General features: G+C 37.8%; 3 protein-coding genes across 5 annotated transcripts; 1 reads left to right on the plus strand and 2 right to left on the minus strand.

The window, feature by feature from the left end:
- The first annotated feature begins 580 nt into the window (after window positions 1-580).
- LOC107774285 (structural maintenance of chromosomes protein 6B) lies at window positions 581-28576 on the plus strand. The gene is made up of 28 exons (XM_075227742.1): window positions 581-925; window positions 5161-5266; window positions 5804-5937; window positions 6799-6854; window positions 7053-7139; window positions 7372-7692; window positions 10618-10737; window positions 11226-11360; window positions 12330-12406; window positions 12534-12609; window positions 12879-12953; window positions 15173-15277; window positions 17085-17254; window positions 17432-17534; window positions 17945-18057; window positions 18565-18769; window positions 19819-19950; window positions 20086-20200; window positions 20300-20385; window positions 20483-20578; window positions 21667-21803; window positions 21867-21969; window positions 23822-23901; window positions 23998-24076; window positions 24200-24257; window positions 26121-26218; window positions 27656-27750; window positions 28171-28576. The coding sequence occupies exons 1-28, from the start codon at window positions 778-780 to the stop codon at window positions 28226-28228; spliced, it is 3168 nt and encodes a 1055-aa protein (XP_075083843.1). The 5' UTR covers window positions 581-777; the 3' UTR covers window positions 28229-28576.
- An 823-nt stretch (window positions 28577-29399) lies between these two features.
- Window positions 29400-34131, minus strand: LOC107823989 (cell number regulator 6). 2 transcript variants are annotated; one of them, XM_016650704.2, is made up of 5 exons: window positions 33954-34131; window positions 33747-33866; window positions 31868-31982; window positions 30733-30998; window positions 29400-29950 (listed from the first exon to the last, which is right to left on the minus strand). In XM_016650704.2, exons 2-5 carry the CDS (start codon window positions 33855-33857, stop codon window positions 29732-29734), a joined length of 711 nt encoding a protein of 236 aa, XP_016506190.1. In that variant the 5' UTR covers window positions 33858-33866; window positions 33954-34131; the 3' UTR covers window positions 29400-29731. The 2 variants fall into 2 exon arrangements, with proteins under 2 accessions (XP_016506190.1, XP_016506189.1); XM_016650703.2 differs by having other exon boundaries at window positions 33747-33869.
- A 23211-nt stretch (window positions 34132-57342) lies between these two features.
- On the minus strand, window positions 57343-64471 carry LOC107823988 (iron-sulfur assembly protein IscA, chloroplastic). Of its 2 annotated transcripts, none has more exons than XM_016650702.2 (3): window positions 64234-64471; window positions 58526-58741; window positions 57343-57620 (listed from the first exon to the last, which is right to left on the minus strand). In XM_016650702.2, the coding sequence occupies exons 1-3, from the start codon at window positions 64400-64402 to the stop codon at window positions 57478-57480; spliced, it is 528 nt and encodes a 175-aa protein (XP_016506188.1). In that variant the 5' UTR covers window positions 64403-64471; the 3' UTR covers window positions 57343-57477. The 2 variants fall into 2 exon arrangements, with proteins under 2 accessions (XP_016506188.1, XP_016506187.1); XM_016650701.2 differs by having other exon boundaries at window positions 58526-58744.
- Between the last annotated feature and the right edge of the window lie 7618 nt (window positions 64472-72089).

The following is a 72089-nucleotide window of genomic DNA, read 5'->3' on the forward strand; positions in this document are numbered from 1 at the left end:
TTAATTAGCTAATCATGGGGTTTCTTTCTATAATTAGAATTGTACCATAAGTGGAACTCCTCTACTATATAAAGAGAGTTCTAATCATTTGCAGGACACGTTTCATCATACACAAAAAGCAATATAATTCTCTTTATTGTTCTCACCATTGTTATTCAGCTTGTTATACTTTCATAGTTCTTGCATCAACCAGTTCAAGGGTGTCCAAACTCAATGGCCGAGTTTCATTTTAACACTGGTTTACTTTACTTTATCGTTAATTTCTATTACGCATCCTCACATTTATCAATTGGTATTAGGTGAAATCACGTGTCTTTAGAACTATATTATAAGTTTAATTGTTATCCAATCACGATATCCAATTTTTATAAAGTCAAGGTGGGTTGCACTCTTCACTTCCAACTAAGAGGTTGTGAGTTCGAGTCATCCCAAGAATAAGGCGTGGAGTTCTTCGAAGGAAGTATGCCAAAGGTCATTTGGAAACAGCCTCTCTACCCCAAAAGTAGGCGTAAGGTCCATATTTCTCAATTTTGGGATAAATAATTGTATTTAAGGCTCAATTGTATTTGTTACGGAGGTCATACACACTAGTTACATACTATAAACGATGCCCTTCCCGCCATTTGTTCCCTAGGCCTTTCCCATACGAAGCGCGAAGAGAGAGAGAGAGAGAGAGAGAGAAGTGAGACTGTAGAATTGTGCTTCAGTGCCGTCAACTCAATTACGATATCAATCTTCACTCTTCGGTAGAATCGGCGCGTGTAACTCTCAAGAAAAATGGAGGATAGGGTTCCGGCGACAGGGATGCCGAAGCGTCTAGAAGCGGGTATTATTTCAAAAATCCGGCTGGAAAACTTCATGTGCCATAGTAACCTCGAGATCGATTTCGGTGACTCCGTTAATTTCATTACTGGTCAGAACGGAAGTAAGTTCTCTCTTCCTCTTTAAGTTCTGTTATGTTCTCGTTTTCCCCCTTTACCGTAATGGAAATTGCATAAAGTCTTTGAGTTCCGAGTACCTCTGCACCCATCATTATTCCTCTGTGAGAATGCACGCGGACTTAGTATAAATATTATTTTTTCATAATTTGTGTGGCCTAGTGGTCTATAATGAAGTAAGAGGAGAACCAAAAAGTCTCAGGATTTGATCCCGGCGGATGCAAAAAATACTACTTCTTCCGTTCCAATTTATGTGTCTTGTTTGACTTGACACGAAGTTTAAGAAAGAAATAAAACTTTTGAAACTTGTAATCTAAATAAGCCATAGATGTCTGTGTGGTTGTACATCATGTTTAAAGTTAAATTGTTCTTGAAGAAGGAAGTATGATATTCTTTTTGGACAGATTAAAAAACAAATATGACACATAAATTGGGACAGAGGGAGTATATGATTTCTTCTCATTTGCTTAAGCTATGGTGGGCAGAGTTACTCGGTATCTGCGCTAGCGGGAGATTGCAGGTGCCCGATAAAATATTGGAAGAGCCAGCAATCTGGCCCGAACTCCACATTGATAAAAAAAAAGAGTCACTATTGCACACTTTTTCCAGAATTAAAAGGATAGTAGGTACACCGTGCTATTGAGTGCAAACTTGGTAAAAATTTGAATGTTTATAATTTATCTGCTATTGCCTTTTTTTTTTGATGAAGTAAGTTGTTTCATTAACAAAAGGCATCTAGGAGATGCAACGTTACAAGGAAATTGGAATGCATAAATACTACTCCCTCCGTTTCCGTTTCAATTTATATGAACCTGTTTGACTGGGCACGGAGTTTAAGAAAAAATAAAGATTTTTGGAATTTGTGGTCCTAAACAATTCAAAAAGGGGCTCAGAGTATTTGTGTGGTTATAAAAGCTTCTCATTAAGGATAAAATTGTAAGTTTAAGCAAAATTGTTTCCAAATTTAGAAAGAGGTCATTCTTTTTGGAACGGACCAAAAAGGAAATAGGTTCACATAAACTGAAACGGAGGTAGTACTACATGTTAGTCCCTCTACATCTTGTCATTCTAAGACAAAGGAGCTAACAAAATCCATTAATTGGTCAGTACTGATTACAGTAGCTAACTTAGTCCAGCAAAAAAGATTGAGTAAGCATTTAGCTTTGAGAACGTGATTTGGAGTTGAGATTCCATCAAAACATCTGCAATTCCTCTCATTCCATAAACAACAAAAAATAGCAGCATAGATCATCAACCAGATCTTTTTTATGGTCTTATCAACTCTCCATAAACTCCAGCTCATGTGTGTATCTCTCAAATTCTGTGGCATGACCCACTTTAAACCAGAAAGACAGTAGAACATGTTCCAGAGGTCGGTGGCCACTGGGCAGTGCAAAAATAGGTGGTTGACAGTTTCCTCATTTTCCATACAGATGTAGCATCTGTTGACCAACTGAAAACCTCTTCTGTTTAGGTTGTTTTGTGTTAAACATGCCTCATTGAGCGCAATCCAGTTATGACAAATGACTTTAATAGGTAGCTTAGTCTTCCATATTAACTTCCAGGGCCATGCATCTAACACTTGATTCTGAGTACCAAATTGTCTGTAACATTCTTTCACTGTGAAGGTGCCCATTCTCCCCCAACATATGGTGTCGGGTTGGTTCACATCCATATTGAACCTTTCCACTTTTGCTAGCATATCCATCAGGCTATCCACTTCCCAGTCCTGCACTGTCCTTCTAAGATGAACATCCCAATTACTGCCATTTCTGTTATGTGCTATGGAGGAATTTTTGTCTAGAGCAATCTTGTATAAGCTAGGATACTCATCCATGAGAGCTGTATAGTTTAGCCATTTGTCTTTCCAGAATCTGATGTGAGCCCCATTACCTGGTTTGAAAGAGATATTTTGAAAGAATTCATCCCCCAGTTTACTAATGTACTTCCAAGGACCCACTCCATATGGTGCATTAGAACTATTAGAACTCCAGTTGTCTCTTTTCCCATGCTTGGCATTGATCACCTTCTTTCAAAGGCTTGACTCTCCTGTTCCATACCTCAAAGCCATTTCATTAGCAGACATTTGTTGTGGACAACTAGATCTCTGACTCCCAGACCTCCATTTAGTTTTGGTTGTGTGACTTTGCCCCACTTTATTAGGTGGTACTTTTGAGTGTTGCTATTGCCCTCCCAGAGAAAGTCTCTCCTGATTTTGTCCAATTGCTTTAGCACCTTCTTGGGAATAGAAAACAGTGACATGTAGTATGTTGGAATGCTATCTAGTACACTATTGATGAGAGTTAATTTGCCCCTCATAGAAAGATCATAGAAAGATATTGAAGTTGCCAAGAAGTTAATTTCCTTTTGAATTTTTCAATAGCACCATTCTATACCTCACAATTTTTGAATTTGGCTCCCAATGGAAGGCCCAAGTATGTGGTAGGTAGTGACCCAATACTGCAGCCCATGATACCTGTGAGCTCCTCTATGTTGGGCACATGATTGACATGATAAATTGTACTCTTCAATACATTGACATGTAATCCTGATAGAGCTTCGAAGAGAAGTGTTAGATTCAGGTACATAACTTGAGATTTCTCGGCCTCACAGAAAATCAAAGTGTCATCAGCATACAATAGGTGAGAGATAGTGATTGAGTTCCCAATATCTGAGCCTATTCTGAATCCCTGAATCCACTGTAATTCTCTGGCCTTCTCCAACATCTTGCATAGCCCCTCCATGGCTAGAATGAACAAGAATGGGGAGAGTGGATCTCCTTGCCTAATCCCTTTCTGGGGTGAGAAGAAGCCTGCTGGTTCTCTGTTAACAAGCACCGAGTACTTAACTGTTGAAATGCTGAATTTGATCCACCTTATCCATTTATCTCCAAATCCCATCTTCCTCAGTATAGAGATTAGATAAGCCCAGTTCAACTGGTCAAAAGCCTGCTCTATATCAAGCTTGCACATAATGCCCGGGTGTCCAGTTTTAATCCTCCAATCTAGAGCCTTATTGGCTACGAGAGCTGCATCAGTTATTTGTCTGTGTTTGATAAAGGCATTATAGTGACTAGAGACTAGCTTGCCAATGACCTTTTTCAACCTTTCTGCTAACAACTTGGCCACAATCTTATAAACACTGTCAATAAGACTTATTGGCCTGTAATCTTTAAGCTCTATTGCCCCTTTCTTTTTAGGGATCAAGGCAATGAAAGAAGCATTGCATGATCTCACCACGTAGCATTGCTGATGGAAGTGATTGAGTGCCCCCATTAGCTCTGACTTGATGAACTCCCAAGTGTTTTGAAAAAAAGCCATAGCGAAACCATTTGGGCCTGGAGCTTTGTCTGATGCACAAGATAAAATGATAGTATGTACTTCCTCTTCCTCAAAGGCTTTCTCCAGCATTTCCCTATCTTCCCCTAAGAGCCTCGCCACTTCAACAAAATTGGCAGTTGGTCTCCGCTCCTTATTCTCTGTGTATTTATCTGCTATTGCCTTAAATCTAGTTTGCTTTGCAAAGCAGGAGTACAACTTCCCCAGATTCATTTTCCCCTAGTGTATGCGCACAGTCCTAATTGAAAACGCGCTCGTACTTGTCTGATCTACCTGGGTGCAGGGAATTGCAGATAGGTGGTTCACTCTTAATAAGTGGGGTGTCAGGTTGGGATTAGAGTGGCAGTTTGACGTGCACAGCAGAGGGAATCGTGTTGTCAGCCTTTAGTATATGACTTGAGACCGGCCCTCAAGAGTGTAGCCTAATGGTTGATGAAGTGGGAGGAGAACCATGAGGTCAAAGTTTCAAATTCAAATCTAGGCAAAAAACACAAGTAACCTGGTACTTGTGCTTGTGGGAGGTAGCGTATACCTGGTGGAATTAGTCAAGGTGTACGCAAGTTGGCGCGTACACCACCATTATAAAAACAAGAACTTGAGACCAAATAACTTAATTATTTTGGTTAAAGAAAAATTTACTTCTTGAGCCGAGGGTCTTTCGGAAATAACCTCTCTACTCCCTCGGGGTAGGGGTAAGGTCTGCATATACGCTGCCCTCCCCAGACCCCACTAGTGGGATTTTACTGGGCGTTGTTGTTGTTGTAAAGAAAAATTTACTATGTGTGAATCATTGACTAAGTTGGTGTTTGCTTTTCTTATCATTTCCATGATGTGGCTTGAGAGGATCTATTTGTAGTTTTTGTACTGGTTTTTGATTGGTGTAGGTGGGAAAAGTGCTATACTGACAGCATTATGTGTGGCATTTGGGAGCCGCGCTAGAGGCACACAAAGGGCCAATACACTAAAGGATTTTATAAAGACAGGCTGCAGGTTTGTTATTGTTTGATTCTTACCTCGTTCTATTTTGCAAAGAAGCATTTATTGTCCTCTATTTGTGGATTGTGTTAAAAGCTTTTGAGTTTATTTTCTAGTTTTAAATTACTGTTAGAACTTAGAACCGATGAAGATAAGCTTTAGAGGAAATGCCCGTCTGATGTGATTCATGGATAAAACAGAAAGTTAAATATAGATTAATATCTTCAGTATATATCCATGTTATGGAGGCTTGAAAGTCGAATGATTCTCTTCTTAATTTATCAAAAAAAGAAAACATTGAATGAGTATAGCCACAAAAAAAAGTTTTCTTTCTATATATAAAGAAAATGGAAACAAACAAATGGATACATAATATCATAAATATATACCGGGGAATTTCTTTTATTTTCTTAATGAAGTAGGAAATACTATTCAGTCTGGTATTCATCTCATTAATCATCTCTCCTTTAGCTAGATAATCTAAGTTGAATTCTATGTTTGAGTTTCTACTAATGTGCTTATAAGGTGCTGGTAATTTGTATCTATTCACAGCCATGCCCTTGTTCACGTGGAAATAAAAAACCGAGGAGAGGATGCTTTCAAGGCAGAAACTTATGGTGACCTCATAATTGTAGAGCGCAGGATCTCAGAGTCTACCGGTTCTATCGTTCTAAAGAATTACCAAGGTTTTGTATTGTGATTTCAATAGCTCTTTCTAGTTGATAGAATATGCTAGTATCTATGAACATATAGAATATGTAAAAGGACAGCAATCTAAAGTTATGTGATATTAGAAAGCTTATATCTTGCTTTTTACTGAAGATATCTGTCAATTAAGATGTTATTGTCTCGTGTGCTTGCTTATTTTTGTTTCCTGAGATGTTCTGTTGAAGAATTCGCATTACAGAACTGATGTAATTAGTTGTTGGTTATTGCTTTTAAAAAAATTCCTGGTAAAGTAAATTTTTAGTCATAAACTTTTGTCCAAAGTCCAGCTGAACCTTGTTTTCTTCCTTGATTTTTTTTTTTTTTTCTGAATTTGGTTTGGCAGTTTGTTAGGGTCTTCCCGAAGCACATTGATATGGAAATTCGTTTGGATATCGTACTAGCTTTGCTCAACTGGATTTGGGAGTAATTTGTGTTGATATTGGTTGTGTGGCCTGATGAATTTACAATATACTAATTCTCTATCTATCTGTGTCTGTTCCTCCTTTTAAGTTCCTAACTTTAGGAGTTTAATCCAATTCTTCTGAAATTTGAAGACCAAGTTGGACACCAAGCCGTGCAACATTTGTGCATCATGTTTTCAGTTTCCAGTTCACAAATTCTAAATCATTGCTTTTCATGTCACATTTGATGATTCATTTAATAATCAAAGTTAAGAAAAGTTCATCAAGCTTCCAATTTATGCTTGTGGAGGCAGAGCTCAACTAAACTATGTTACCTTGCTTATTATCCTTGGCTCATTGGGTGGAGCTTGTCGATTTCATGCTGGATCTTCTTGTTTTTCCTTATCCTTTTTTCCTTCTTCTAATGGCATTTAACAGGTAAAAAGGTGGCTGCCAAAAGAGAGGAACTCCAAGAACTTATAGTTCATTTCAATGTGAGTGCATGCCTAGACAGAGAATTTGTTCTTAATTTATTGGTGAAGCTTAAGCTTTACTTCTCCAAAACTGATAGGCTTTTTAGTTTTTATTCCTTAATAAGCACGAATATGAGCAAGTGCAGGGAATCATTGACTTCCTTTTTATGCCATTATAGAAATTAGGCGTTTAGTTATTGTGCATTTTTTATTATGCAGATTGACGTGGAAAATCCATGTGTAATAATGAGTCAAGATAAAAGCAGGGAATTCTTACATTCCGGAAATGCCAAAGACAAGTTCAAGGTGAGGGGCTTAATAGCTAACATTATCAGGTGATGCTTGTGTAATTTGATCTTCCACTTGGTAGCCTTCTTTCTGCTGTGTTTATATTTCGTTCTGAGTTTAGAGGTTGGCCAGCATTGTTCGTTGAACTTTGTCTTTTTCTGTTTCATGTTTTTAGTTTATCAATGACTACTGCTTAATGGAGGGAGATCCTATTTAGTGATTAATCTGCCACTATCATGATACTTTGCAGTTCTTTTTCAAGGCAACACTACTTCAGCAAGTGGAAGATCTTCTGATTGGTATTCAGGTTCAATTGAAAAACGCAAATGAACTAGTTGCTGAACTGGAGAAATCAATAAGTCCTATAGTGAAAGAACTTGATGAGTTGCAAGTAAAGATTAGAAACATGGAACATATAGAGGAGATTTCTCATCAGGTAGACTTGTTGAAGAAGAAATTGGCATGGGCATGGGTATACAGTGTAGACAGGCAGTTACAAGATAAAAGTAAACGGATTGAGGAGTTGAAAGGACGGATTCCCACATGTCAATCTCGAATAGATCAGCATCTTGTAAGTGCTCTGATTCTTCCCTGAGAAAGTTATGCTCAGAGTCATAATGCCTTTGTTATAACCGTCTCTTGAAGCTTTCTCCTCTTCTGCATATGCTACCGGAGACTTCTTCATTTCTTTGCTGTAATGTTTATTAGTATGACAATCCTGCCCTTGTTAGAAGCGGCTGGCCTTAGTGCCTTTCTGGAGATGGTGCTATCCTATATATATAAAAAAGAAGTGGATAATAAAGAGTAGAGTGTTATTGTTCTTATTATATTATCAAATGAGAACGAACATCAGTAAATATACAGCAGAGACATAAGTTTTTTCAACCAGCGACATATCCTAAATTCAACAATGAATTTGAATAATTATGAAAGAAAATTGAATTTATCGATTGATCTTTCCGCTATTGTCAGACTTCTGTTTCTTTCTTCCTTATGGATTCCTGAAGTAACTAATCTTCCCCTTCCTCGTGTGTAGTAAGGTGTTGACTGGTATGCTAAAGAGCTAGCGTTGGATACTGGGATAAAGAGCGTAAGCCCTGAAGTGAGGTTCAAAACATGTTGAGCACTTCGCCTCGCTTTGTGGGCGCTTCAGTGTTGCATCAAGGCTCTAAGCCATACTTTGCCAATGAGTGTAATCCTGAAAAGACAACAATAATTAATTCATACTTCACTTCATTATAATTTTTTTCCAATTTCTTTGTCCATATATTTGTTATTCATGCTTATAATTATTGGTGTTAGACTACACATACATATTTTTACTCTTTCTCTAGTTGCGCCTTTTTTCATTAAAGCCCACACTTTACTTGCGCTTTGCGCTTAAAGTCCCAACGGACCCTGGAGCTTTTTTTGCGCTTTTCGCCTTTGATAGCACTGCTTTGGTTGCATCCCCTGCCTTTGATCTTGTCCCCTGATCTCTCCTACTTCAAAAAGGGCAAATAGCGTGATAACCGTTGTCCAGCCATTTTCTTCTGCTTGACCTGCACTGGCTTCAATGGCTGCTCCAACTTTGTCTTTTTTCTGTCAGGCAGATGGAGCAGAAAGGTTATGTTTACTCTTGGGATTAGGAATTTCAATGGCCCTTTATTTAATTTTTATGTCTTTGGTTTATCCGAACTTCTCAGGCTGGTCCTCCTGTTGTGAGTTAATGGTTATCCAGGCAAAATTTTGTGCTGCCTTCGAATGGGCGTTTTCTGCTGAAAGCTTGGTCCATTTTTTTTATTTATTATGGACTTAACTAGCTTTTGGCCTTGCTTGTGGACCTACTTAATCGATGTTTAAAACACCTTACTGTACTTGCTTCCTCTGACTGTATATCTTGTCCTTGCCTTGACTGTGGGACCGTCTGCACTGCTAGTGGCTTCTTTAGGGTTTTCCTGATAGTTTCTTGCAACCAGCTCTCTGTATTGGCTGCAACCTGTTTTCCATCATGATATTGTTGTGGTTTAATGGGTTGGGCACAATTTTGCTCCTTTCCACCAACAACCAAATATTGTTAAACAAAACATTCCGTCGGCTATTATAACAGACTTAGAATGGCTGACTCGTCCATTTCAAGTGAGTAGTTTCACTCGACATGTCCTCTCTTCCACTAATGTGATAGCAACATCAAGGAGTCTGTCACACAACTCAACTATTCACCGTAACTGGTCAGTCGTAAGCCAGCAATGCAAACAACAACATCAACAAACCCAGTGTAATCCCACAAGTGGGGTCTGAGGAGGGTAGGGTGTATGCAGACCTTACCCCTAGCTTATGAAGATAGAGAGACTGTTTCCGATAGTCGTAAGCCATCAATGCGTATTGCAATAATCTGCTTTTATCTCCTTCACACATTTCAACCTCCTTGGAAGGGCTTGTGGTCCACGAGGAGGAATGGGTCCCCCAGCTGCCAATGTCCTTCTCCAGTACCCATTTTGCCTTAAATGCTGATGGATTTGAACATTACAACAGCTTGCTTAGTGGAGAAACTCTCAATTGGGCTGAGACGTGCTATTACCTTTTCTGCATGTGGATATTGTCTCTCAGGCGGTACAACTTGCTTGTCAATGTTCTGACTAGACTTGCTTTAAGAACTCCTTTCTCCTTTCCACTTCATCCATAAAGCCTGAGCATATGAACTAGGCATTTGGACAATATTTTGTTGAAGTTAAAATAAAAGGCTTTTTGAAATTGAAGTTGAAATTAAGTTTGTGTTTGGGAATGAACTTCACTTGAAAATAAGAGGGTGATTTATGATTGGAAACCATTATTTCACTTGAAACACTCCTCAAACTAGCAGTTCAGTATTTCAAATAAATGTTCATCATTTGCAAATACTAATGTCTAACCAGTATTTGCAATACTGATGTCTAACCAGTATTTGCAATACTGATATATTTGTATATGGCGAAACAAGATATATTTTCCTTCTAAATAAAGAGTTGGCCATGCTGTCATAACGGTGCACACAGTGTATGTGATTTTTTCTAGTCTGATTCAGTGGTTTCTCATATTCTTTTCTCCTCTTGTTTTTCAAAGATTAAATATCTAAATAGCTAGAAGGAATTAGGGGATACATTCTCTCTCTCTCTCTCTCTCCCCCAAAGATTCATCTAGCTTGAGTCAAATACAGGATAGGTAAGATATTGTTGCTATTCCTTTCTGTACCAACCTCCACTACTTTGGGATTGAGGCGTTGTTGTTGTTATTGATCTCTTTCTGTACCAAAGTCATAGAGGTCTTAGTGGTTAGGCGGTTACGGTAATTTTACTTGTGATCAGAAGGGAACATTCACAATTTGTCGTTTGTATTCTGTGGTGAAACTTTTGTTTGTGACTGCATTTTCTACCCTTCTCTTTCTCTTCTTCCATAGTTCATTTGTTACTTCACATTGCTTGATCATATGATGTCTTATTCCTAGAAAAGCACTAAGCAAACTTGGTTTGGTTGACAGAGGAAGATGGAGGAATTGAACGATCAGTTGGCCAAGAAGAAAGCTCAAATTGCTCATTTGATGGAAAAGACATCTGAGGTGAGGAGGATGACAGAAGAGTTGAAGCATAGTCTTTCTTCGGTATGTGAGCACTTCTCATATAATTCCGTTTCTGATTTGGATAGTGTTATTTGATAAGTATGATGATTGAATGATTGTTTTGTTGTCGTCCTAGTTTTGAGTTTTAGCTGACTCCCAATTCTGCTACTCTTGTTCTTTATACAAAAACAACTATGCCTCAATTCCAAGCTAGTTGGAGTCGGCTATATGAATCCTCATTATCCATGTTCATCCTTTTAGACCTTGTTCGTTATACTGAAAGAAATTTGTTCCTTTCCTTTGTCTCCTTACATATTGTCCATGTATAGCTGGGAAATTAAGTTATCAGTGTGTATATATAGATCATCTTCGGTGGTGAACTATTTGTACAAAGTACTTGCCATGTGTTGCTCCTTCGACTGCGTATTTCCTGTTGAAGATGACTGAAAGCTGTATCTATTCAAATGCTCTTTCTCCACTTCTATCTTGATGCCAAAACCTTTCTTTAATATGTGAATTTCGTTTGGTAGGCTACAAAGGAAAAGCTTGAGCTGGAGGAGGAGTGGCGTCGTAGAGGTAATTACATCCAAAAGATGGCAAAACGGGTCAAGATGCTTGAACAACAAATACATGATGTGGATGAGCAGAATATTAGAAATACACAGGTTGTCTACACTGATTTTCTGTACCTCCGCGAATTGATACTTTATTTAATTAGTTCTCAGTACACCCTGATATTGCAAACCTAGAAAGAAAGTCTGCTCCTTATAGAAATGAATGTAAGCTCTTTCTGACCTATTCTTTTATTTCGATCCTTCAGATATTCCTTTCAGCCTTTCTTGGTGTGATTTGGTACCTAGTTTAACTGTAGCTTTCCAGTATTTAAGCTAACAATAGTAAGTCTACTGTACAGTATGGAATTTTCACTGTACTATCTCAGAGGGCAGGGACAGATGGGTGAGGCTTTCTTATGCTATATGCTGACTTTGAGGCTAGCTAGTAATAATGACGCAAAACACCTCTATTTTACTGCCAAGAGTTGTTGTGATCACCCAAAAAGGTCGTTCTCCATGCACCTCAGTTTTACAGTCAAGAGTTGTGATCACCCAACAAGGCTGCTTTCCATGTCTGGGGCTCATGCAGAAGCTATAATTTGTAGACATTTCTCGTGTAAGCGCTGCAATTTGGGCAGAAATGTTGAAAGTGATTTTGACCTCAATAAATCTGCTCATTCTTGAGCCGAGGGTCTATTGGAAACAGCTTCTCTACCTTACAAGGTAGGGATAAGGTTTGCATACACGTTAGCCTCCCCAGACTCCACTTGTGGGATTCCACTGGGTTTGTTGTAAATCTGCTCATTCTCTATGAGTAGCATAGCCTTTTGATATAAAAATGATACTCTGACGTGTTTCCAGCCAGGTGAAAAAGGTGTTTTTTCAGATAATGTCTGTGCCTCATAAAAGCTGTTACTGTAATGTTCGGTTCCATTGTGTGATTCTGGTGTTGAGATAAAAAATAGTCATCCAGGATAAATGTGTGTTCCATTGAATTCAATTCTTCAGCTGACTAAATGTGGGGTTTATGTATATCTTGTGGAAATGATTTACATGCTTCTACATTCCAATTTACTGTAGGCCGAAGAACATGATATGGAGGTGAAGCTGGAGGAGTTCCAAGCTGAGGTTGATAAGGCTAATGTTGTATTTCAAAGGTCATAGGATATGGTGTTTAAGAAATATTTGATTGTGTTACTGCTTGACTGCTTCACGAGTACAGTTCCTTTTTTTGAGAAATTAATCTCTTGATCCAACTGAAGTTTTGAAGCTGTAATATGGCAGGTTGAAGAATGAAGAAGTTACCTTAATTGAGAAAATCAATCAGGCGAAGGAACAGATAAGCAATATCGTTCATGAGGTATGAAGATATTAGCTGATTTTCCTCTTTTGAACAAGCATGCCAGAGTATGAGGAAAGTTTTCCTGACTTTGATAACCTTGTTGATTAATGCTGTGTTCTTTCTTACATCTTTTGTAACAAGACGTTGTAGTTCTACTGTCACTATCCAAAATTGGCTGATTTTCCTAATTGTTTTTCCATTTTTCTCTTAATTTTCATTTTAGGTGCAATTTATAACTTTTGCTTTGGAAATCTTGGGCTTATACTATTATTCTTGGGCTCTTTTAGATTGAAGAGAATGACAAGAAGGATCGTGACATACGCTCTCGCATTCGTGAGCTTCAACTTCATAAAAGCAACAAGGTATCTTAGTTCTATCTGTCGAGGATTGTTCTTTATTCATCTTAGCTTGCTTGGAGGGAGAAATTCATTTTGCAAAGTTCTTAGGTTCCCCAACTCTAACAATTGATACCTTAGTGGTCTTCCAAATTTTATTAGTTACTTGGGTTTGTATCTTGACACTGTCATATGATTTTCTATTGACCTATTGTTAAATGGTAAATGAACCATTTTATTTACCACTTTCAACAATAGTTTCAAAGATCATCAGATAGAATTGTATATTGGCTGTCAAGAGCTCAAATATAGAGACATACGATAGCTAAGAGAATTAAACATAGGACAATATATATCTCAGTGACGTATAATGCCATCTTTTACAATCAACCCTTTGTTTTTTATTCTTATCTTTGTCGAATGAATGCAAAGAGCACCTCAATATTCTCTCTGATTTTTCTTGTGTCTTCTCTGCTTTCTGTTTACATCTGCCTTCTTTAGCTTATTATATCAATAAGCTACGCTTTCATCATTTATTAAAAGATCTTCTCTGTCCGAGTGTTGTTCAATTGATGTTAATAGACTTGAGGGTGGAAACTTGGCATGACGATAGCCATATACATAAGCAAGCAGAACTGTCCTGCAGTTTCTGTTGTTTTTTATTCAGCTATCTGTGGAGTTTTTCCTGTTTTCTTATGTATTAACATGACAAGAAGATTAATATTCCAAATCTCACTTTAAGAGGAAGTTTCTGATTTTTTTAACTGTGCGGTTAACACGCAGCTTAACTTAATATAATACCCAACAGGGTTGGAGGCTAGAGTATAGAAGATATTATCAGGATTGTGAAATTGACAGAATATCCTGTTAATTGGAAGAGCCGAAGAGGTCAAGGAACTAACAGCAGAATATAACTTCATATCCTTGATGTTGGGAGTAAAAAGTTGTGGGTGATTCTCAGTGAAGTCTTGTTACCATGCATTGCAAGGAAATGAAGTCACCATGACTGTCCTTGGAGATGATAGGGGAAAACAAACCATCTATTTTTGCAGTGTATAAGTGTAACAACATTATGGAATATGGAGCATGTTACTTTAACTTTTCTTATATCAAGTGGTTGATACCAAGATCTCTGAAGGAAGCGCTTTTGAGCTGGTCAGGTTGGAGGACTGAAAGAATTTGGCAATATTTGAAATAGAACTCGGATGCATTTTGTGGATCTTTTGGAAGGAGAGGAACACTACGTGCTTACAGAAGGGAGCAAAACACACACAAATGCTTGTGTGTTTTAACTTCATCATGCAACATGACAGATGTATTCGATTCACTTATCTATAAAAGTAAAAGAAAAAGAAAACAAAGATGTATAAAATATCAACTCCTTTCTTGGAACTCTTAACTCTCTAGGATCTATGGGAGAGGAGGGGGGTTCATGCACTTTTTTAATCTCAATGTAAATAGTCAGCACCTCCTTGTTTTGTCTTCAATAATTTAATACAATCATCGACGTACAAATGGAAGGAACTTTCTCTAATCAATAAAAAGAGAACTATGTCTTATTATTGAAGACTTTTTTAAATCATAGGTTATACCTTGTTCTTGTCAATTTAAGTTGTAAAGATGATAGTAAAATAAATGAAATTTTATTGTGATTCACTTTTGGTTTCAACATAGATGCCCGGTGAGTAGGTATGAGAGGCTAGCCATGGTGGGACTGAGGAGAGGTGGGGGTAGGCCTAATAAGTATTGGGGAAATGTGATTAGGCATGACGCGCAACTTCAGCTTATTGAGGACATGGCCCTTGATAAGAAGTTGTGGAGGTCGAGAATTAGGGTAGAAGGTTAGTAGGTAGTCGTGCGTGTCTCCTTTTCATAACATAGCTTTACTATTAGTCTTGTATTTTCATTTTCATTCTTTCGCTTCGGTTATTATCATTTATCTTGCTGTTGTTATTGCTTGTCGTTTTTGCTTCTTTTCATACGGGGGTCTATCGGAACAGTCTCTCTATCTTCTCAAGGTAATGGTAAGGCTGCGTACACTCTATCCTCCCTATACCCCACTTTGTGGGATTACACTAGGTTCGTTGTTGTTCTTCTGGTTTGTGGTCCACCTCTGGCAGCATAAGAATCTGTATAAGAATTTATACGGAAGTAAAAATTAAAGACTTATTTGCATTTCCTAAATCATTATTTTGTCTTTATTTCTTTGCAAACCTTTGTTGTTTGTACTAATTTCCTTTTCTCAGGTTACAGCCTTTGGAGGAGGTAGAGTGATGGGCCTTCTGGAGGTGATTGAAAGACATCATAGAAAGTTCCAGAGGGCGCCGATTGGTCCAATAGGTGCTCATGTGGTATGTGATGGATAAAATTTATTGTACATCTGTGGAGTATATCTTGTCCTGTTTTTCTTTGCTGAGCTTACAAGCAACTGAAGACTGATTCTTCTTTTGTCATTTCCACAGTCAGATATGGTCATTATTCCATTATAAATGTTTTCATTATCCCCTCAGTTTGTTAGGGTTATTTACTTTTACAGTTGGCCATCAACATGAACGTACCAAATGGAAAAAATTGTACAAAAGTGGTGAATCTTTTAGATTGTTATGTACCTTAGAGTTAAGTATAATAGTTAACTAAAACATTGTGCTAAGAGGGTGAATCTGTTAGATAGTTATGTAATGAAGATTAGACTTAAATGTAATATAGTTGACTATGTATATGTTTCTACCTTGGGTAAATGTTAAATTGTACATTAAAACTGTGAATTTAAAACGATTTAGGCCTATGGCATTGGAACTCTCATGCGCTCCTCTCAACTCTTTCGCCGCTCTCTTATTCTCATGGCATCTATCACCAATGAAATGTCTGAATAATATTCCTACAAGTATGGTCTTATATATTATGTGCTTCTTCCGCAAAAAAATAGGATTACTGTCCTTCAATTTGGAACCCTCAGCATCATTCTTTACATGCTACTTTACTACCCAAAAGTCATGCTAGAATTGGCATTTCTTTCAGCTTTTAGGATCTACAGTTTGCCTGCCTCACCTCTTGTCCATATTTCTTGCAACAACCTCAAGTTTCGTGTTTTGTCCCAAAGCTCCATTCTAAGAACAATTCCACCTGCCACAATTCAAGTGAGAACTCAGTCATAGTAGCTTCACTAAGAATAAGACAAATTGTTATATAACAGATCCAAATGAAGCCGGCGGATTGTACAAAAGAACAAAAGCTAACCTACTGTTAATATAGTTTAGAAGAAAAGTAAGCTCATTTTTTTGAAGGATTTCCAGACTCGGATTGGTGTTTGTAGCTAGGTATACCCTCTGTCCTCTTAGGCATTTGTAACTGATAACAAATTTCCTTTATAGTCGAAAAGGGAGATTTTTGAGGGAGCATATCATATACTTCACTGATTGTTAGTTTGTATTTGAACGCAAGCATAGAAAGAGGCATGTACCCAAAAGGAGATGTGCTTGGTTATTGCAGGTAGAGCTATCCTCTCGTCCAGGGAGCCTTTTTTTGGCAAATTGTGCAATTTATGTATTAGTGTTTAATACTTTCGTCAATTCTCGTCATTTAAATCCTCCTCAACCTCTGTTTGTATGTCAATTCATTCTACTGAAAAGTGAAACCAAATTAAAATGTAAGGTGATCGCTTCTGTGAACCAAGTTTCAAACAGCTGCCTGTCTGCATTTTCCCTCTGCATTTTCCCTCTGCATTTTCAAGGGGAAATGCATGCTACAGAACATAGAATGGAGCTCATCGTACCTTTGGATGAAATACTGGAAACCCTCTCCTCAATTAACTGTATATTTTACTGGAACCACTCCCAATATGCTTTCCATTTATGCATGTGAATAGGTATTCGACTTGGCCTCCTTGCTACTCTTTAGTTCACTTGTCCTGAGATTCTGTAGTATAACTGTGTCAGATCTACACGAGATGCCCTCCCATAATCACGGTTCTTTGCCCATGCCCTTTTAATTTTTTTTCCATATTATTCTGCCTTCCATGTAGTATAAGTGGATCTGTGGTTTCTTTGTTTTCTATTTCCTGTATTGGTTTTAATTGCATATGCAATTAATATGTTTAGCTTTCTTGCTTGTTTAACTTTTGAGAGCCCATGCTAAACATTTATCAACTTGTTATTGCAGACCTTGGTTGATGGTGACAAATGGGGTATTGCTATTGAAAGTGCCATTGGCTCGCTGCTTAACGGTTTTATTGTAACGGATCATAAGGATTCCCTTTTATTAAGAGCTTGTGCAAGGGAAGCGAATTATAATAACTTACAGATTATCATTTATGAGTTCTCTAGACCAAGGTAATGATCTTGCTCTATATGTTCGATGTATGTATGTATGTTTGTGTGTGCGTGTGTATTGATGAGGATGATTTATGTCCTTACACATCGTTGATGACAATGTATACCAGTCACTTCTGGGTAGATAGATACTTCTCTGGTTTCTGATAAAGCTTTTGCTTGTATTTGTTGGTGTAGGTTGAACATTCCCGATCACATGCTTCCCCGGACTCATCATCCAACTGCAATTTCGGTCCTACGTTCTGACAATCCTACCGTACTAAATGTCTTGATTGATGTGGTAAAGTTGCTATTTCTGTGGGTTAAATTATTCTTACCAAAGCTAAGCTGTTCTTTAGTTTTGTAGCTTCTTACTGATCATAATAAGCGGTTTCGAGTTCAGATTTAATTTATGCGTGGACAGATGATTGCCAATTTGCAGAAAACTCATTTTATTTTCATATCGATTATGTTTATGATAGCTTGGCTTATCCCTGGCAGTCAAGTTCATAATTCCTTTTTTCATTATTCTCCTCTCTGCCGGGGTTTCTCTAAGTTTTTAGTCACGATTTGGGTTCTTATTTATTGCCATGAACTTCAGACTAATTTCCAGTCTCTTGTGTTGATCTTTTGTCACTGTTACATCTGTATTTTTCTGTTGTTTAGGTTAGTTATGCTGATTATGCCTTGATGTTTCCTTTGTCTTGTTAGGGTAATGCTGAGAGGCAAGTACTTGTTAAAGACTATGATGCTGGAAAAGCAGTTGCTTTTGAGCAAAGGATTTCAAATTTGAAGGAGGTTTACACTTCTGATGGGTACAAAATGTAAGATTATGTGGTCTCTCATATGCCGCTCAATTTTGTATCTTCATGCTTGATTGCTTTCCTGTATTCCTGTGAGTAACTTCCTGTCTGGTCTGTTCAAGGTATTGGCTAGGTTGTACATAGTTCGTGTATAGATTCATCAAGTACTTGGCGGGCGAAATTGTTTTTGCCAGTTGGTTTTGATTTATTCTAGATTAATTAAATCTATGAATTGACTTCCATCAGTTTATTTTGTGTGGAGCTGTTTAGGATGACTAACCCGATGCTCTAAACCTGTCCAAAATTTTGAAGTATCCATTCCAACGACAGCAAGTCTGGCAAGAGTTTGTTTATTTCATGGAGAACTGTGGCCATCATTTTAATTCAAGATGGTTTAAACATTATAGTTTGCATTTTGTGAGCCTTAATTAATCTAATTTACTTTTTTTGCATTGCTTGGTTTAGTATTGGCTTGGATAGAACAGTACATTTTGCACTGGCATGATTAACATACTCTAAACTTCCTAGGTTTTCTCGGGGTTCAGTCCAAACTATTCTTCCACCAATGAAGAATGTGAGGAGTGGACATCTTTCTGGTTCATATGACAATCTAATTAAAACTCTAGAAAGCGAAGCATCCGAGGCACAGATGAAAGCTCGACAAACCAGGGGTATGAAGAGGAGTATTGATGAAGAGCTTCAAGGACTCCAAGATAATTTGCAAAGCGCTAAGGTATTGATATTTTTAGCTAAGTGTTCCACCAGAATAATAGCTTTTACTCCCTTTCTAAAGCTGTTACAAGTTTCACTTTGGTTTTACTTATCATAATCAAAGTGTTTTCCCTTTCTTCAGTAGTTCTTCAAGTTTCACTAGGTTCCTTCTTTTTTGTGGGTCAAGGAAGATTTATGGCATCCTCAAATTGAGATCTAGCACCTTCAGATTTTTCTGCAAAAAAAGAATGCTTGCAGCTTGTGCCTCGCCAGAATAGTTCCATGTGACTGATCATTTTCTTGACAAATCAGCTAACATTCAGAAAATGATAAATTAGAGTATCTTGTAAACAAAGTATAATTAACTTGTCTCTTTAATTTATTAGTTGTTCGAATATATTGAAAAGTTGCCTCATTTTTATGATATCTTTAGATTGTTCGGGCAACTCCTCTCTCTGGTTGTTTGAAAACATCTGTGTACCCACATATATATGGGAAAAAATGTGATTTGATTACCTAGTGAAAAAGAAATATATTTCCCACAGCCACTTGAAGAAGATTTGTGAATGTGAAAACCGCAGGACACAGGAGGATCCATTGCTAAGCTTTTAATATGCTTTTCATGGATGGTTCTTTCCTGAATCAAACAACCGATTTAGGTACAACAAGAAACCTTGACTTGTTGTTATTTTTTCTTCTCACAGAGGTTTGCTGCCTCATCAAGAGTAAAACATTGCTAAACCCTCTATAAAGAAAAATACAGGAAAATATGTACTTATGCTACATAGAAATTGGTGATACTCTCATCTAATAGGGTGCGGTATTCTTTCTGGAGCATCATTTGTATGGTCAAGTCGTCAAGACAAAGGTGTTCTTGGTAGTACTACTGACTGTCCTCCATATTCTTTTGGATTTTGATCCATATGGCTCCTGAATAACTTGCTATAATAAACTTTCTTTTAACTAGTTCTGGTAAGAGTAATTCAGACTGATATATGTGAGTGGGGCTTTCTAAGTTTCGAATGATATGACCAACTATTGATATAACCATTAGTTCCTCTGCTCCTGCAGAAGAGGCGCCATGATGCAGAGCGCGTTTTGAGGTCCAAGGAGTTTCGCTTGCAAGATTTTAAAAAGTCATATCTTGCAGAATCTAGCTCCACCGCTGTATCAACAGTAGATGAGCTTCACGTCGAGCAGTCGGTCTGTTCCTCTTTCCATCCTTCTCCACTAAAAATTGCACTTCGGTTTCTGGGTCTTCAGTTTCAAATTCAATGTTTTCTTGATCTTTTAGATGGTATTCCACTATAGTTTATATTTTCTTAAAACTATGTACAGAAAATCCGTGATGAGATACATGAAAGAGAAAATTCATTGGAAGAGCTTCAAGTGAGGCTGAATGAAGCCGACACCAAAGCTAATGATGTCAAAATATCCTTTGAAAATTTGTGTGGTATGCCATTTTTGCTTTCTTTGTCAGGTTGGAATTTCTCCAAGTATATTCCTTCTATATATGCCTTTTAGTAAAAGCTCTTCCATTCTGGAACTGTAGAATCAGCAAAAGTGGAAATTGGAGCCTTGGAGGAAGCAGAGCGTGAGTTAATGATGATTGATAAAGATCTAAAAGACGCAGAATTGGTTCAGTCCTACTTTTCTTATTTTTATTGACACTTCATATTTATTTTTTCCCGCATTGTGATGTTTAATTAAATTCATGGATGTATTACAATTTCAGAAGAAGAATCATTATGAAGATGTAATGAGTAAGAAGGTTCTTTCCCAACTTAAAGGCGCAGAAGAAGAATATCAGGAACTTGAGCACAACCGTAGGGTATGAATAGTTGCTTATATTCATATGAATCCTATGAGCACTAACTGGGATTGACTAAGAAATTATTTATTGTAATACTTACCAAAATAAAAAAATATTTATAGTACTCCATTATCACTTGTGAAGTTTAACTAGTTAAATATAGGCCAGAAAAGCTTGATAAAGTGCTAAACACAAAGGTTCTTAATTAATTAGAATATTTATAGTATACTGGTTGACAATTTTGGCTTTCCTAGATCCTTTTCCTATTGTAATGCATTTGCATTTGTGAGTTTATGATGCTTTCGACTTTATATCATTCTAATTTGTTTTTTGGGCCTGTACGTTTGATTTTTACTAAAAAAATATAGTTACTATTAGGAAAAGAATATTGTCGGATTTCTTCCAACAAAATCTGTTTTTAAGAAGCATCTTCATTGCACTTAGAAATTGGAACTGCAAGTACTTGAGATTTTTTTTTTAAAAATTATTCGTCTTATATTCTGAATTTCATGAAATCACTTAAATGGAGGGATTCAAATTAAGATAGGTGTGGAATTAACCAGAAGTATACTTTTGGTACATTGCTATATTTAGAGATTGATTATTAGGTATATAGATCAGTTACTGGTAGATCTATGTACTTATGTATTTTTGAGTAAGACATTTATTAAGTATGAGATTCCATGAAAGGCCTTAAGTCTTAGCATCCGTATTAAGTCAACAACAACAACAACATACCCAGTAAAATCCCACTAGTGGGGTCTGGGGAGGGTAGAGTGTACGCAAACCTTACCCCTACCCCGAGGGGTAGAAAGGCTGTTTCCGAGAGATCCGTATTAAGTATATTGTATAATTAGTCAAAATGGTAAAGGGAAGTATTAACATAAGGAAAACTATGACCACAAATATTTTCACCACTTACATTAGTAGTTTGGTTAGTTGCTCACTGCCTTGGTCCCCCCTTTCCATGGTCTACCTTATTGGTGCATCTCTCTCTCTCTCTCTCTCTCTCTCTCTCTCTCTCTCTCTCTCTCAACTCCAGTTTCCATTTCATGTCACAGAAAGCATTTTATATTACCTTGCTTTAACTGTATCCCTGGCTGCAGGAGAGCTACAAAAAAGCTTCAATCATCTGTCCTGAAGGTGAAATCGAGACTGTAGGAGGCTGTGATGGAAGCACTCCGGAGCAATTAAGCGCCCAATTAACTAGGCTAAGTCAAAGACTTCAGCAAGAGAGTCGGAGGTAATGATTTGACTGTATTTGATTGGTTACCAATTCAATCTCATTTATGAAACTTCTTTGCAGACATCCAGAATCTATTGAGGATCTCCGCATGTTGTACAACAAAAAAGAACGCAAAATTTTAAGAAAGCAGCAAATGTACAAAGCATTTCGCGAGAAACTAGGTGTAAGTTACCTCCTTTTTGGCTATAATCCAGTCTCCTCCATCTGGGAAAAATAAAATTTGTTGTTGGCTCATGGAGATATTATATTGAAGGACTTCATGTGGCCACAGAGGCTTAACAAGGCATCTCTAGTTGCGTTGTATGTGAAAACCAATCTGATTTTGCTTTGTAATCTTCTTAGAGTACTAAGATGTTAAATTTTGTTTTGCGAAGAAAAATATGTAATGCTCATATGAAGACGCTATGCTTATAGTTTTCAGTGGTTTTCCTTGTGTTATTGATCTTTAATTGAGTACAGAGGGATGTTAGTGGGGGGCAATAAGTTTTGCCAAAGTTGTGTAACATCCTCAGAAGAAGGCAATTTGCTTAAAATCTCAACAAACGAACTTTTCATACACTGGTTTGCAAGTTGGGCATGTGCGCATCTTTGCGCCAACTTGAGGGGGAGTGTTGACCAGCTTAATTGTGGGAGAAGAATAGTATTTTAATTACTAGCTTGATTGTAGGAAGTTTGTGTCCTAATTAGCTGTAACTAAATATTCAGTTGGGTGAAAGGGTCAGGAACCAGATTGTCTTCACTGAAGATCTTTCATTGCCTTGGCAAGTTAGAGCTTACTTGAAGCAATAACAGGGTGGCTTTCCAAACTTCAGAGTTAGGCCAAAGAAGAGTCTCTTCTGTGTTAACCATGGAGGAGTTTAACTATGTTATACACTTAAACTGTTTAGCTTTTTGCTTTATAGTTGGTTGTTCAAATTTTGTAATGGAGGAGTCCTCCCATATCTTAGCTACATTTCTTCTGATCACCTTCATCATGCTCTGGAGGCTATGGTCTATCTCCTCCTCCATGTACTTTTGTTGTTCGATTTATGTATAGGTTAGGGCTATTCCTAACCACCCACCAACCAGGTGGATCTTTTAACTAAAAAAAAATATTCTTTTATTATTTTCTTTCCTAGTATATCTGCATAATACTTTTATATTAATACCCATATGCTTGGGACGTAAAATATACTGAAATTTTTTTAAAAAGGTAAAAAATAATTTTATTTTTAAAAAATGACATGTGGACTGAGGTTTTGGGGTGGGGGTGGGGGGTCAAAGCTATCAAATAGAGTCTAGAGGGTAATTAGGACAGAAAATTATTCAGGGCTGCACCGAATAAACAGTGCCAAGTTCAGGGGTTGATATATGCCTTATTTTTCCTAATTCTTCCAACCAAAGGACCTCTACAGGTTGTATGTTTTTCCCCCATACAGTTGAGTGGTATCCCATAGGTCAAGTCTCAATTCTTACTGATTTTGAATTGCATTTATCTTTGTTTTGATGTTTTCTGCTTTTATACTTGAGTGCTGTAAACAGATAATCGTTGGGGTCTTGTATAGATTATACGCTGCTATTTCTAGATACTTGCTATTTGATTACCTACTAAGTGATTGTTCAAGATTGATTAATGAAAATTGTACATTGAATTCGCAGCTTATCTTTGAGTTAATTGAAATGACTAGAAAGCTCACCATCTTAATATAAAGTCTCTTGACCTCCAATTTTACTTAAGTTTCTGGCTCACAGCAGAGTTGGTTAGGCAATAACTCCTTAAGATAGATGTCATAGTTGTTAGTTTAGTAGTAGCAATTCAGCCAGTATTCATGACACAAGGGGAATCATGCTATATATCAAATCACTGACGTTTCTTCTTAATACTTACCTTTCTTATTGCTTCGTCCAATATTGGTACTCATTTTCATTTGACGTTCTTTTACCCGCTTGCTTTGTGCTAATATAATCCATCTTGTGTCTTGACTTTCTGTTTTGTAAGCGTTATCTAATAGAAACCTTCCTAAATGTATTGTCAGGCATGCCATAAAGCCCTCGAGCTACGATGGAGTAAATTCCAAAGAAATGCAACTCTCTTGAAGCGCCAATTAACATGGCAGTAAGATCTCTATCATTTACTTATCCATCTTATTTACGATTCTTCATTGGTAGTCCCTTCATATCTCAAATTTCTTGTTTGCTAATTTTGCGTTAGATTTAATGGCCACTTGGGTAAGAAAGGGATCAGTGGGCACATCAAAGTTTGTTATGAAGAGAAGACCCTTTCGATAGAGGTGACTTGAACTGAAATGACATGGTTCTGTTTGCCTGAGCTAGTCCTCCATTATTATTATTGCTATTATGTCAAACTGATTCTTAAAAGTTTAATTTTTGTTTCTGCCTGAAATCTTCCGCAGGTAAAAATGCCCCAAGATTCATCAAGCAGCAGTGTTCGTGACACACGAGGACTTTCAGGTTTCCTTCTCATTCTTTACTAATACTTGGAAAGTGAATCCAAGAAACAACGGGCGAAAGCCCTAGTGCAAAAAAGTTGACTGTTAAAGTCACTTTTCTCAAATTTGTATATATACTCACACCACAATCAATCAACTGGGCCTTAATTCATAGATAGTTGGGTCCGCATTGTGATAGCATGTCGTAGTGGTTTGGGAAAGAAGTTTTCTTAACACCTTGAGAAAGATCAACTTTAGATCATTAAATTGATGGGGAGCTGGTTTGTTGCTTTTAATCCCTGAAGTTCATATTTTCTATCTAGATAGCGGCAGATACAATATGAATAGTTCACACATAGAGGATATACTGAGAGGTCTAATAAGATTATTCGGTCATGTCCTATGTGAACTAAGTTAGTAGATGGCATATTTGAACTATTCTATCTTGGCTCATTTACGGATCATTTAAGTGTAAATCATTACTTCTAGTAACGTAACACTGTCATAATCAACACAACTTTGACTTATCAAAAATAATAGTAATAATAATAAAAATCTCAACACAATGTGGAGTTAGCGAACAGTCTAACAGACGTCCTCTTTCGGCAAAAGCCAGCGCTGTTTCCAGTAATCTTCCATTGTTTTCTCAAATCCAAGCTGAGATACTTTAAGAAAGTGTGTTTTGGGTGAGGGATCGCCGTCGATAGAGTAAAAACTTGGAGATTCAAACAAGAAACCAGTGCCATATATAGCCTTGTTGCGATTTGTTTTTTAAAATAAATAAATAAATAAATGTGTGTGTGTGTGTATATATATATATATAGGGATCGCCGTCGATAGAGTAAAAACTTGGAGATTCAAACAAGAAACCAGTGCCATATATAGCCTTGTTGCGATTTGATTTTTAAAATAAATAAATAAATAAATAAATAAATAAATGTGTGTGTGTGTATATATATACATACATACACTATCAGTTAGTGTTTTTTGCTAGTTTTTTCTTTCTTTCTATATTCTGTGAGTTTAAGAAAAAGCTGTTGCGGTTGCTGCCATTCTTTTTTGAAATGTCGATTGCACTAGGTATGGGGCTCAATTTCCAGCTTAGTGAGGATTGTTTGTTGTTTGAGCTGTAATTCTGCTGTTTTTGGTAATACTATTCTTTATTTACCGAAACAAATGCCAATTGCTGATTGAAAGATTGTGCTTTTTTCCATTTCTTTTTTATTTTTGGAATTTTCATTGTTTGATGTTGCAAAGATTCTGAAACTTGATTTGCTCCAACTGTGGGATTCACATTCCATTGCCCATTTGTATTTGAATTAGTTTTTGATGTAAATAAAAGAGTATTCTGGCGGTGTTAAGGAATCCAGCTGTTAAACTGTTGCTGAGACAGAGATTAGTATTAACCACATAGGCAACCTCAGGAAAATTAAACAAAGAGAAGGGAACAAATAATACGAAGGGAGTAAGGGGCATGGCCTTCTCTTTACCTTCTAAATGAATAGGAGCGAAAAGATGTGAAAGGTTTCATAGCAGAAGATATGCCAGAAGGGTACTGTCAGAATGTAAATTTCAGTTCCTGCTAGGTTACTGGCAGAGTGTCACTATTTACAGTAACGAACTAGTAATAAAACGTTACTGTGAGTAACATTTTAAATCTCCGTTTACCCTGCCAGTCATTAGTTTCTGCCTGTTGGAATTTTAAAATAAAATAATAGCTAAAACATTACTGAGACATACGTTTATTCTGTTAACTTTATTCCTCTTGTAGCGTTTGTTATTTTTGTTCTTTCCCTAGGGATATGGACTCGATGCCTTCGTTGAGTATCCTGGTTATTTAGATCCGATGTGAAACTATTTTGTTTTTGTTCTGATGTAAAATCAGGGGGAGAACGTTCTTTCTCAACTTTGTGCTTTGCACTTGCTCTTCATGAGATGACTGAAGCTCCGTTTAGAGCAATGGATGAATTTGATGTATTTATGGTGAGTTTTACAACATGACTTTAACTTTCTTAAAAGATACTTTTCTTGTTAATTAGGAAATAACATTTGGTGGAACTGTGTCACACACCCCCCCCCCCCCCCTTAATTTGGAGAAGTTGCAGTTTTGGTTCTTAGTTATTACTTTATTCCGGTTTAGCCCCTGTATTATACTATTATTCACTTGAGCACATTTTGATGTTTAATTAAGAAAAATGTGCAATTTTAGCCCATCGCTCATTGAAACTAACAGATGTTTTAATGGACATCAACTTGTGCAGTTTCTACACATTAGTGCTTTCAACTTGAAATTAACAGGAATCTGAAATATGCTTCTAATCGTCAAATTTCGCGCCATCATCTTTTGCGTTGTCATTTACTTCACCTTTTATTAGTCTTCGTCCAAAGCCTCCAAATAGAGACCCAAATGACTTAGAGAATGCAACTGGCCTTCAAGGGCAATTGCAGTATACAAGCACGATGCCAGAGCGGGTCTGTCCTTCGTTGGTAGTCTCTATGTTCAATACAAAAGCCATCATCAGTGTAATAAACCTATTTTCCTACCTCGCTCCAGGCTCAAAGGAAACATAGAGTTGGGCATGACAAGTACATACACATCTGGTGTATGTTGTTTATTGATACATTAATTACAATTTTGATGGAGGGCAATGAATGAAGCCTAAGGGATAAAGAGCTTTGTCAGAAGAAGGAACTCATAAAGCTATGTTGAAAGCTGAAGGAATTTACTGTCAGCTAGAGAATATCTCCGACTACTTGTTGCCTGTAATGTTCAGATGGTAGAAACGGCAAAATATTAATAACCATATATCTCTTGAAAGCTAAGTCACAGTTAGGACACAAGTTGGTGTTCTGGATGTTTGTTACTTTTATTGACGTCTAAACCATGAAATTGCTGACTCTTCATTTAACAAAAGGTTAATAAGAAGTCTTTTTCTCTGTCAGATAAATGAAAGAAAGCACTTGGCTGTCTTTTAACTATTCACAGTTTGTCCACTATAACTTCCATATATCGTCAGGGATCACAATGGATGGATGATTATGAATATTTATATTATTCTGATAATAATGAATATGGCTCAAATGGAGTAATGCAGATGCTGCTAAAGGATTGTGATACTTTAAGGTGTTCTTATGTAGATCATATCCTCATCAATTAATGGCACCCCCATGTATCTGAGGATGGATGGATCTTTTGATGCAATCATGGTGGGGTGAACTATTGTAATGGAGGACTGGTTTACAATCATTTATTCCTAATCGTGCACAAGACGGGCATTTCTATTTGTTGAAATTTACTAATGGGTTATGCATCTATAAATCCTTATTCTAGTGGATTGCATGGGAACATGTTTCGTTGCACTAAACATCGTAGAGAAACAGTCTATTGGTTGCAATCTTTAACTTTCCATTAATGTACAGGATGCCGTTAGCAGAAAAATCAGTCTAGACGCTGTTGTGGATTTTGCATTGGCACAAGGATCACAGTGGATATTTATTACCCCTCATGACATCAGGTAGTCTGAAAGCATGAATAAATATTGTCTATAAATCCAGCAACCTGAGTCTTTGCTTTGCCTTCGGTATACTGTCGCTTAATTTGACTTATTTGAACCATGTATAATGAGTATATGTCTCTTCAATTTTTCCGTTCTCCCTTCGGAGTCTGGTAGAGTTAGTTCTTTTTATAATACTGGTTTATTATCAATCCCCATCTAAAAGATTTTCCTTTTTTTCATCAGTCAGCATAAAAACTTTCGTCTAACTAATTGTGTCTTTTTGAAAAAGGAAAATTTTAAAAAGAGTGGGATAATGGCTATTTTCCTATACTGGTTGGAGTGGATTCATCAATTCACTGTAATGTGGCAAGCATTTATTTATCTCTTTACTTTGAATTGGTTGCAATGTTGATCCATCAAACATTCTTTTGTATTCAGTATGGTGAAGCAGGACGAGAGGGTAAAGAAGCAGCAAATGGCGGCTCCTCGTGCCTGATTCGTTTTGCATTTTATTTTGTGGGAGATGGTTATTTTTTGGGGATTTCAGGTGGGCGTGAAGAAGAGTTCGCTAGTGAAAGAGGTCTTGTTTTACTAGTCTTTGGCTCAACATGTCCTAAATGATTTCACAGTTAAATCATTAGAAATTCTAGTGATATATAAAACTAGAAGGTGAGTTTATAAATTTAATGTGTTCTATGTCTAGTCTTGTTTCCAATTTTCTTATTGAGGTACCATTGGTGCTTCTAAATACCGTAGAACAAAGCCAAGCTTACACTGTCCTATGTATATAAAGTCTTTTAGCATGTTTCAACATTTGCTATATGAAAGTATCATGCAACCTAAATCATTTTAGGGAGTTGTGAAGAGAGAAAATAGAGTCGAATATTCTTGGACGCATATTCTTAGGATATTACATCGAAAAAAAAGGATGGAGATGTTTTGCCCTACCCGTAAAAAATATGTTTTGAAAAGATGGGTATTGTAGTTTCTGTTTCATGTGCACTAAAAGGAAGGAAGACTAGTGTGATTATAATAATATCAAGCATATAAGCAAAGGACTTTACCTACCGCATTCCGAAGCGATAGCGGTATATTTAACAAAGAGTGAAACTAAGAGAATTCATTGGAGGATGGGATTATGATCATTGTTTGAGATTTTAACTATTGTTCTTTTTGACATAGTAAAATTTTCTCGTTGGTCGATTTCCTAAGAACATAAACATCATTGTCAATTTTTTTTTAAGTCTTAGGTCGACCTATATTGTTATTGGGTCATAACATATTAGTTTTAGAGTCAATTTACCTTTGCACGTAATATCATTTACGGAAGTAAATGTACCTTTGTGATATTGAAATCGTGCTTATGACATGCTCAACTTCAAAAAGTTGCATTTAGCTCACTTTGATTTTATAGTAATGTTATCAAAGAAAATAGTACGACACTGCGCCAATTATTGGGTTCTAAAAGTCAAGATAATAGTTTGCAATATCAACTTCGGTACAAATCTTATTTTAATAGTTATCTGGTACAAACTTCAAACATACACGAGAACAACAAACCTCAAAGTTGGTTAGTGAGAAATTCATGGACGAGAAGTCATATACACCACCAAAGTTGCAAGCCAATGAAGAATAGTTTCAAGGAGATCAGGATACAGAAAAGAAGAGGACATGAAATGAATGTACTATAGAAAGCAGAATACAAGATTTTTTATTATAGGTTAGTCTTTTTACCTTTGACTCTAAATAAATTTAATGGAGTTCTGAAACACTCAAACAAAAGGGTGCACTAGAGTGCAAATGCCTCTACTCATTTGCAGTTCAATACATTATTGGCCGAACCTGTGCATCAAAAAGGCCAATTTCATCATAACAAGAAGTTGAAGAGCTATTTTCCTCTAAAACAATGACCATCTTTTCTTGTATAACTTAGCTCCAAGGACACACTCACGCGAACTCTTTGAGCAGCTATCTGATATAGTAAATTGATTTTTAGTTTTCACAGAGCTTGCATCTCGAGGTTGGTTTGTTCGGAGCTACTTGGTACAGATTCACGGTTGTCAATAGCAGAATTCATCTCCTGGACAGGGGGAGGATTGACTATTGTCATTGGCATAGCAGCATTATCTGACAGACGGCTTTTCATTTCCCTATGCTCCTGGCACAAGGCACACCAGTGCAAGCAGCAATGCACCATGCAAGGATCACACGGAGAATTCTGCATCATTTAGAAAGTTGCAATATTAACAAATAAACGTGAAGTTATACCTGGTTGTTCCTGCCTAGCTTATGTGCACCTCGATTAATCTAGGGTACCAGCTAAATGCTAACGGCTACCTCCCACCAGTACAGATTCCGAGTACCTCTATCCAACAAGGTTTAGACAAATGGGAAAAATCACCGAGCGTTTTTTGCCCCTGCCGTGATTTGAAACCTAGTCTACCATGGTTCATTCCAGTTTCCTTAATCGCTAGGTTACACACTTCTTAGGGTGCTGAAGTCTCACTATCATCTTCCAGCAGTTAATTTGGGACAAATAGAGATAAGACTGCATTGTACAGTAAAAGCATGCTGTTGATATTCCCCCATCTTACATTATCCATGCTCCAGATGTAAACGGCGTGCGAGTGGGGGTTGGGGATGTTGATATTCCTACATCGGATGGGGATGGAGCCATTGGTCTCCTTATATGGTTTTGGGCAATCCTCACCTCTTGAGCTAACTTTTCGGGTTGAGTTAGGCCCAAGATCCATTTCTTTAACACATGCCAAAATTCAGCTAATTCAATAAACAGTATACTCCAAAGCTTTCTCGCGACTGGTGTTTAAGATGATCACTGTCTTCTAGATGAAGCGAATTCTAGGCTAACAACTTTTTAACTGTCAAAATTTGCAGGACTTTCAAGAACACAGTGAGTAAAATTGATCAAGGACATAGGATTTGATCCTAATTAAAATTACGCATAAGTTTCACATATAAACACAAACGAAATGAAGTTACCTTGAGATGATACTTCTTCTGCAGTGACTGCCGGAAAAGGCCAGTATATATTCCACACATCCACCAACCAAATAACAAGCCTTCACCAATGAGGAACGATGTACTTGGATCAATACCATGAAATGCTGCTGTTGCAGCTGCACAAGCAATGCCACCCTCAACAAAAATGGCATGACAAACACAAGGGGTAGACCAAGGAGTATCTTCTCTCAGGCTCTCGACATTACGCCCAAACAAGATGCACGGGCAGAAAAATCCCGTCCAGCCTATAAAGGTAAGATAAATTCAGTGTGTTAAAAGAAGCAAGAGCTGCACGCAGACTGGCATAAAGTGTGTAATCCTCAGTCAAGACTATGATAAAAACTTTTTTTTTTACTGAGATGGAATGATCTCAGAAATAGAACCAGAGTAATAATAACCTAATAGTGTTAGACATTGGTTTTTTACAAATTAAATAAGGACGAATTATTCGTTGATTATCAATATACTTGATGTATAGAGAGCTTATTCTTCAAACTGCAACGAAAGACTGATCTATTTCCCCTCCTAACTTTCAAAATGATGACCAAGACTATAAGGAACAAATCAAAGATCAAGAGGTCTAAATGGAAATAGAGAGACTAAAGCTTTCAGTTTCTCTGATAAAGCTATACGATACTATTCTCATGTTTCAAGTGCTTAGTGCCACAACAGGATATGGGTTAATGAGAATATGAAAATGATAATGAGCAGTATTAACTTAATTTAGACAAGAGGACCTCAATCCCTTTTAGATAATGTATATAAATGACTACTTAATTAGCTTATCCAGAGTGATATAAGTCCTCCCAAAATGATAGTGTGAGTAGCGTGAGCTTCTTTCACATATATTTTTTTCAAAAAGAAATTGAAATGAGGAAATGAAACAATTTTGTCAAGTTTTTGGTGAAATAGCTGCAATGAAAGTTCTCTTTTTCAAACACACTGTTACCAGATAGAGAAACACAAGGATCAAACCAAAGTGGAGCAAGGAAAAATCAGGAGACGAGCAGCCCATACATAACAATGTCTTTTGCCAACTGTTTAGACAGTGCAGTGAGGAACATATGAAAGTGATTACAAGCTATATTTACATAACATAAGGAAGAACTCTTACAACTATCTTTGTCCTCCGCACATCCAAAAATCCCACTTGTCCAAGGCTCATCTGCAGGAGGCTCAAAACTTTCAGGTAAAACTTGTCCACATTCATTGCACTTGTGAACGACTAGCTGTTCAATGAGACATGAAAATTGTAATAGAAGGAAAGATAGAGAAGAACCAAACCCTAGTACAAAAGCAACACCAATCAAGAACATAGTAATATCTGGCAGATATATTGGAATTCAAATTACATGCTTATCGACAAATTCAATTATGTATGCAGCTATACGCTAGGCCAATTAAAATACAAGATGGGATAACGCTCGACCTAGGTGATGAAAAACCTGCTTTCCCCATTTTGGTCATTGTTTTAGTCTGCATCTTCAGTAAAGCCAGTGAAGGATTAACAAAAATACCGCTAATTTTTCTAGAGTAGCCTTAGCTTGGAGTTCAGCAACTGCCAATGGGAAGAAGAAATTAAAATATTCTGATGACGATGCTGATCTTAATACTGGAGATGGACTACTAATTTACTGCAACAGGTTTTAAGTTTACTTTTCATTATCCTTTCATACTGTAATGTTGTACTGTAATAGCTTGAGTACTGTCAATAGTATCTTGTTAGATTGAGATTATTGACATATCTCTCAGTTATTGAAGTATAAGTAATTGTTGGTAATTTGCAACAAGGCTACTACACAACAATAGAGATCACTAAACTTGCAGAATAAGGATTTTGGTATGCGGTAAGAATCCTGCTTTGAGAACTACAGTCTACTGTTTTACCAAACCGATCCAAAACTAGTTCATGACATATATGCATCAGTCTTGAATTTCCGTAGCTAGATTTCAATAAAAAGGGGGATTCAAATTACGATTGTCATCATCAATGTTCCTAGGACCCTCTTACGTTCGGCATTAAGGTCCTAAAAAGGCAGGCCTCTTAAAATTCTGACACCTTTTCCCTAGCGCCCTATCCATCTTATGGACATCTGTACTCGTAACCAAGTTAAACTATACTATCTTGCCCACGCAAGCTAAACTTTGGGGGTTCAGAGTTTTGATGGCTTCTGAAGAAATCTAATTATTATAAACTTTTTATAACGGTGGTGATGTTTAGGCCAGCTTGTGTACACCTTGACTATTCCATCGGGTATCTGCTACCTTCCCACCAGCAAAAGTATTGGCCGAACTACTGGATCTTATGATCAATATATATTAGGAGATGTACAGAGTTTCTGTCTAGCAAAGAAATCAAGAAGCAAATATCTGTACACTTTTCACAGTGTAATCCAAATTACCACAAATCACATCAATCAAAGATGAATCCAGGATTTAAACTTTATGGGTTCAACCTTTAGGTTCTTAGCATTGAAACTATAGTATTTTTAAAGTTATAGATTCATATCTATTATTTGTAATAATTTTAGTCAATATTTACACATAAATTTATGCTCCGTGTCGAAAGTTATGGGTTCATTTGAACCCGTTCCTATAATGCTACATCCGCCAATGACGTCAATCACCACACAGTGGCGGAGCCACATTGAACCAAGGGGCGCCGGAAAATTACACTATATCGCTAGATAGATTTTTTTATTTTATGTAGATTTACTGTACATTGATTCCCCTTGACTTTTCGTTGTATCTAATTATTTATATTTTGACATCCCTTGGTGAAAATTCTGGATCCGCCACTGATCCCACAAAGTCATTTGTAAAGGCCTATACATCATTACCCCTAGAAGATTAATTGACTTGAACATTTAGAGACAGATCTAGTACAACTATTAAGCAATGCACTCACTACAAAGTTCAAATCCTGAATTCGCCTCTACGACAACAAAATTAGTATTATTATTGAAGAATTAAAACAGATCAGAGAGAGAGACCTGAGGGACATGAATGGGTTGATTGAGTTCCCCAGGCTTAATATCTTCTTCAAGAGGTGCTTGATCTTTTGTTAACTTTACATACCTTGACTCAATTCCTCCTTCCGCCATATTATTGATCTCCTTAATACAAATAAATTAACAAAATATATATATAGATAGAGAAGTCAACTTAAATTTGTAGAGAAAATCGAGGTTTCCTCGTACCTTGTAATAGACCGGAAACTCAAATGAGGAAAAATGTAACTGCTAATGAGTAAGTAACAAACAAGTAGAAAGAGTGAAAGGGATTTTGGATTAAGTATATTTTTTGTAGTTAGTAGTTACACAAAGAGAAAGAGATCCTCGGCGTTTATTACAACGCGGAAATAGCAGATTGTGTTCCGAGAGTTGCGGGGTTTTACCTTTTTGTTTAGTTAAGTCATACTTCGTACGGCTTCCACGCCAAGCTTAGTGATCTATTCTTTTTTATTAAAAACATTATTTTTAGGCAATACCAATTTGGCCAAGCTTTATTTTGTCAAAAATAGTTTTTTTTTCTGTCAAAATTATTTTTTTAAAGTTAAGGTGTTTGGTCAAGTTTTTAGAAAAAAAAATAATTGCTCTTGAGTAGAAGCATAATCAGTTTTTAAGTAAAAAAATGTAGCTGATTCTTAAAGGCATTTTAAAAAAAAAATACTTTTGTAAAAAATACACTTAGAAGCACTTATTAAAAGCTTGACCAAATACTAATTACTATTAAAAAGTAATTTTTAAATTAATTATTCAAATACAAACTGCTTCTCACCAAAAATACTTTTTTGAAAAGCACTTTTAAAAAAATACTTTTTTAAAATAAGTTGATTTTAGAAACTTGGTCAAACATGCTATTAAATATAACTATTACTCCCTAAATCCCTCGGTCCCAATTTATGTATCACATTTTTAATTTTGGTCAAGAATGATATATTTTTATATTTAAAAAATAATTTCATTTTAAACTTTTCATTATATCATTAATGAGATACTTTTACAATCACACAAATGTTTATGATTTATTTTAGACCATAAATTTTAAAAATATTTCTTTCTCTCTTAAATTTCGCATGCAGTCAAATAAGATCACATAAAATGTGTAAATGAGGGGTTAATCATCATGCTTAACTTGTGTGTTTGCACCAATATCTATATGCAATATTTGCTTACGACTCGATTAATTTACCTATTAATCTACAATTCAAGATAAAACATTTTACTCTATTCTAGAGCAGATAAACTCATATTGGATGTTGTAGCGAATATCTGAAAATAGGGTTTCACGTTGTTACTTTACGAGCCAAACATTCCATCATTCCCTTGAAATTACCTCTTTTTCTTTTCTTTTCATTTTCCTATTGGAATGGTTTTAGTAATCTATGAAATTTTTTATAAAAAAACAATTTATTTTAACGGAATTATATTTCAACAAAGGATTCGTTGCTTTAAAATGATGGTAACAAAATTGATTTGCATCATTTTCGGGAACAAGTGATATATTTTTTTTCAAGCCTTGACTTTTTATTTATATTGCTGGTTTCAATAAACAAATTTTGTTTTCAGTCTTTAATATGCAAGAGTCAACAAATATTATCTCATGCATTATTTTTCTGAATTCATTCAACCTAGAAATTTTCACATCATCTGATTAGAAACTTACTTTAATCGCACTTCAAGTATAATTTCCTTAACTCATAATAACATCAGATATATATTTTTTGTACATAGTACTAAGATTTGCAATTTCCTAAAGACCTGAGAAAAAAAGAAGAAAAAACAACAATAAAAGAATCAGCTTGAGCTCGATTCACTCGATTGCATAGAAGAAACAGCAGATCAGGAAAGCTGCAGATTTACTAAATATGTTTATTTTCTTTTGTTACTTCCTATTGGTACTATTCACGATACATTGATACTGTATACTCTTGTTTATGCTAATTTTTATTAACCACCACTTTCTACTGTTATTAATCATTTCGTCTGATAATAAGTTGTAGAAGTATCAGCTATCTCGTAATCAACCAAATTGACTAGCTTCAATGTTTTTATATGCATGAGTTCGGGCGATCGGCCTCGATTTTCCTAAAATTTTGCGGGCCCATAAAAAACGAATGAATAATAATCATCATTTCGTCATGTCCGTTCCTTATTTTTTGGTATTTTAGGGCTGTAAAGCAGAAATTCAGGACGATTATCAAATTTTCGTGTGCAACAGTTCACGCCATCTGTATGAATTCGGGTAACTAACCCCGAATCTCCTAAAATTTTGCGAGCCCCATAAAAAATGATCTAATGAACAATACTCATCGCTTCGCTATGACCGTTTCTCATTTTTTGGCATTTAGGGCCAAAGACAGGAATTCAGGACGATTCCCAAATTTTTGTGTGCGTCCACGCTATCTGTATGAATTCAAGCAACCGGTCCTGAATCTCCTAAAATTTTGCGGGCCCATAAAAAATGACCTAATGAACAATAGTCATCGCTTCTCCATGACCGTTTCTCGTTTTTGGCGTTTTAGGGCCATAAAATAGGAATTCAGAACGATTCCCAGATTTTCGCGTGTTATAGTCCATGCCATATGTATGAATTCAGGTGACTCGTCCCGAATCTCCTAAAATTTTGCGAGCCCATAAAAATCGACCTAATGAACAATAATCATCGCTCCGCCATGACTGTTCCTCATTTTTGGCGTTTTAGGGCCATAAAACAGGAATTCAAGATGATTCCCCGATTTTCGTGTGCTATAATCCATGCCATTCGCATGAATTCGGACGACCGGCCCCGAATCTCCTAAAATTTTGAGGGTCCATAAAAGATGACATACTGAACAAAATTCATTACTTCTCCATGACCATTCCTCGTTTTTTGGCGTTTTAAGGCCATAAAACATGAATTCAGGAACGATTCCTAGATTTTCGTGTGCTATAGTCCACGTCATATGCATGAATTTGGGTGAACGACCTCTAATCTCCTAAAATTTTGCGGGCCCATCAAAAAATGACCTAATGAACATCATTGTTGCGCCATGACCGTTCCTTATTTTTTGGTGTTTTAAGGACATAAAATAAGAATTCAAGATGATTCCTAGATTTTTGTGTGCTATAGTCCATGCCATTTGTATAAATTCGGCGATTGGCCCCGAGTCTCCTAAAATTTTGCGTGCCGATAAAAAATGACCTAATGAACAATAGTCATCGCTTCGCCATGACCGTTCCTAGTCTTTTGGCGTTTTAGGGTCATAAAATAGAAATTTAGGACGATTCCCAAATTTTTGTATGCTACAGTCCCTCTATCTGCATGATTCGGGAGACCGGCCTCGAATCTCCTAAAATTTTATGGGCCCATAGAAAATGACCAATGAACACTAGTCATCGCTTCGTCATGGCCGTTTCTCATTTTTTTAGTGTTTTATGTCCATAAAATAGGAATTCAGAACAATTCAAAATTTTCATTGCTATAATCTACGCCATCTGCATGAATTCGGGTGAATAGCGCCGAATCTCCAAAATTTTCCCATCAAAAACTATCTAACGAAAATAGTCATCGCTTCGCCATTACCGTTCCTCATTTTTTAGCGTTTTACGGCAATAAAACAGGAGTTCAGAACAATTTCATGATTTTCGTGTGCTATAATCCACGCCATCTGCATGAATTCGTCGGCCCCGAATGTCCTAAAATTTTACGGGCCCATCAAGAATGGACTAATGAACAATAGTCATCGCTTCGCGAAGACCGTTCCTCATTTTTTAACGTTTTAAGGCCATAAAACAAGAGTTAGGACGATTCTATAATTTTCATGTACTATAGTCCATGACATATGCATGAATTTAGGTGACCGACCCTAAATCTCCTAAAATTTTGTGGGCCCATAAAAGTGACCTAATAAATACTACCTTCGTTCCAGTTTATGTGAACCTATTTCCTTTTTAGCCCGTTCCAAAAATAATGACTCCTTTCTAAATTTGGAAATAATTTTGCTTAAACTTACAATTCTACCCTTAATGAGAAGCTTTTATAACCACACAAATACTCTCGGCCTCTTTTTGAATTGTTTAGGACTACAAATTCTAAAAGTCTTTTTTTTTCTCTTAAACTCTGTACCCAATCAAACAGATTCACATAAATTGGAACGGAGGGAGTAATAGTTATCTCTTCGCAATGACCATTCCTTATTTTTTGGCGTTTTAGGACAATAAAATAAGAATTCAGGACGATTCCCAGATTTTCGTGGGGTAAAGTCCACGGAATCTGCATGAATTCAGGCGTTCGGCCCCGAATCTTCTAAATTATACGGGCCTATAAAAATTGACCTAATGAACAATAGGCATCGCTTCACCATGACCGTTACTCATTTCTTTTGGAATTTTAGGGTAATAAAACAGGAATTCAAGACGATTTTCAGATTTTCGAGTGCTATAAGTCCACGCTATCTGTATGAATTTGGGCGACCGACCCCCGAATCATATAAAATTTTGCGAGCCCATAAAAAATGACCTAATGAACAATAGTCATCGCTCGCTATGACCATTCCTCGTTTTTAGTGTTTTAGGGCCATAAACAAGAATTCAGGAGGATTCTAAATTTTCATGTGCTATAGTCCACACCATCTAACGGACCTCGAATCTCCTAAAGTTTTGCGGTCCCATAAAAAATGAACAATAGTCATCAGTTTTCCATGACCATTCCTTATTTTGTTTTGCATTTTAGGGTCATAAAACAAGAGTTCAAGAAGATTCCCTGATTTTTGTATGCAATAGTCTATGCCATCTGCATGAATTCGGGTAACCGACCCTGAATCTCTTAAAACTTTGTGAGCCCATCAAATACGACCTAATGAGTAATAGTCATTGCTTCGGCATGACCGTTTCTTATTTTTTGGCGTTTTAGGGCCATAAAACAAGAATTTAGGATGATTCCAAGATCACGTGTGCTATAATCCACATCATCCGAATGAATTCGGGCGACCAACATCGAATCTCCTAAAATTTTGTGGCCCCATAAGAAATGACCTAATGAACAATAGCCATTGCTTTTCCATGACCGTTCCTTGCTTTTTAGCGTTTTAGGGCCATAAAATAGGAATTCAGGACGATTCCAAATTTTCTTGTGCTATAGTCCACGCCATCTCTATAAATTCAAGAAACCGGCCCCGAATCTCCTAAAATATTATGGGCCCATAAAAAATAAATAATAGTCATCGCTTTGGCATAGCCGTTCCTTATTTTTTGGTATTTCAGGTCCATAAAATAGGAATTCAAGACGATTCCTAGATTTTCGTGTACTATAGTCCACGCCATTTGCATGAATTCAGTCGACTGGCCCTGTATCTCCTAAGGCTTTGCGGGACCATCAAATACGACGTAATAAGTAATATTCATCACTTCACCATGACTGTTTCTCATTTTTTGGTGTTTTAGGGCCATAAAACAGGAATTAAGGACGATTCCAAGATTCGAGTGTGCTATAATCCACGCCTTCTGAATGAATTCAGACGATGAACCCCGAATCTCCTAAAAATTTTCGGGCCCATAAAAAATGACCTAATAAATAATGGTCATCGCTTCGCCATGACCGTTCCTCTTTTTTGGTGTTTTTAGGCCATAAAACATGAATCGGGACGATTCCTAGATTCTTGTGTGTTATAGTACACGCCATTTGTATGAATTCGGGCTACTAGCCCCGAATCTCCTAAAACTTTTTGTGCCCATAAGAAATGACCTAATGAACAATAGTCATCGCTTCTCCATGACCGTTTCTAGCCTTTTTGGCGTCGTAAGGCCATAAAATAGGAATTCAAGATGATACCGAGATTTTTATGCATTGTAGTCCACGCCATCTGCATGAATTAGGGTGACCGACCCCGAATCTCCTAAAATTTTGCGGGCCCATCAAAACGACCTAATGAATAATAGACATTGCTTCGCCATGACCGTTCCTCATTTTTTGGCATCTTAGGGGAATAAAAAAGGAATTTAGTACAATTTTCAGATTTTCGTGTGCTATTATAGTCTATGCCATCTATATGAATTTAGGCGACCGACCTCTAATCTTCTAAAATTTTGCGGGCCCATTAAACATGACCTAATTAATATTAGTCATCGCTCTCCATGACCATTCTTCGTTTTAAGCATTTTAGAGCCATACAACAGGAATTCAAGACGATTCCCAAATTTTTGGGTGCTATACTTCACGCCATCGGCATGAATTCGGGCTACCGACCCCGAATCTCCTAAAATATTGTGTCTCCATAAAAAATAACCTAATGAATAATAGTCATCGCTTCGCCATGACCATTCCTCACTTTTTAGTGTTTTAGGGCCATAAACAGGAATTCTGAACAATTCTAAATTTTTCGTGGGCTATAGTCTATGCCATCTGCATGAATTCGGGAAACCAGGTTCGAATCTCCTAAAATTATGTGGGACCATAAAAAATAAATAATAGTCATCACTTTGTCATGACCATTTCTTTTTTTTTTTTTTGCAGTTTAGGGCCATAAAACAGGAGTTCAAGATGATTCCCTGATTTTCGTACGCAATAGTCTACGCCATCTGCATAAATTTGGGCGACCGACCCTAATCTCTTAAACTCTGTGAGCCCATCAAATATGACCTAATGAGTAATAGTCATCACTTCGCCATGACCGTTTATCAGTTTTTGGCATTTTAGGGCTATAAAACAGGAATTTAGGACGATTCCAAGATCGCGTGTGCTATAATCCACTCCATATGAATAAATTCAGGTGACTATCCTCGAATCTCCTAAAATTTTGTGGCCGGATAAGAAAAGACCTAATGAACAATAGTCATCGCTTCTCCATGACTATTCCTCGCTTTTTAGCGTTTTAGGACCATAAAATAGAAATTCAGGACGATTCCAATTTTTCATGTGCTATAGTCCACGCCATTTGCATGAATTCGGAAAACTGATCCCGAATCTCCTAAAATTTTGCAGGCCATAAAACATGGACAATAGTCATTGCTTTGACATGGTCGTTCCTCGGTTTTTAGCGTTTTAGGGCCATAAAACAAGATTTCAAGACGATTCCTAGATTTTCGTGTACTATAGTCCACGCCATCTGCATGAATTCAGATGCTTGGTCTCGAATCTTCTAATACTTTGCGTGCCCATCAAATATGACTTAATGAGTAATAGTCATCGCTTTGCCATGATCGTTTATCATTTTTTGGCGTTTTAGGGCCATAAAACAAGAATTTAGGATGATTTCAAGATTCACGTGTGCTATATAATCCACGCCATCTGAATGAATTTGGGCGACCAGCCCCGAATCTCCCAAATTTTTTTGGGCCCATAAAAAATGACCTAATAAATAATAGTCATCGCTTCGCCATGACCATTCCTCATTTTTTGGTGTTTTAAGGCCATAAAACATGAATTCAGGACGATTCATAGATTCTTGTGTGCTATAGTTCATGCCATTTGTATGAATTCGGGCGACTGGCCCCGAATCTCCTAAAATTTTGTGTGCCCATAAAAAATGACCTAATGAACAACAGTCATCGCTTCGCCATGACCGTTCCTAATCTTTTGGCATTTTAGGCCATAAACAAGAATTCAGGACGATTCCCAAATTTTTGTGCACTATAGTCCACGAAATCTGCATGAATTAAGGTGACCGGCCCCGAAACTCCTAAAATTTTGCGGGCCCTTCAAAAGTACCTGATGAACAATAGACATTGCTTCGCCATGACTGTTCCTCATTTTTGGCATATTAGGGCAATAAAAAAGGAATTTAGGACGATTCCAAGATTTTCGTGCGCTATAGTCCATGCCACATGCATGAATTTGGGCGACCGACCCCGAATCTCCTAAAAGTTTGCAGGCCCATAAAAAAAACCTAATAAACAGTAGTCATCGCTTCGCCATGATCTTTCCTCGTTTTTGGCATTTTAGGACCATAAAATAGTAATTCAGGACGATTTTCAGATTTTCATGTGCTATAGACCACGCCATTTACATGAATTCGGACGACCGACCCCGGATCTCCTTAAATTTTGTAGGCCCATGAAAATTGACTTAATGAACAATAGTCATCGCTTCACTCTGATCGTTCCTCATTTTTTGGCGTTTTAGGGCCACAAAACAAGAATTCAATATGATTCCTTGATTTTCGTGTGCTATAATTCTCACCATCTGAATGAATTCGGGCGACTAGCCTCGAATCTCCTAAAATATTGCGGGCCCATAAAAAATGGCTTAATGAACAATAGCTATCGTTTCACCATGACCGTTCCTTATTTTTTGGCGTTTTAGGGCCATAAAGCAGAAATTCAAGACGATTCCCATATTTTTTGGGTGAATTAGTCGTGCCGTCTACATGAATTCAGGAGATTGGCCTTGAATCTCCTAAAATTTTACGGGCCCATAAAAATGACCTAATGAATAATAGTCATTGCTTCGCCACAACCGTTCCTCATTTTGTTTTTTGCGTTTTAGGGCCGTAAAACAGGAATTCAATATGATTCCCGGATTTTCATGTGCTATAGTCCACGTCATATGCATGAATTCGGGCGACCGACTCCGAATCTCCTAAAATTTTGTTTCCACATTAATAACTACCTAATGAATAATAATCATCACTTTGACATGATTGTTCCTCGTTTTTTGGCGTTTTAGGGCCATAAATAGGAATTCAGAACGATTCCCATATTTTCGTGTGCTATAGTTCACGCCATCCGTATGAATTCGGGAGACCGGTCCTAAATCTCTTAAATAATTGTGGACCCATAAAAAATAACATAATAAACAATATTTAACGCTTCTCCATGACCAACCTCATTTTTTGGCGCTTTAGGGTCATAAAACAGGAATTCAGGATGATTCCCAAATTTTTGTGTGCTACAGTCCACGCCATCTGCATGAATTCGGGCAACCGGCCCCGAATCTTCTAAAATTTTGTGGGCCCATAAAAATGACCTAATGAACAATATTCATCTCTTTGCCATGTCCTTTCCTCTATTTTTGGCATTTTAGGTCATAAAACAGGAGTTCGGGACGATTTTTAAATTTTTGTGTGTTGTAGTCCATACCATTTGCATAAATTCGGACGACCGACCCTGAATCTCCTAAAATTTTGTGGGCCCATAAAAATCGACCTAATAACAATAGTCATCACTTCTCCATGACCGTTCCTCATTTTTTGGCATTTTAGGGCCATACAGAAATTCAGGACGATTCATAGATTTTAGTATGCTATCGTCCATGCCATCTGCATGATTTCACGCAACTGGCCTCAAATCTTCAAAAATTTTGCGAGCACATCAAAAGATACCTAATGAATACTAGTCATCACTTAGGCATGACCGTTCCTCGCTTTTTGGCGTTTTAGGGCCATTAAACATGAATTCAAGATAATTCCCAAATTTTAGTGTGCTATAGACCACGCCATCTGCACAAATTTGGGAAACCGGCCCCGAATCTCCTAAAATTTTGCGGGCCCATAAAAAATAAATAATAGTCATCGCTTTGGCATGACCGTTCCTCGTTTTAGGGCCATAAAATAGGAATTCAGGATGATTCCCAGATTTTCGTATGCTATAGTCCATGCTATCTGCATGACTTCAGGCCCGGCTCCGAATCTCCTAAATTTTTTCGAGACCATAAAAAATGACCTAATGAACAATAGTCATCGCTTCTCCATGACCGTTCCTCATTTTTGGCATTTTAGAATCATAAAATAAGAATTCAGGACGATTCCCAATTATTTGTGTGCAATAGTCCAGGCCATCTACATGAATTCGAGCGACCGGCCTCGAATCTCCTAAAATTTTGCAAGCCCATAAAAACTCCCTAATGAACAGTAGTCATCGCTTCGCCATGACTGTTCCTCTTTTTTGGCGTTTTAGGGTCATAAAATAGGAATTTAGGACAATTTCTAGATTTTCGTGTGCTATAGTCTACGCGATCTGCATGAATTCAGGCGACCGACCTCGAATCTCTTAAAATTTTATGGGCCCATATAAAATGACCTAATGAACAATAGTCATCGCTTCACCTTGACTGTTCCTCATTTTTTGGCGTATTAGGGTCATAAAACAAAAATTCAGAAATATTTCTAATTTTTAGTGTGCTAATGTCCACACCATCTTCATGAATTCGGGATACCGACCCCGAATGGACTAAAATTTTGGTGGGTCCATCAGAATTGACCTAATGAACAATAATCACTGCTTCTCCATAACCGTTCCTCGGTTTCTGACGTTTTAGAGCCATAAAACAGGAATTCATGATGATTTCTAATTTTTCATGTGCATAGCCCACACCATCTTCATGAATTCGAGCGACATGCCCCGAATCGCCTAAACTTTTGTGGGCCAATCTAAAACGTCCTAATGAACAATAATTATCGCAATGCAATGACTGTTCCTCATTTTTTGCGTTTGAGGACCATAAAACAGAAATTCAAGACGATTTTTAATTTTTCGTGTGCTAATGTCCACGCCATATTCAAGAATTCGGGTGACCAACCTCGAATCGCCTAAAATTTTATGGTTCCAACAGAAAAGACTTAGTGAACAATAATCATTGCTTCACCATAACCGTACCTCATTTTTGATATTTTAGGGCCATAAAATAGGAATTCAGGATAATTTTTAATTTTTTGTGTGCTAATGTTCACGCCATCTTCATGAATTCGAGCGACCGGGATCTAATCGCCTAAAATTTAATGGATCCATTAGAAATGACCTAATGAATAATAATCATTACTTATCCATGACCGTTCGTCATTTTTTGGCATTTTGGGCCATAAAACAGGATTTCAGGACAATTTCTAATTTTTTGTGTCCTAAAGTCTACGCCATCTTCATGCATTCGGGCAACCGGCCCCGAATCGTCTAAAATTTTATGGTCCCATTAGAAATGACCTGATGAACAATAGTAATCACTTCGCCATGACCGTTCCTTGTTTTTTGGCATTTTATGGCCATAAAACAGGAATTCGGTGTGATTTCTAATTTTTCGTGTGCTAATGTCCACGCCATCTTCATGAATTCGGGCGACCGCCCCGAATCACTTAAAAGTTTGTAGGCTTATCATAAACAACCTAATGAACGATAGTCATCACTTCACCTTGATTGTTCCTCATTTTTTGGCATTCTAGGGCCATAAAACAGGAATTCAGGACGATTTTAATTTTTTCGTGTGCTAATATCCAGGCCATCTTCATACATTCAGACGACCGACCCCGAATTGCCTAAAATTTTGTGTACCTATAAAAAACGACATAATGAACAATAATCATTATTTCTCCATGATCGTTCCTCGTTTTTTGGTGTTTTAGGGCCATAAAACAGGAATTCAAGACGATTTCTAATTTTTCGTGTGCAAATGTCCACGTCATCTTCATAAAAATGAGTAATAGGACCCGAATCGATTAAAATTTTGTGGGCTTAGAAATGACCTAATGAATAATAGTCATTGCTTCGCCATGGCCATTTCTCATTTTTTGGTCCATAAAACAGGAATTTAGGACGATTTCTAATTTATCGTGTGCTAATATCCACACCATCTTCATGAATTCGGATGACCGTCTCCGAATCGTCAAAATATTTGTGCCTATCAGAAACACCTAATGAAGAATAGACATAGCTTCGTCGTGATCGTTCCTCATTTTTTGGCTTTTTAGGGCCACAAAATAGGAATTCAGACTGGTTTCTAATTTTTCGTGTGCATTTAATGTCCACGTCGTCTTCATGAATATGGGCAACCGGTCCCGAATCACTTAAAATTTTGTTGGCCCATCAGAAACATTCTAATGAAAAATAGTCATTATTTCTCCATGACCTTTCCTCATTTTTAGAGTTTTAGAGCGATAAAACAGGAATTCAGTTTGATTTTTAATTTTTTGTGTGCTAATGTCCACACTATTTTCATGAATTCGGGCGACCAGCCTCGGATCGGCCAAACTTTTGTGGGCCTGTAATGACCAAGCCGGTCGTTTCGAGAGTATTAGCCCCGAACCCCTATTTATTGCTTCCTCTACTTCATTTTGTGGTTATGTAACTTGTCGGGAGTATTTGTTTTTGGTTTCGGAGTTAAATGGAACACATAGTCCCTAAATTGGAGGTTTAAGTCGTAGGAATCGACCTTAATTTGATTTGTGTGAAGACGACTCCGGAATGGAGTGTCGACGGTTCCAATAGCTCCGTAGGATAATTTTGGTCTTAGGAGCGTGTTCGGATGTTGAATTGAAGGTCCGAAGGTCATTTTAGCGTCAATTGGCGAAAGTTGAAAAATTGGATGATTTTTGGGAAGTTTGACCGGTAGTGGACTTTTTGATATCGGAGTCGGATTCCTATTACGAAAGTTGAAGTAGGTTCGTAATGCCAATTATGACTTGTGTGCAAACTTTGAGGTCAATCGAACTTGATTTGATAGGTTTCGGCGTCAGATGTAGAAGTTTGAAGTTTTAAAGTTCATTAGGCTTGAATCGATGCGCAATTCGTGTTTTTAGCATTGTTTGATGTGATTTAAAGGCTTGACTAAGTTCATATGATATTTTAGGACTTGTTGGTATGTTTGGTTGAGGTCACGAAGGCCTCGGGTGGATTCCAGATTGTTAACGGATCATTTTGGACTTAGAAGATTTCTGGTGCTGGGCTGGTTCTGGTGTCCTCGCACCTGCGATGGATCTGGCCGCAGGTGCGGTCTCACATAAGTGAGCTGGGAGTCGAAGATGTGAAGGCGAGGAGGATGGCCAGTGGTCGCAGGTGCAGTGTGAAGGCTGCAAAAGCGGAGTCGCTTCTGCGGAAGATTGATCGTAGGAGCGAGCGAGTGTGGGGAGCGCATCCTGCAGGTGTGGAACCTGGAGCGCAGGTGCGGCCTTGAGGGACTTAAGTGATTTCCACAAAAGTGGAGGAATTTACCGCAAAAGCGGTTCCGCAGGTGCGAAAAGCCTGGCCTGGGCAGTGCTTAAAACCAAAGGGTTTCGTGATTTCTCTCATTTTGGACTTTGCAACCTCGGTCTAGGGCGAGTTTTGGGAGCATTTTCGAGTGATTTCTTGAGGTAAATCCCTTGTGCTTATTTTTGATCAATAATCTTGTTTCTCCATTGATTTTTCCACCTAGTTAGTGTGTATTTAAGGTGGAATTTGGGAGTTGAGGCTAGGGCTTTGGAGAGTTTGATTTGAGGATTTGAATGGCGACTTGGTGTCGGATTTTGGTAATTTTGGTATGGGTGAACTGCATATCGAATGGATGTTCGTATTTTATGACTTTTACCTGATTCCGAGACGTGGACCCGGGTCGATCTGTTGGGGCGATTTTTCAATTCTTTGCTTAAGTCATAATTTTATTATTTAAATTAGTTTCTTGTAGTTGTATTCATGATATGTTATTGCTTTTGGCTAAATTTGGGCTATTCAGAGTCAGAAAATCGAGGGAAAGGCATCCTTATCGAATGATTGAGCGAGATTTGAGGTAAGTGACTTGTCTAACCTTGTGTGGGGGAAATACCCTTAGGATTTGGTACTGTTGTGACAATATATGATACGTGAGCGCTGTGTACGCGAGGTGACGAGTGCGTACACGGGCTAAATGTGGAAATTCCAGTTCTTGCCGAGTAGTCTTTCTTTTAAATTCGTTAACTGAGATGCCTTAGTATATGTAGTACTCATGTCTAGCCTAGTATCGCATGTCTACGTGCCTTAACTCCTACTTGAAATTTGTGCAACATGCTTAGTTGAATTACCTGTTTTTCCTTTATTTGAATTAAATCTTTAACTGTAAGATTTATTTTTGTAAATTCGTGTTCCTTCGGTTTTCTGCTGCATATTTACTCTGGGACTACGAGGCGGTTCCTCGGGAGATCCCCCTATACTGTATATTTACTTTGGGACTATGAGGCGTTTACTCGGGAGATTCCCCATGTACTGCATATTTACTTTAGGACTACAAGGCAGTTCCTCGGGAGATTTTCCTGTACTGCATATTTACTTTGGGACTACAATGCGTTTACTCGGGAGATCCCCCATGTCTTGCATATTTACTTTGGGACTACGAGGCGGTAACTCGGGAGATCCCCCCCTGTTGAGCATTTACATTTGGGACTACGAGGCGGTACCTTGGGAGTGCCCCTGTTGTTTATCTCTATTTGTTGTGCTGTTATTTGCTGAAACTTCTCGTTGTTTAAATTCTCAGTCATTTCAAATATTATTATATCTTCTGCCTTACTTTTATTTTAAACTAGTAGGGCCCTGACCTGACCTCGTCACTACTCTACCGAGGTTAGGCTTGACACTTTACTGGGTACCGTTATGGTGTACTCATACTAGACTTCTGCATATCTTTTTGTGCAGATCCAGGTTCTTCCCACCAGACCAAATATCAGTGAGTTGGGCCGCACGTGGAGACTTCAAGGTATATCTGCCAGCGTCCGCAGACCTCAGAGTCCCCCTCTATCCTTACTATGTTGTTTTTCCTTATTCTCTTTAGACTCTAATGTATAGAGACACTTAGAATTTTCTCTTAGAAGCTTGTGACTTATTTCCACCGGGTTTTGGGAGTTGTAATTATTGATTTGCAGTTTTATATTTATTTTATATGTTGAGAATTGGGTTTCAGTTTTATATTATGTTATTCCGCAAATTTGTTTGGATTACCTAATCTTAGAGACTAGGTGCCATCACGACATCATATGGAGGGTGAATTGGGGTCGTGACAAGTTTGGTATCAGAGCTCTAGGTTCATAGGTGTTATGAGTCACAAAAGCAGGTTTAGTAGAGTCTCGCGGATCGGTACGGAGACATATGTACTTATCTTCGGGAGGCTATGGAACTGTTAGGAAAAGCTTCACTTCTTTGATTATTTATCGTGCTAGATTTTGACCTCGGATTCTAAAATTTTTGTCTTTCTATTCCCTCACATATGGTGAGGACACGTACAATTGGACAGATGACTAGACACTCGCGCCCCTACTAGAGCCGCGAGAGGCCGAGGCCGGGGTAGAGGTCGAGGATGTCCATATGGTGCAGCCAGAGCACCCGCACGAGCTACTATAGAGGAGCCACCAGTAGCTCCATTTAGAGGACAGGCACCTGAGATGCTCGTTACTGCACCAGCCCTCTAAGAGACCCTAGCCCAGTTTCTGAGCATGTTCAGCACCTTGGCTCAGGCAGGATTGATACCTCTTGCTCCCGCTGCATCTCAGGCCGGGGGAGGAGCACAGACTCTCGTCGTCGGTACCCCAGAGCAGCGGGTTCATGTTGACCAGGTTCCAGAGATTATACCGATGCAGCCGGTAGCTCCAGTTTATCCCGAGGTTAGGGCAGCAGCTTCTGAGGCGGAGCAGCTCAGGCTCGAGAGGTACAAGAAGTACCACCCTCCTACTTTCAGTGGCTTGGCGTCAGAGGATGCCCAGGGTTTTCTTGAGGAGTGCCACCGTATCCTCTGTACTATGGGTGTTGCAGAGACTAGTGGGGTTTCTTTCACTATGTTCCAGCTTAGAGGAGCGACCTATCAGTGATGGCGTACATACGAGTTGGATAGTCCGGCTGAGGCAACTTCACTCACTTGGACTCAGTTCTCAGATATGTTCTTGAGGGAGTATGTTCCCTAGAGTCTCAGAGATGCTTGGCGCGCAGAGTTTGAGCAGTTGCGCTAGGGTGCTATGACCGTGTCAGAGTATGTGGTCTGATTCAGTGATTTGGCCAGGCATGCACCAGCCGTGGTTGCTACTGTTCGAGAGCGGGTTCATCAATTTATTGAGGGGCTCAACCCCAGCATCAGATTAAGCATGGCCCGAGAGTTGGAGATGGATATTGCGTATCAGCAGGTAGTAGGGATTGCTAGGAGGTTAGAGGGCATGCTGACTCAGGATAGAGAGGAGAGAGAGGCCAAGAGGTCTCGAGAGTCTGGCACTTACAGTGGTACTCGTGCCCCAGCTACAGCTCGTCAGGGCAGAGGTTATATGGGTTGCCCTGTTCATTCAGCACTTCCAGCCGCCAGCGGTGCTCCAACCACTACTAGGCCCCGGGATCCTTATTATGCACCGTCAGTGTCTATTGTGCCTTCTATATGGGGTGATTCTAGTGGACAGTCCAGTCGATCAGGCCCGAGCCAATCGCAACAGCCACGTCCTCCGGGAGCTTATTTTGAGTGTGACGACACTCGTCATTTAGTGAGGAATTGCCCCAGATTCAGGAGGGGTGCACCTCCACGAATTTCTCAGGCACCGTGTGCTCCACCAGGTGCTCAGGATATGGTTACAACATCAGCTACCACCCCACCTGCACAACCAGCTAGAGGTGGAGGTCGCCCTAGAGGGGGAGGCCAGGCCAGATATTATGCCCTTCCTGCTAGGACAGAGGCAGTTACATCAGATTCTATCATCATAGGTATTGTTCCGGTCTGTCATAGAGATGCATCAGTCTTATTTGATCCAGACTCCACTTATTCTTATGTGTCATCTTATTTTGCTTCGTATTTTGGTGTATCCCATTATTCTCCGAGTTCACCTGTTAATGTATTTACACCCGTGGGTGATTCTATTATTGTTGACCGTGTGTATCAGTCGTGTTTAATTGTTTTTAGTAGTTTTGAGACTAGAGTCGATTTATTATTGCTTAGTATGGTGGATTTTGATGTTATTTTGGGCATGGACTGGTTGTCGCCCTATCAGCTGTCCTTGATTGTCACGCCAAGACAGTGACGTTGGCTATGCCAGGTCTACCATGGCTAGAGTGAAGAGGTACCTTAGATCATATTAGCAGGGTTGTCTCATTTCTTAAGGCTCAGTAAATAGTTGAGAAGGGGTGTGATGTGTATCTGGCCTATGTGAGAGATGTTAGTGTTGATACTCCTACCGTCGAGTCAGTTTCGGTAGTGAGGGATTTTGTAGACGTACTTCCAGCTGATCTTCCGGGCATGCCGCCCGACAGAGATATTGACGTTGGCATTGATTTGTTACCGGACACTCAGCCCACTTCTATTCCACCTTATCGTATGGCCCCAATAGAGTTGAAAAAATTAAAGGAACAGTTGCAAGAGTTACTCGATAAGGGCTTCATTCGGCCCAATGTGTCGCCTTGGGGTGATCTTATCTTGTTTGTAAGGAAGAAGGATGGTTCTATGCGAATGTGTATTGATTATCGCCTGTTGAACAAGGTTACAGTGAAGAACATGTACCCATTTCCACGTATTGATGACCTATTTGATCAGCTTCAAGGTGCCAGAGTGTTCTCTAAGATCAACTTGCGTTCAAGCTATCATCAGTTGAAGATTCGGGAGCTAGATATCCCGAAGACTGCTTTCAGGACTCGGTATGGTCATTACGAGTTCCTTGTGATGTCTTTTGGGATAACCAACTCCCCAGCAATATTCATGCACTTGATAAACAGTGTGTTTCAGCCCTATCTTGACTCTTTCGTCATTGTGTTCATTGACAACATTCTGGTGTACTCCCGGAGTCGGGAGGATCATGAGCAGCACCTGATGACTGTGCTTCAGACCTTGAGAGAAAAGAAGTTATATGAAAAATTTTTGAAGTGTGAATTCTAGCTAGATTCAATGGCATTTTTGGGTCATGTAGTATCGAGTGAGGGGATCAAGGTAGATCCGAAAAAGATTAAAGCAGTGCAGAGTTGGCCTAGACCGTCCTCATTTATGAAGATCCGGAGTTTTCTTGGGTGGGCGGGTTATTACCGTCGATTTGTAGAGGATTTCTCGTCTATTGCAGCACCTATGACCAGATTGACCCAGAAGGGTGCTCCGTTCAGGTGGACCGAAGATTGTGAGGAGAGCTTTCAAAAGCTCAAGACTGCTTTGACTACAGCCCCAGTGTTAGTGTTGCCTACCGGATCGGGGTCCTATACAGTATATTGTGATGTGTCAGGAATTGGTCTCGGCGCGGTGTTGATGCAGGATGGTAGGGTGATTGCCTATGCGTCTAGACAGCTGAAGGTGCATGAGAAGAATTATCCTGTCCACGACCTAGAGTTAGCAGCTATTGTTCATGCCTTGAAGATTTGGTGGCACTACTTGTACGCAGTTTATATCGCGGTTCTGGAGAGCCGTACAAAGTGAGTTGGGTACTCGTGTGGAGTTGAGTATAGTATTTCACCCTCAGACGGACGGACAGTCCGAGCGCACTATCCAGATATTGGATGATATGCTTGGTGCGTGTGTGATTGATTTTGGGGGTGCCTAGGATCAGTTCTTGACACTTGCAGAGTTTTCCCACAACAACAGTTATCAGTCAAACATTCAGATGGCATCATACGAGGCTTTATATGGTAGACGGTGCCGATCTCCAGTGGGTTGGTTTGAGTCGGGCGAGGCTAGGCTATTGGGTACAGACTTGGTTCAGGATGCCTTGGAGAAAGTTAAATTGATTCAGGATTGACTTCGTACAGCCTAGTCCAGGAAGAAGAGTTACGCAGATCAGAACGTTCGCGACGTTGCATTCATGGTTGGGGAGCGGGTCTTGCTCCGGGTTTCTCCCATGAAAGGTGTTATGAGGTTCGAAAAAAAGGGCAAGTTGAGCCCTAGGTATATCGGGCCTTTTGAGATTCTGGAGAGGATTGGAGAGGTGGCTTACAGACTTGCACTACTACCTAGTCTCTCTGCAATTCATCCAGTATTCCATGTTTCCATGATCCGGAAGTATTACAACGATCCGTCTTATGTGTTAGACTTCAGCTCAGTCCAGTTGGACAAGGATCTATCCTATGTTGAGGAGCCGGTGACCATTTTGGACAGGCAGGTTCGAAAGTTGAGGTCAAAGAACATCGCGTATGTGAAGGTTCAGTGGAGGGGTCATCCGGTCGAGGAGGCGACTTGGGATATCGAGCATGATATACGCAGCAGTTACCCTCATCTTTTCACCACTCCATGTATGTCTCTATACTCGTTCAAGGACGAACGTTTGTTTTAAGGGGGGAGGATGTAACGACCCAGCCGGTCGTTTCGAGAGTATTACCCTGAACCCCTATTTATTGCTTCCTCTACTTAATTTTGTGGTTATGTAACTTGTCGGGAGGATTTGTTTTTGGTTTCGGAGTGAAATGGGACATATAGTCCCTAAATTAGAGGTTTAAGTCGTAAGAAATCGACCGTAATTTTATTTGTATGAAAACGACCCCAGAATGGAGTTTCGATGGTTCCAATATCTCCATAAGGTGATTTTGATCTTAGGAGTGTGTTCGGATATTTAATTGGAGGTCCGTAGATCATTTTAGCGTCAATTGGAGAAAGTTAAAAAATTGGATGATTTTTGGAAAGTTTGACCGGTAGTGAACTTTTTGATATCGGGGTAGGATTCCAATTCCAGAAGTTGGAGTAGGTCCGTAATGTCAATTATGATTTGTGTGCAAAATAAAATTTGAGGTCAATCGTACTTGATTTGATAAGTTTCGGCATCGGATATAGATGTTTAAAGTTTTAAAGTTCATTAGGCTTGAATCGATGCGCAATTCGTGTTTTTAGCATTGTTTGATGTGATTTAAAGGCTTGCCTAAGTTTGTATGATATTTTAGGACTTGTTGGTATGTTTGGTTGAGGTCCCGGGGGCCTCAGGTGGATTCCGGATGGTTAACGGATCATTTTGGACTTAGAAGATTTCTGGTGCTGGGCTGGTTCTGGTGTCCTCGCACCTCCAGTGGATCTGGCCGCAAGTGCGGTCTCGCATAAGCGAGCTGGGAGTCGCAGATGCAGAGGCGAGGAGGATGGCCAGTGGTCACAGGTGCGGTGTGAAGGCCGCAGAAGCGGAGTCGCTTCTGCAGAAGATTGATCGCATGAGCGGGCGAGTGTGGGGAGGCCTGTTCGCAGAACCGGACATGTTTGCGCAGATGCGGGATTGGGACCGCAGAAGCGCATCCGCAGGTGCGGAACCTGGAGCACAGGTGCAGGCCTTGAGGGACTTAAGTGATTTCCGCATAACGAAGGAATTTACTGCAAAAGCGATTTCGCAGGTGCGTTGGAACTGGTCGCAGGTGTGAAAAGCCTGGGTAGTGCTTAAAACCAAAAGGTTTCGTGATTTCTCTTATTTTGGACTTTGCAACCTCGATCTAGGGCGATATTTGGGAGAATTTTCAAGTGATTTCTTGAGGTAAGTCCCGTGTGCTTATTTTTTTATCAATAATCTTATTTTTCCATTGATTTTCCTACCTAGTTAGTGTGTATTTAAGGTGAAATTTGGGAGTTGAGGTTAGGGATTTAGAGAGTTTGATTTTAGGATTTGAGTGGCGACTTGGTGTCGGATTTTGGTAATTTTGGTATAGGTGAACTCGATATCGAATGGGTATTTGTATTTTGTGACTTTTACCCGATTCCGAGACGTGGGCCCGGGTTGACTTTTTGGGGCGATTTTTCGATTCTTTGCTTAAGTCGTAGTTTCATTATTTAAATTAGTTTCTTGTAGTTGTATTCATGATATGTAATAACTTTTGGCTAGATTTGGGCCATTCGGAGTCAAAAAATCGAAGGAAAGGCATCCTTATCGATTGATTGAGCGAGATTTGAGGTAAGTGACTTGTCTAACCTTGTGTGGGAAAAATCCCCTTAGGATTTGATACTGTTGTGACAATATGTGATACGTGAGTGCCGTGTACACGAGGTGACGAGTGCGTACACGGGCTAAATGTGGAAATTCTGGTTCTTACCGAGTAGTCTTTCTTTTAAATTCCTTAACTGAGTTGCCTTAGTATATGTAGTACTAATGTCTAGCCTAGTATCGCATGTCTGCGTGCCTTAACTCCTACTTGCAATTTGTGCAACATGCTTAGTTGAATTACCTGTTTTTCCTTGATTTGAATTAAATCTTTAACTATAAGATTTCTTGCTGTAAATTCGTTGTTCCTTCGGTTATCTGCTGCATATTTACTTTGGGACTACGAGGCGGTTCCTCGGGAGATCCCCCTGTACTGCATATTTACTTTGGGACTATGAGGCGTTTACTCGGGAGATTCCCCATGTACTGCATATTTACTTTAGGACTACGAGGCAGTTCCTCGGGAGATCCCCCTGTACTGCATATTTACTTTGGGACTACAATGCGTTTACTCGGGAGATCCCCCATGTCTTGCATATTTACTTTGGGACTACGAGGCGGTAACTCGGGAGATCCCCCCCTGTTGAGCATTTACATTTGGGACATTTACATTTGGGATTACGAGGCGGTACCTCAGGAGTGCCCCTATTGTTTACCTCTATTTGTTGTGCTGTTATTTGCTGAAACTTCTCGTTGTTTAAATTCTCAGTCATTTCAAAAATTATTATATCTTCTGCCTTAATTTTCTTTTAAACCAGTAGGGCCCTTACCTGATCCCGTCACTACTCTACCGAGGTTAGGCTTGACACTTACTGGGTACTGTTATGGTGTACTCATACTAGACTTCTGCACATCTTTTTGTGCAGATCCAGGTTCTTCCCACCAGACCAGATACCAGTGAGTTGGACCGCACGTGGAGACTTCAAGGTATATCTGCCAGCGTGCGCAGACCTCGGAGTCCCCCTCTATCCTTACTATGCTGTTTTTCCTTATTCTCTTTAGACTCTAATATATAGAGACACTTAGAATTTGCTCTTAGAAGCTTGTGACTTATTTTCACTGGGTTTTGGGAGTTGTAATTATTGATTTGCAGTTTTATATTTATTTCATGTGTTGAGAATTGGGTTTCAGTTTTATATTATGTTATTCCGCAAATTTGTTAGGCTTACCTAGTCTTAGAGACTAGGTGCCATCACGACATCCTACGGAGGGTGTATTGAGGTCGTGACAGGGCCCATCAGAAACAACCAAATGAACAATAGTCATTGCTTTTCCGTATGACCAATCCTCGTTTTTTAGCATTTTAGAGCCAAAAACAGGAATTCAGAACGAGATTTTTTCGTATGCCAATGTCCACGCCATCTTTATGAATTCGGGAAACCGACCCTAAATGGTCTAAAATTTTGTGGGCCCATAAGAAATGACCTGATGAACAATATTCATTGACTCGCCATGATCGTTCCTCGGCTTTTGGTATTTTAGGGCCATAAAATAGGAATTCACGACGATTTTTATTTTTTCATGGGCTAAAGTCCACACGATCTTTATGAATTCGGGCAACCGGCCCTGAATCGCCTAAAATTTCTGGGCCCATCAAAAAATTTAGGGCCATAAAATAGGAATTCATGACGATTTTTAATTTTTCATGTGCTAAAGTCCACACGATCTTTATGAATTCGGGCAACCAACCCCGAATCGCCTAATATTTCTGGGTCCATCATAAACGACCTAATGAACAATAATCATCGCTTCGTCGTGAACGTTCCTCATTTTTGGCATTTTAAGGCCATAAAATAGGAATTCATGACGATTTTCATTTTTTTGTGTGCTAATGTCCGTGCCACCTTTATGAATTCAGGCGACCGGTCCCGAATCGCCTAAAATTTTGTGAGCCCATAAGAAATGATATAATGAACAATAATCATCGCTTCACCATGAATGTACCTTATTTTTTGGTGTTTTAGAGCTATAAAACATGAATTAAGGACGATTTCAAATTTTTCGTATGCTAATGTCCACGCCAACTTCATGTAATTCAGGCGACTTACCCGAATCGCCTAAATATTCTTGGGCTCATCAGAAACGAACTAACGAATAATAGTCATTGCTTTGCCATGTCCGTTCATCGTTTTTTGGCATTTGAGGGCCATAAAATAGGAATTCAAGACGGTTAAATTTTTCGTGTGCTAATGTCCATGACATCTTCATGAATCCGAGCGACCGACACCTAATCGCCTAAAATTTTGCGGATCCATCAGAAACAACCTAATAAATAATAGTTATTGCTTCGCCATGACTGTTCCTCATTTTTGGCGTATTAGAGCCATAAAACAAGAATTCAGGACAATTTTCAATTTTCGTGTGCATCTTCATGAATTCGGACGACCGACCACGAATCGCCTAAAATTTTGTGGGTCTATCAGAAATGACCTAATGAACAATAGTCATGGCTTCGCCACGACCGTTCCTCATTTTTTGGCGGTTTAGGGCCATAAAACAGGAATTCAAGACGATTTATTTTTTGTGTGTTAATGTGCAAGGAGTACAAAGTATATAGCCAAAGAGATAGCATGTGTGATGTGAGAGCATCGGGAAAGACTAGAATTGTATAGCGAAAGCTTTATTTCTAGAAAACCAGAGCAGGAGTAGTGATTAGGGGGTACTAATAGTATATAGAAATGGAGAGGTAGATAGATGATGATATTCTTATACTTAGCTGGAAATAGTGCATAAAAGTGTAATAGAGGTTAATTATCTACTTTGTTTTGACAGCAAGCTGGGTTGCAGCTAAGCTGTGGATACTTGGTGAATAATACAATATAGTTACCAAACAAAAAAAGAAGTTTGATTTATTTATATATTCCGTTTGTTTTACATCGACCCACACGCGACCATAGTTTTTAAGTCGTTTATAATATGATAGTCACAATTTTTTTAATCTAAAATTAGCTCATAACCCACCCACGAGGCATAAATCGACATGGCATAGAGGTTTGGCCTTTGGTGCAAGGAAGAATAAAATGCATTCCCAGTTACACCATTAGATTGTTAAAAATATTACCAGGAAACACATGTTTAAAAGTAACAGGCGCTATGCACATTATATGATGTAACAATCTTCATTACTGTTTATATCCAGTGGTCCAAGCAAACCACAGTTGGTGTTCTAGTATGCCAATGTCATACTAAATTTCTAGGAGTACATGCTCTTACATCTCAGCAGCAAATGATTTACCACAACCACAGGTTTGCGTAGCATTTGGATTTTTGAAAGAGAAGCCCCCACCTATCAATGCATCGCTATAGTCCAGTTGCATTCCAAAGAGGAAGAGAAGACTTTTTGGATCACAAACTGCGAGAATAGTCAAGAAAATCAAAATTTCAGGAATCAAGTCAAATAATCAACAGAAAAAGAAGCAGAGAAGGAGGTAGAACGTATAATACAAGAGCGAAATTATACAAGTCTCCGGCATGCACCCAACACTATAAATAGCTCAACTACTTGATGAGTAAAAGGTCGCACAAACTGACAATGCAAACCCTCTGAATCAAAGCCATTATAATTGGTCTTAAAGTAACATTTCATCTGAAAGTGAACTAAATTGTCTAGTAGACCGGCATAGTGAGACTGCAGAAGCATGCAAGAGCAAATATAAGTAATTGCAATACTGCATTCATTATCAGATAATCAGGCAAACATTACATAGCACACAAGTCTCCAGATATGAAGCATAGTTTAGATCCCTGAGAGTGGAATTCCAAGGGAAATGAGAAGCGGAATTCCCTGCAAATGTTTATATGGCAAGGTTATACTTCAATGGAGTAGCGATCTCCCCTCTGTTTCCCCACAAGACTGAGAATATGTTCTCATTAAAACCCTGAAAAGTCTTTGCATTTTCATTTATATGGTAGTTGTCATGTTCAAGTTATAATGCATCATTACCGCTTTAATCTACCAGGCCAACCACTCATTCATTCCATGCTTTTTTTACTCATCCTATTGTCTTTTCCTTTAATGAACACGACTAGCTTATCTCATCAACTACTATGAAAGCTGAGTATCCATGAATAACACATATATAGTCGTTTCACTTAATTTATCTTCTTCCATGTTAAGAGCTAGGGGTCTGCAGAAGAATCCAAATTCAACAGAAATGAACTGAAAAATTGCTCTAACTTTGGTGTGCGGCATAATCCTTCTCATGGCAAAAGACACCAAGATTGTCATGTTAGCAAATGACAGACACTGACACATACCAATATTAAATCCATTGTATTCAATGATCGAATCATCTGGTCTAGCATTTTCTCGTTTTTCAAACTCCATTGTATATGACATGCCTGAGCATCCACCTTGTTTAACACCAATTCTAAGACACAAGTCCTCATTCCGCTCATTCCTCATCTTATTCAAGTGCTTTAATGCATTGTCGGTTAAAGAAATAGCAGGTGCTACTCCTCCAGATGCAGGTGCTGCTGCATACATTAAGAATAAAAGCAACTAATCAGAGAGCAAGAGATCGCCTAGGTAATAATGTCAAGGGCATATTTTAACTATTTCTTGAAAGTCACTTTACTATTTTCACTCTGAAAAGAAAAAGATAATGGAGTTAATAATTTTAGAGAAATTAACTTAGAGTTTACAAAATCATATTAAAAGTATTATGGCTTGTAAAAAGACATAAAAATGATAAAGAAAATTGCAGTTAAAATGCATCCCTTTTGCTAAAGAGAAATGCAATTAATAATTCATCCTTTTGGCTCGAGGAACACAATCACAAGAAATATGACGGAGCAATAAGGAAGCAGATAGTATAGAAATCCAGTTTAAGTCTTGCAAAACGTAAACATAATTTCCTCATATAAGTTTTTGAAGTGAAGCAATCAAACTCACTCAAGAGTACGGTACACAAAAGTTTGCATAACTAATCGGCCTCCCTCACAGTTTCTTGACCCATCATTTTCCTCATTGTTCATGAGTCTTTTCTATTAGTTTTTTTTTTTTTTTTTTTTTTTGGATAGGGAAAATAAACTATTCTAGTCTAGTCACATTCATAAGATATAAATAGAAGTTTGAAGTCCTTAGCAAGAAAGATTTAGCATAAAGGGACAGATTTATATATCGGTATAGACATTGCCATTTTGCCACCTCACTTTGTTGTAAATCATATACGCCTTGCTTAACATATTAATCTGACACTCGTTCTATTTAGGGATATTTCAAAATGTTTCACACCATTCCACAAATAATATTATTCTATACAACTTTTATAACTTTCAAAATTTCAAAATCATTAAACTATACAATTGTTTGTGATATTTTCTCTATCAAGCTAACCTTTCATATGTCTTTATGTTTTCTTTCACTATCACTAATATAATGTGTATCAAAGCAACATCTTGAACTCCACATTTAGTTCGGAAATCAAGGCATGGAGCTATCAGTATTCTAGGATGAAAGATCAGAAAATTGTTCCATCTCAACAGAAACATGGATAGAATTCATAAAAATATTAGCCTAAGCTGAACTTCACAGCTTACGAAATTACTCTTCTTTCTCCAATTTTTATTCAATTACATTTGAAATCACATGTTTCCTTACATTTGAAGTGAACCACTCAAAATTTCTTAAGAATATCTGTGGTGCTTTTTTTAAGGCTAATTTGAGTGTATGGAAATTTCACAGCGTAACTTGATCATTATTTCTCTCAGAAGTTCATGGATCTCGTTCTAGTCTAGTTCGAGAGGATAATATAACTTTTTTCTAATCAGTTTCGAGCAGATGATATAACTTCAAAGCTAAGAGCCCTTTGAGCAAGATTTGGAGTGGAAAAAGGAGACATTAGTAAATACTACACAATTATGAATTGTATCTGGCAGAAAACGAACTACGCAAATGAAAGATCCTACTGAAAAATAGTTACGGCACCTTTAATTGGTTATCTTCATGAAGTAAGCTGATTTTTTTTTTTAATTTACAAATGGAAGGAAGACGAATTATTTCTTCTGCATTTTGGTAGGGCATTCCAACTTACGCCATTTTTAGATTAATAATACCATCATTTATACAAACGCAAAATTTATTTCTCCTTCAGTTTTACAATGTAGAGCAATGAGCCAAAAGTTAAAAGTTATACAGTCGTAATCCTGGAATAATTACAAAGATTATCTTCTGTCAATTGAGGCTGCAGCTCTAGTCCAAGACCATTTGACAAATGAGAAAGTTCCTTTTCAGGCTCTACTCCCAAATTTTAAATGTTATTATTAGATTGTTCCCTTTCCCTGCTGTTAAAGTTACGAAAGGAACAAAAGAAAACATAGACTGCTCTGAAAAGCACTACATAATCTTCTTTTAATGGATGAAAGGTACAAAAGCCAGTAGAATCATCCTTGACTTACTAAGCACAGAAGAGATAATAAGATAGATACAAGCTTTCACCTCATTTATGATGGTTTTGATGCAACAATCCTTACCAGCCATTTCTTAACAACTTGTTCAACTCCCCAAATATGTTACTTAGAAATTGAGATAATAGAAAAACCAGCTAAATTCAAGAAAAGTGATCAAAGCTGATTTCATTTCTTCCCAAGGATACGGCACAGAGTGGTGCCGTGGTGGGAAGCGAAAAGAGAACACATCGTTTGAATCTCTCTCATATAAGTTTCTGAAGAGAAGCACTAAAACCTCTTAAGAGTATGATATGGTTAGGGATGGCAATGGTGCAGGGCGGTGCGGGTTTAGACACATGCGGGGCGGGGCGGGGGCGGGGCGGGGCGAGTTTAGACACATGCGGGGCGGGGCGGGGCGGGCCAAAATAAAAAATTTAAATCTATGTGGGTGCGGGTTTAAAAACTTCATCAAAGAAGGAAACTCAAATTTCTGACTTTCTGACAATGAAATTGATTCCACGTAATATATTGAAGCAAAATAAAGTAAAATACAGTGCATATAATTCTTCCATTTTTCGAAAGTAATTTTAAAATAATAACTCAAAATTACAAATACAGTATCCATCTTTTCTATGTACTTGGTGCCAAATATTATCAAATTTCTTAACAACGATTCTTCGGATCTACTGCCCATATTTTGCTTTATTTACATTTTAGAAGTAAGAAACATGATTAATCTTAACGACTGTTGTTAGTAATTTTTGCCAATATTAGTTCTTCTGATCGATAAGTATAGGAATAAAATGAATCTATTAATTATTTTATGATCCACATGGCATAAATCTAAAAGTTCATTGAATATTACTTGAGGCGAAATTACTTGACGGGATCTTTTTTCCTAAAATTAACATATATACTTTTATCAAATATAAAAAGTTAAAAAACAATGAGGTATTATGATATCAAAAACTTTTTTTAAGTTAATTTTATTGCATATGTGCAAGATTTAATTCTCGTAAGTATCTTATCTTCTTCTTTCCATAACTCAAGTACTCCGTAATCGTTAGAATTAATAAAAAGCACGAGTAAAAATAGTAAAAGTGTAAAAAAAATTCTAGCCAAAAGATTAAAAAAAAATTAAAACTAACAAAATGAAAAAAAAACATTTATGCGGAGCGGGGCGGGGCGGGGCGGGTGTGGATGCGGGGCGGGTTAAATTTTGCGGGTTAAGAGAAAAACCGCCCCGCAACGCTTGCCATCCCTAGATATGGTATTCAAAAAGTTTGGTTAATTTGGAACTATGTAATGGATCTTTCTCAAAGTACCTTGAACTGTTCCATCTCCTCAGAATTCATGAATCTTATTCTACTCTAATTACATTCAAATGATATGATTAGAAGATTGAAATCCTTAGCAAGAAAGATGTAGCATAGAGGGACAAATACCATCCATCCAAGTCTTCAATACAATGTAATCATTTCCCACCTCATTTTGGCTGAATCCTACAGTTTCCTAGAATGTAAGATAAAAAATTATAGTCTTTATTTCCAACAGAAACACGTTGCACACCAAGAATTCACACCAAGCATGACTGTGAGACTTGGTCATAAAAAGCAAAAGTAATTTATGTCACCTAGTCACTGACAAGATAAAGCAGGCACCAAAAGTTGGTTTGAAAGGTCACAACAGCATGTATAAGAGCTGGAACAGGAGTAGATGAAGGAGCCAGTGTCAGTGTAACTACAGTTGGAGGAAAGGGTGAGTTAGGGCTAAATGATTGTAGTCTTTCCTATTCCAATAGCGCAAGGTGCTGGGCGGAAAGTAAGACTGAATCAGCCATCTACTGAGAAGAAATCAGAAAATATAAGCCTAAGCTGAACTTTGTAGCTTAAAAGTCCTTTTCTGCAGATTTTACTTAATTATTTTCAAATCACATCTTATATCCTTATCTTTGTTGTGAACCACCCAAAATATTTTTATATATATGCAGGGGAATCATGACAGCCTAGTTGTTTGGCTACCTAAACTTCCACCTTGTTTGTGGGAGTTCGACTCCCTACCTTGTAATCTCCCTTCTGCTCCCCCTATTTATAATAAAAATAAATAAAAAGATAAAGAAGCACCCAAAATATCATGAGAATATGCTGGTGGTGCTTATATGGTGTACCTTTGTCAAGGTAACTTACACACTCGTAATCCTACACAATGTTTAAAATGCAAAGTTGTGACTCGCTTGCGAGCCGCCTCAAGGAATTACAGCTAGGAGACTTAACTCCCATGGGGTTAACAATTAACACTTCAAAAAGTGGGGTATTCAACCACGTACAATTTACTCCTTGAATTGTTCGCTCTGCACATCCCAAGAATGCCCCCTGCATGCTTTATCATTTGCCCTACACACTCCCAAAACAATCTATTTTAGAATTTTCTTTTACTTCGATGATGTTTATGTACACATATTATTCTGACTAGATACAACAACAACAACCACCCAGTATAATCCCACTAGTGGGGTCTGGGAAGGGTAGTAAGTACGTAGACCTTACCTCTACCCTAGGGTAAAGAGGCTGTTTCCGATAGACCCTCGGCTCTCTCCCTCCAAGAACTCCCCACCTTGCTCTTGGGGTGACTCAAACTCACAACCTCTTGGTTGGAAGTGGAGGGTGCTCACCACTAGAGCAACCCACTCTTGTCATTTTTCTGACTAGATAATTAATATTATTTCTTTTATTTTCTATTTTCAAATGTAATGAAAAACTAGTGATTGCTTCACCTCTAACATACCAAAACCAAATCCAATATTCTATTAGCTAACCGAGAAGTTTGAGGCAGACTACTACAAAATTAGCACATTTTCACATTAAAATGTCCAAGCACAATCAAACATTCAAACCTATATTTTTATGTTTTTTCTCTTAACAAAATGATATGGTTTCTATTAACTAGTAAACCAATCAAGTGACAAAAAGAGTCATCGACTGGATTGTACATGAGGTACAATTAGCTGGGAAAATAATATCCTAAATGACCTCTACAGCATGAGAAATGAAAAAAAAACATCCAACTTCATCTATTCTAATGCATAATTGTCAGTCCAAAGTCTAAAATCCAAGTTTCAAACTAAAACTATCATTTTCAACCCATATTTTAGGACAAAAAGAGCAGTCCAAGGGTGAGGAAACGAGATTCTAATAGAGATTTACAGCATATTATTCTCACAACTAGAACCATGAAGAGAAATTGCAATAGACTAAGCTCAACTGTACTTCACAGCTGGCAAAAATTCTCTTCTTTCCACAAGCAAAATCAATCAAAGAATTACAGCTTATATTTACTTTACTCATAAATCAATTAATCCTTAATCCCAAATTAGTTGAGATCGTTCGCCTATACGAATCCTCTTATCATTCAATAATTCATCATAATTTAATTAATTTTAATCTAACCATCAACATACCACAAATCTCCTCCTTTATACCACAAATATACTTTGCGAAACTCAAATAAACAGAGTCTACTTCACAAAAAAAAACTATTAAGCTATTAAGTCAAAAGTCAAGTATGTAAAAGATTACCTTCAAGTGTAGCAGATCGAATAGAAAAAGATTTTTTGCGGTTAAAAAGCGAAGGCGAAGATCGAAAGGAGAGTGAAGAAGACGACTGAGGCAAAGCGCGTGAAATTGTTGAATTATTCAGAGGACGGCATAGAGAAGATGAACACCGAAAAGTTGCAGAGAACGCCATTGTTTTGGAATGACCCAATCACCTGAAAATGAAGACAAATGAATATTTTTTTTTCTGTCTATAATCCCCTCTTATTTGCGAGTTTTTTAATTTTTATGTCTGCATTGTTCACACGTGGTTGTTGGATTGTGAATCATTTTGTCTTTTTATTTTTAATTTCTTATTGAGGTGTATAATGTGCGTAATGGGAAGATATTTTGTGCCAAGTTCATTTCTAATTTTCTACCCCAACTTTTAAAAGGACATGGGAAACCATGAGGGAGAAAATTTGCAAACTAATTTTAAAATTTTAAAAAGAAAAAAAGAGTCAAAATTATCTCTATTGTTTGCGAAATGATTTATAAATACCTTTCCTAGATGTGTCTTTCCAGAAAAGTACACGACGTTAATCTATCAGTCCAAAAATATACACTACATTATTTTTGTTAATAAAAGGAAAAATGACCAAATATACCCCTCTACTTTAAGATATTATCTACTTTTAACATCCTTTATATTATCTGGCCAAATTTACCATACCGTTATATTATCGGGTCAAATTTACCCCAACAATCAATAAGCTTTTAAAAATTACCCATCAGTCTGTCAGGTGACCCAGAATCTCCCAAATCATTTTAATTAAGTTGCTGATTCTGCTTCTCGGTCCACTATTTTTAAAATAATTGACATTTACCTGCTATATGCATTGGAGAAACAAATAAGAGGAAAAAAAATACTAAATAATACAGCGTTAATAAACAGAGTATAGTTATTTGAAAAATCTAAATTAGGTAACTTGTGTAAATTCTAAAAGTATTTACAACATCCCAATTTTAATGAATTCGTTGCACCAAATGTACGGAGACTTTGCAAATATTAGTGATTGAAATTGAGGTTCCTCGGACACTTTACATTGCCGAATTCAACTTTACTTTAATCAAATGCTTACACATTGTGCACTCTTAAGTTAGTCGATCGAACTCTATACTAACCAGATAATGACAAAATATATTTGAATATAATACATGTACATACATAATGATCAGCTGCATATAATTCACAATAAATAGACCCACTGATTTTACATTGTGTATATGGTTGAAAAATAAAAAGAAATTTAAACCAATTCCAAACCCATTATTATAAGAAGAAAAATGGGTGCATTGATAATTAAAAATATTCATGAATAATTTGTATAGTCTAGTAACTTTAGCATTAACATCAATAGTAATTTTTGAAAATAGTGGAGCAAGAAGAATAACAAATGATTTAAATAAAAAGAATTTGGGAGATTTTGGATTACTTAACACATCAAAGAGTAATTTATAAATATTTGCTGATGATAGGGATAAATTTGGCCAGATAGTATAACTGTAGGGGTAAATTTGACCGAATAGTATAATGAAGGTTAAATGTAGACATATTCGAAAGTAAAGGGGTATATTTGCCTTTTTTCCTTAATAAAAATAGCCCTACATTTAACGGCAAACTAGGTGGACCTTCAAATTAATGTGTTGGCTTCTTTACTAGGCCACGCGGCACTCTTGTTCAGAAATTAAATTTAGGTTTAATTGTGACCCATTAACCGAATGTGACCCTAATTGTTTTTACCATATCCACTCCCACTCACCTGACCACCCCCCTTCCGTCTTCTCCCGCTAAAAACCTCATCTCTACAAAACAAACATACTATTAAGAATCAAGGAAATTTGAAGATATAAGAAACAGTTGGACCCTCAATCTTCGGTCGTTTTCTCTTACTGTTATCAGTCAATACTTCATCGGCCACTTGGGTAGCCATGACTTCGCTGCCATTTTCCGTGTCACCATCCTCTTCATACCCATTACCTTCAATTTTTGGGCATGCCATACCTTTTTTGTAAAAAAAGGTAGACTTACGGCAATAATGAAATCATAACACTTATTTGCAATAAAATCACATAGCATGGAGGTAGAAAAAGCGTCAAAAACAAGCCAAGAAAACATCAAGTGTGTTTACTGGCCATATCAGAATGATTCTGGTTATGTTCATGACTACTCATCGTTACTAGTTACTATTTTCGACGAGGAGATCCGGCGGTCGCCGTTGCCGGTGGTGAAGGAATGGTGTCAACGGTAGCACCTTAGAGAGTGAGAGAGGGGGGAGGGTTAGGTTGTCAATAACATGAGAGAAAGAGAGACGAAAAGGTAGGGGTATTACCGGATTTTCGATGGTGGCGACGATTGGCCGGTGGTAACGTCGACAGTGATGATGATGGTGATGGTGATAGAGGAAGAGAGACTAGAAAGAGGAGTTTTTTGAGGGTTTAGGTGGGGTGGGAGCAGGTGTGTTGGGTGATAAGGAAAAAAAAGGTAGAAAAAGCAAAGAAAAAGAAGAAAATAACGTGGTGGGAATGGTGAAAATAGCATGGGCGAGCCAGTTTTCGGATTGGTAATTAAAAAATAGCTAGCGTTTGTAAAGACATTGAAAAATAACTACTATTTTGCTGCAATACGGAAAGTTCCAGCATAATATACTTGAGATTGGTGTGCCTGTGTATGAACTTCCAGCATATTATGCTGGAACTCCGGTACATGGAACGTTCCAGCATAATATACTGGAGATTGGCGTACTTGTGTATGAACTTCCAGCTAGGGGTGTTCAAAACCGAATCGAAACCGAAAATCGAACCGAAACCGAAGCTTAATGGCTTATTGGTATCGGTTTAACGGTTTAATGGACGGGGAACAGATTAAATTTTTTTATTAACGACTTATCGGTTTGGGGGCGGATTATTCAATTTTCTTAACGGATAATCCGTTAACCCGTTAAGAATATATATATATATATATATATATATATATGTGTGTGTGTGTGTGTGTGTGTGTGTGTGTGTGTGTGTGTGTGTGTGTGTATAAAATTTATTTTTATCCATATATATATATTAAATAATCAAAAACCCTTCTTCCACTTCCAGTACTCTATCTATTACTAATTTACTATTAGACATTTAGTTATAATTTACTATTCCAGTTAGTTACTATTAGATAATTTTGATGTCATGTGTTATACCCAGTGTTCTCTTCTATTTCTTCTGATAGTTATAAGTTGTTAATAGGCTCATCCCCAGAGATGATTCTACTGGAAAATACGCTGGAATGTAGCTCTATATTTCTTCTATTTAGCTCTCTTCTTAGGTGCCATATTCTATAGACTGGAATATAGTCTGCTGAGCATAGGAATTTTATTTTGAGTCACAACGGTTAGCAAACAATCCGATAAACCGCCCGATAACCGTCCGATAAGAGCTAAACCGATACCAATCCGCCCGATATCTTATCGGGTGGCTAGCGGATTAATACATTTAAAAGCCGATAACCGATAAGCCAAACCGTTAAGAGTAAATAACTGCCCAATCCGCCCGATAAGCAGCCCTACTTCCAGTTCCAGCATATTTTATTGTACCAGTATATCATGTTGGAACTCCAATATATTATGCGGATAGTTCACTTGTAAAAAATTCGAACTCCGGTATATTATGCTGGAATATTTTTTGAATTTTGAATAGTGTTTTCGTTCAGATTTATCTTTACATGAAAAATGGCTAAAATTCGATTACTTTTGAAACTGTCGATATTTTTCAATTACCACTTGTAAATCTGACTATTTTTGAATTTCACCTAAATAAATGAGGTATTATACCCATATTTGGTTTCAGTCCGAGATTGCTACGTGGCCCAGTAAAAAAAATATCACATTATTAAATTGAAGACCTATCGGTTCTACCGTTAGACGTGGGGGCGATTTAGTAATAAATTTAACGGTGTGTACTTTTTTGGACGGATACATGGACATAGGGTATTTGTAAATCATTTAATAAATAATAGGGGGTAGTTTTGGCCATTTTCCGTTTAAAAAGTATTAATTACCTAGACTTCTCCCCTATTTTATGTGATGTAAATACTCTATTTGAAAAAGAATTAAGTTACAGTATAAATCATATTATAATTTAGCAGTGTCCTCTGCTACCCCTAGTATTTGCCGTTTTTTTAATCAAAAGATATGAGAACACCTCTTCTCCTTTTACAGGGTTAAAAGACAATGGGATAGCTAATTCATAGGATATCCTTGTCTATCTCATTCGATATCGAAATGACCCCTTAATATACTTTACTTGTTCAATTGTATCGATTTGGAGTATGATTAGTTCACCAGGAGGACCAACTTCCCAATTCGAAGTTTTTTCGTGAAAGTTTCAACCTTGAATGTGTTGCAATAAACGAAGTGGTGAAGGAGAACATTATAATGATGGCAGAATTAACGTCCATTTGAAAAGTTTGAAATTAGATGGCACATAATATGCTTTGACTTGTTATTCAGGTACAAATTTAAGTGCAGAATCATTCAACTAATTTTGTCATCTGGAATGAATTATTATACAACAAACAAGAAAATTTTGGAGGTAAAAGAGCACACAACTAAAGGAAATACTAAAATTTTCTGGAGACATTTATTTTTTACCTTTTGTAAAGTATGTAAACTTTTTCAGATCTCTGTTAGGAAAAATATATGAGAACATATAAAAAAAAATGCTCATTCAATGTTTCAGGGCAGAGGTCGATCCAGTATGAGAGTTACGGGTTCAATTGAACCCACAATTTTCGACGCGGAATAGAAATTTATGTGTAAAAATTCATTAAAATTATAAAAATAATAGTTTTGAACCCATAACTTTAAATATATAATGAGTTAAATATTAAAAATCTTAAAAATTAAACCCATAAAATTAAAATACTGAATCCGTCTCTATTGCAGAGGGCTTAAATATTTGGAGGCCTTACCCTAGAGCCGCCCTTGCACAATGGGGAAGAAGAGAAAACACACTGAAACGGAGGCTTTGGCCAACGGAAACAAAGAATATGAAACTGCAATTGAAAGGCCTAAGAGAACTCTTTTAGGTTTTAAAGATGGTTCTACCGAAGAAGAAAATAAAGAAACTTTAGTGGTTACTTTTAGAAATAAAGAAAAAGTCTTGGTCACTTGTTCTCGTCGTATTAGCTTCAGGTATAGACATTTAATGTTGAACTAACTTGGTGTCACTTTTTCCACGAGAAAATGATCACTTTTTCCACGAGAAAATGATCAAAATGGTCATTAATGTTGGGAATAAACCCCCTACAGAAATAATATTCACGATAATAAAAATAAAATAATAACGTAGCATCGAGATACGGTAATTAACAAGAATAAAAAGGAGTGATAACGACACCAAGATTTTGCGTGGAAAACCCTTTTGAATAGGGAAAAAAACCATGGCCCCGAGAGGAGCAACTGATATCACTGTAGCAAGAAATTTTTACACTTTGTAGGTTCGAGTAAAATATTCCAAAGACTACCTTTGTCTCTTTCTTTGCATGGCCTCTTTCTTTGCATAACTCGAACTTGTCTCTTGGTACCACCTTTGTCAGCATATCTGAAGGATTCTCACTTGTATGGATCTTCTTGACCTGTATAGATCCATCTTCTATTCTTTCTCGAATCCAGTGATATCTCACGTCGATATGCTTCGTCCTTGCGTGATACATGGTGTTTTTGCTCAGGTTTATTGTACTTTGACTGTCATAATAGACGACATACTCATTTTGATGTAGTCCAAGCTCTCGAAGGAACTATTTCAGCCAAACCATCTCCTTGCCAGCTTCAGTAGCAGCAATATACTCTGCTTCAGTTGTAGAGAGTGCAACACACTTCTACAACTTCGACTGCCATGCTATGGCTCCCCCTGAAAATGTGAACATGTATCCTGTAGTAGATTTATGATTATCAAGATCACCTGCCATATCAGCATCCGTGTAGCCCTTCAAGATTGGATCAGATCCTCCAAAATACAAGTAATCTCTTATAGTATCTCTTAGGTACCTAAGTATCCACTTGACTGCTTCCCAATGTTCCTTCCATGATTTTCAAGGAATCTGCTAACAACACCAACCGCATAAGCAATATCAGTTTTGGTGCATACCATTGCATACATCAAGCTTCCGACTGCTAAAGAATATGAAACTCTAGCCATGTTCTTTTTCTCCTCCACTATTGTAGGACACATCTTCTTGCTCAACTTTAGCTGACTAGCAAGAGGTGTGCTGACTGTCTTAGCATTCTTCATGTTGAAGCGTTCCAGTACACATTCAATGTATTTTTCCTGAGACAGCCACAACTTTCTGTTTGTTCGCTCTAGAACTATCTTCATACCCAGAATTTGTTGTGATGGACCCAAGTCCTTCATATCAAATGACTTGGACAGATCTCACTTAACTTTGCGATTAGCCCCTTGTCTTTTCTTACAATTAATACGTCATCCACATACAATAATATAATAAAGCTATTCTCAGAAAATCTTTTGAAGTATACATATGGATCAGCATAGGTCTTTATGTATGTTTGACTTTTTATGAATGGGTCAAAACTTCATGTACCACTGCCTTGGTGCATGCTTCAATCCATAAAGACTCTTATTCAATTTACACACCATGTGTTTCTTTACAGCTACTTCAAATCCTTCTGGCTGCTCCATATAAATCTCCTCTTCTAAATCTCCATGAAGAAATGCAGTCTTCACATCCAACTGCTCCACTTCAAGATCTAGGCTAGCTGCTAAGCTCAAAATTGTTTGAATAGAAGTCATTTTGACAACATGTGAGAAAAGTTTGTCAAAATTAATATCTTTCTTCTGTTCGAAGCCTTTAACCACCAATCGAGCTTTGTATCTGACCAGCTTTCCATTTCCATCTTTCTTGAGTTTAAAGACCCATTTGCATTTGAGTGGTCTTTTACCCTTTGGAAGTTCAACCAGCTTGTAAGTGCCATTTTTCTGTAGAGATTCCATCTCTTCTTGCATAGCTTTCATCCACTGGTTCTTTTCTGGATGGGACAACACCTCCTTAAGACTTTCTGGCTCCCCTTCATCACTGATGACGACATACTCTGTGGAAGGGTACCTGCATGACTCTACCCTTGGCCTTTCTGATCTCCTTAGAGGTTGAGGTTCTTCTTCTTCCTGAATGGGGTACTCCACTTGCTCGACATCATCATCAAGTTGCTCCCCCTATTTAATAACCTCACCAGGTTGCTCCCCCTGCTCGGCAACCTCTTCGGTCGTACTTTCTATACTTGTGTGATTGTCAGAAGTAGAAGGAATAGTAACAAGGTTATGAATTATACCATTCTTGGCCTTCTCTGCATATCATCAGCAGTTCCAACTTCACTTTCTCGGAAGACTACATATCTGTTTCTCATGACCTTCTTCTTTATAGGATCCCACAATCTATATCCAAACTCTTTACCTCCATATCCGATGAATATGCAAGGAATAGATTTATCATCCAGTTTTGTTCTCTGCTCCTTTGGTACATGTGCAAAAGCTCTGCAGCCGAACACCTTTAAATGCGAGTAGGACACCTCCTTGTTGGTCCAAACTCTCTCTGGGATGTCAAACGCCAATGAAACTGATGGACTCCTATTGATCAGGTAACAGGCTGTCTGAACTGCTTCACCCCAGAATGACTTAGGTAGTTTAACCATTCTAAGCATGTTTCTCACCTTCTCCACTATGGTGCGGTTCATCCTCCCGGCTTTGCCATTGTACTGTGGGGTTCCAGGAACTGTCTTTTCATGTCTGATCCTATGACTTGAACAATACTCTTCAAATTTCCTTGAAGTGTACTCACCTCC

The sequence above is a fragment of the Nicotiana tabacum genome, chromosome 13 (assembly GCF_000715075.1).
Source record: "Nicotiana tabacum cultivar K326 chromosome 13, ASM71507v2, whole genome shotgun sequence".
NCBI lineage: Eukaryota > Viridiplantae > Streptophyta > Magnoliopsida > Solanales > Solanaceae > Nicotiana > Nicotiana tabacum.

Coding starts and splice junctions, on each gene's coding strand:
- LOC107823989 (XM_016650704.2), bottom strand. CDS start 33,857: ATGGCGGAAGGAGGAATTGAGTCAAGGTATGTAAAGTTAACAAAAGAT. Junction 31,983..33,746: donor AACCCATTCATGTCCCTCAG/GTCTCTCTCTCT, acceptor CTCATTGAACAG/CTAGTCGTTCACAAGTGCAA. Junction 29,951..30,732: donor AGAAGAAGTATCATCTCAAG/GTAACTTCATTT, acceptor TAAATGATGCAG/AATTCTCCGTGTGATCCTTG.
- LOC107823988 (XM_016650701.2), bottom strand. CDS start 64,402: ATGGCGTTCTCTGCAACTTTTCGGTGTTCATCTTCTCTATGCCGTCCT. Junction 58,745..64,233: donor TCGATCTGCTACACTTGAAG/GTAATCTTTTAC, acceptor TAATGTATGCAG/CAGCACCTGCATCTGGAGGA. Junction 57,621..58,525: donor ATACAATGGATTTAATATTG/GTATGTGTCAGT, acceptor CTATTCTCGCAG/TTTGTGATCCAAAAAGTCTT.
- LOC107774285 (XM_075227742.1), top strand. CDS start 778: ATGGAGGATAGGGTTCCGGCGACAGGGATGCCGAAGCGTCTAGAAGCG. Junction 7,693..10,617: donor CTCGAATAGATCAGCATCTT/GTAAGTGCTCTG, acceptor TTTGGTTGACAG/AGGAAGATGGAGGAATTGAA. Junction 26,219..27,655: donor ATGAATTTGATGTATTTATG/GTGAGTTTTACA, acceptor ATTAATGTACAG/GATGCCGTTAGCAGAAAAAT.